Here is a 72,089-nt window from a genome sequence, read left to right on the forward strand (position 1 = left end):
CTTAGTGGAGGTTGGAATCACTGCTGCAGCAGGAGGATCGGATTCCAGTGAAGCACAGAAGAAAACTTTAGATGAACTGAAGCTGAAGGATTTGAAGGCCAAGAACTATTTGTTCCAAGCCATAAATCGGTCAATATTGGAGACCATTCTGAAGAAGGACACGGCAAAGGACATATGGGACTCCTTGAAATAGAAATGTCAAGGAACTGCACGTGTAAAGCGTGCTCAATTGCAGGCTCTTCGCAAGGAATTTGAGGTGCTGCACATGAAGAATGGAGAAACAGTCAATGACTATTTTGAAAGAATACTTGCCATAGCTAACAAGATGAGAACTCATGACGAGAAGATGGATGATGTGGTGATTATGGAGAAAATTTTGAGGTCTATGACTTCAAAATACGATTATGTTGTCTGTTCGATTGAGGAATCGAATGACCTAGATGTTCTATCTATAGACGAACTCCAGAGTAGTCTTTTGGTGCATGAGCAAAGGATAAGCTAACATGTGGAGGATGAAAAGGCACTCCAAGTTACTCATGGAGTCCAGCAAGGAGGACGAGGTCGATGAAGCTATCGAGGAAGAGGAAGAGGACGGGGAAGGCAAGGGTTCGACAAGTCAACCTTAGAATGCTATAATTGTCATGAACTAGGGCATTTTCCGTGGGAATGCCCTAAGAAATCTAAGGAAGAGAAGGCGAATTATGCGGAGACAAAGGAAGAGATGCTGTTGATGTCACTTGTGGAGTTCAAGGAGGCAACATCAGAGCACATATGGTTCCTTGATTCTGGGTGCAGCAATCATATGTGTGGCAATAAGGACCTGTTTAGCGAGTTTGACAGCAGTTTTAGAGAATCAGTAAAGCTTGGAAGTGATTCACGCTTAACTGTGCAAGGCAAGGGAAACGTGCGAATGGAGGTAAATGGCATTATACATGTGATCACATGCGTTTTCTACATGCCAGATTTGAAGAATAATTTGTTAAGTATCGGTCAATTGCAAGAGAATGGACTTATAGACTCATCTAACATGGAAAATGTAAGATCTTTTTCATCCTAAGAAAGGTTTAATTCTTGAGACTGAGATGACGTGCAATAGGATGTTTGCCTTGGTTGTTCGCTGGTCACTAAAGGAACAAAAATGTCTCACCATAACAAACATTGATCAAGCAACTTTTTGGCACTGTCGGTGTGGGCATTTGAGCTGAAATGGACTGAAAGTGCTGCAACAAAAGAATATGGTTAAAGGGTTGCCAAAGTTCAAAGTTCCTCAGAAAGTGTGCGAAGACTGCCTTGTAGGGAAACAGCACCGTGACTCTTTTCCACGGGAAAGTGTATAGAGAGCCTCCAAAATATTACAATTACTACATGTTGACATATGTGGCTCGATACGTCCAATCTCAAATAGTAAGAAGAGGTATCTTATCACTTTTATTGATGATTTTAGTAGAAGAATGTGGGTTTATTTTCTGGTAGAAAAATCAGAAGCCTTTGCCATGTTCAGAATTTATAAAGCTAAAGTGGAGAAGGAAACATGAGCATTTATAAGAGGCCTAAGGACAGATCGAGGAGGTGAGTTCACGTCACATGAATTCACAAATTTTTGTAGTGAGAATGGCATTCACAGACAGTTGACGGTTGCCTACACACCTCAACAAAACGGCGTAGCTGAAAGGAAAAATCAAACGATCATGAATATGGTTCGGTGCATGCTATCAGAAAAGTAAATTCCAAAAACTTTCTGGCCCGAAGCAGTAAAATAGGTAGTGCATGTATTGAATCGAAGTCCAACTCTTGCCGTAAAATGCAAGACACCTAAAGAAGCTTAGAGTGGGCATAAATCATCGGTGGATCATTTCCGAGTCTTTGGATGTGTATCTTACGTGCATGTACCTAATAGCAAAAGAGTGAAACTTGATGACAAAAGCCTCAAATGCATACTGTTAGGGGTAAGTGAAGAATCCAAAGCTTATCGATTGTTTAATCCCATTTCACAAAGAGTTATTGTAAGTCAAGATGTGGTTTTTGAAGAAGATAAGCAATGGAATTGGGATGACATTCATGAGTAGGCTATCTTAACTGATCTTGAATGGGAAATTGATGAAGAAACAATCACAGAAGATGAAGAAGGATCTGGAGCTATTGAAGGTATAGGAAACAATGAGTCTCATGGTAGTGATTTATTTGAAGAATGAGAAGTTACGACTAAAGGCAATGCATCTCGAGAGGGACGAACTCGAAGACCACCAATCTGGATGAGAGATTATGAAACTAGTGAGGGTCTATCTGATGAAGAAAGTGTGAACCTGGCTCATCTAGCCTTGTTTACTAATGGTGATCCTACAACTTATTATGATGTCATGAAAAGTGAGAAGTGGAGACAAGCAATGGATCAAGAAATAGAAGCTATAGAGAAGAATGATACGTGAGAGTTGACTGATCTGCCATTGGGGGGAAAATCTATTAGAGTGAAATGGGTTTTCAAGACAAAATTGAATGAAAAATGGGAGGTGGACAAGTACAAGGCTCGGCTTGTTGCAAAGGGATATAGTTAACAATATGGAGTTGATTTCTCTAAGGTTTTTGCACTAGTGGCTTGATTGGATACAATTCGAGTGGTCATCTCTATCGCTGTGCAAAAAAGTTGGAAGATCTACCAACTCGATGTTAAATCAACCTTTCTGCATGGTGCAATTGAGGAGGAAGTTTTTGTTCAACAACGACCTGGTTATGAACAGAAGGGAAGTTAGTCCAAGGTGTATCGTCTCAAAAAGGCACTATACGGACTCAAGCAGGCTCCACGGGTATGGTACAGTTGAATAGAGTTGTACTTCATCAAGGAAGGTTTCACTAAATGTCCCTACGAGCATACATTGTTTATTAAGGCAGCCAATGAAGGTAAAATTCTAATTGTATGTCTTTATGTTGATGATCTTATATTCACTGGGAATGATGAGTCATTATTCGAGCAATTTAAAAGTTCCATGATGGATGAGTTTGACATGACTGATCTCGAAAAAATGAGGTACTTTCTTGGGATAAAAGTCATGCAGACAACAGATGGAATATTCATTAGTCAACTTAAGTATGCACATGAAGTGTTGGAAAGGTTTAATATGGATCAATGCAACTCAGTGCACAATCCTATTGTTCTTGGTTTTAAACTAACTCGTGATGAAGATGGAGTGAAGGTTAATAACACGCTTTATAAACAAATGGTTGGAAGCCTCATGTACTTAACAGCTACACACCCTGATCTTATGTTCACTGTAAGTTTGATTAATAGGTATATGGAGCATCCTACTGAGTCTCATCTAATGGCAGCTAAAAGGATTTTAAGGTACGTGAAAGGCACTGCCAGCTTTTGAGTATTTTACAAGAAGGGATGAGATGAAGATGAAGAGCTTATTGGCTACAACTATGCCGGTGATCATGATGACAGAAAGAGTACTTCAGGATATGTTTTTATGATGAATTCAGGTACAATCTCATGGTCTTCGAAAAAACAACCAGTGGTGACTCTCTATACTACTGAAGCAGAGTTTATAGTTGCAGCTTCCAGTGCATGTCAAGTGGTGTGGTTAAGAAGAATTTTGGGGAGTTTAAGTCTGAGGAAAAATGGTCTAACAGTAGTTTATTGTGATAATGTCTCAACCATTAAACTTTAAAAGAATCCGGTTATGCATGGTCGTAGTAAGCACATAGATGTTCGGTTTTATTTTCTTCGAGACCTTGTCAAGGATGGAGTTATTGAGCTGTTACAGTGTTCTACTCAAGAACAGATTGCAGACATCATGATAAAGCCATTGACGCTTGAAGCGTTTCCGAAGCTACGAGGTTTAATGGGTGTTTGTTAATACCCTGGAATAAACTGAATATCATTAGTATTCAATTTAAGGGAGGATGTTGAAGTAGTCAAAAGTCTAGTCGTTAGGGTTCCTTTATTCTAGGGTTTATTCCTGGACGTGCTAATAACCCTTCTATACCTGAGGGACAAGTTGTTTTCTGTTTTTAACCTAGTCACTCACCATGATTTTAGGTCCTGCATAATCATGGGTTGTTATTTGATTTCCTATTTGATGTAAGGCTATTAAATAGCTGAAGTTGTTTGTTACAATTTAATAAGAATTCTCCCTGGTTTTCCTTGTAAGCTTTCGAACTTTGCATTACAATAATACTTTGCAAGTTTCTGGTTCTAACAAGTGTAAGGTAGAGATTGAAGAAACAACGGAAATGAGTAAGGATAATTAAATGGTTTAATTATTTATGGCTAGGATGAATTAATATGCTAATTAATCAAATGAATAAGTTCGTTATAGACCTCGGGTTAGCATTGGGCCTCAAGGCCCAATAGGATTCGAATGTCAAGTCCAATAACTCAAGTTGTATGACAACTTGAAAACACAAAAGGCATGAAAGGCCATTGAACCCACATGGCCGGCCATAAAAAGTGTGAGGGAGAGTTGGTTTTAATTTCAATTATGCCACTCAATGTAAGTGGCTATAGAAAGGAAATTATAACCCATTCCTTTATTAAGGGTTTTCTAGAGAGAAAAGAGACAAACACAAAAGCTCTCTCTTCTCTTAGGAGGCCGGCCACCCTAGGAAGAATGGACTAGCATCCATTTCTTCCTAGGTTACTCATCTCTTCCTCAATGCTCTCCTTAGTGTGGAAACTTAGAGGTTCCCTTTGGGAACTTGGAGAATCCATTCCTTCATCTATATCCAAGAAGTCATGAAGCCAAGAAACAAAGTTCCTCCATCCACATCCATGGAGCCAAGGACAAAGGAGATTAAGGAAAGAAGGCCCTCACATGAGTGAATATCCTTTGCTAAGTAAAAAGGTGCTTCAAAGGTATACAAGTTTCTCAACTCTTTTCTTTAAGATTTGAGTTGAGTCTTGGTTCACCACAATTACTAGGTCTTGAATTTCATGGGTAAAGTTTTGTTTTTGAGTGCATACAAGCATGATTCCGCCTTTAATTGTTAATTGCATGCATAGATGTTGCTTAAATGAACTTATTTTCACAAATTTTTCCTTCACTAAACATATACTTGCATTCAACTAGCTTTCTGTCTTTGAGTTTAGAAACCAACTCCCAAACAGAGTTCTTGTAAAGAGACTCCATTTCTTCTGTCATAACACTTATCAAACTATCTCGCTTATCACTTGCTATAACTTCTTGATAAGTAGTTGGATCTCCTTGACTGATGTTAAGAGCTTAATTAACTTTGCCTTGGTCAAATCCAAACCTGCCAGGTTTCTTCTTATTTCAAGTGGGTTTGTTCAGTGTTATACTTCTCTGGACAGGTGAATTGTGGGCTGGAGTTCGATTAGGATGTCTGGTGAATTTAGTGTCTACAATTTTTCCAGTTTCTTGCTCTACCCAATTCCTACTTAGTGAGTGATGTCGATGTTCTTCCTCTTCCCTAGAATCATCAAATTCGAATCCTTACTCAATTAACTCCACCTGAGCTTCATCTTCCTCAAATTTGAATCCTTACTTAATTATTTCAGCATCATTCTTCTTCTCCCTAATGTTCTCAACTTTCTTTATAGGAATGGTTGTCTCATCAATGACAACATCTCGACTAACAACCTTCTTCTTGTTAATGATATCCCAAAACATGAAACCATTCACTCATTTCTCAAAACCTAAGAATATGCAATTTACAAACCTAGGTTAGAGCTTGGACCTTTCATTACTTTGGATATGTGCATAAGCAGTACAACCAAATACCCTGAGCATAAAGTAGCCCACTACTTTTCAGACCACACTTCTTCTACACTCTTAAAGCTGAGAACTATAAATGGTGACTTGTTAATCAAATAACTTGCATGGTTAACAATCTCTATCCAAAAACTATCAGGCAATCCCACATGAAATTGTATGTTTCTCTCTCTCTTTGATAGTTCCGTTCATTCTCTCAGTAGCTCCGTTTTCATGGAATTCTTCTTTATTGTGAAGTGCCTTCTAATGCATTCCTACTTACAGTAATTTGCAAACTCTCTACTTGTATACTCACCTCCATTGTCACTTCTCAAGTACTTGATCTTTTTCCTAGTTTGATTTAAGGTTTCTATCTTCCATTCCTTGAACTTTTCAAAAACCTCAAATTTCTACTTCATGAAAGAAGCCTAAAATTTCAAGAAAATCATTCATAAAAATCACTTAATACCTAGATCCACCGTTGGATTTAGTTAGGTCATGACCCTAAATATCTGAGAGAATATAACCGAGTTGCTCATTGTTTTGTTTATCTGCACTCTACTTGCAAATGATACTTTCCTTTGCTTCTTGAGAACGCAGTATTCACAGAACTCTAGCCTGCAATATGACACACCTTCTAGAATGCCTTTCTTGTGAAATTCGTGTAAACCTTCTGACTTATGTGCCTTAATTTGTGATGCCAAAGTTCAGTCTTGTCTTATGTACTCTACTTTGTGGAAACAGGTGCTCCTCTATCTAGCATAGCCTCTATTAGCTTGTAAAACTTATTGTGCTGAAAGTCACCGTTCATTACATCAGTGATCCTCTGGTCATCTTGAGTCTTTTCTTCTTTAGAACTATACATGCAGTTGACCTTGTCTAAAGTACTTAAGGAAATCAAATCTTCTTCAGTCTAGGGACATATCTGACATTTTCCAAAGCTCGTATCACTCTATCAAACATCTTGATTTTGACTGCCGAGTCCCCTTATAGAACGTGGTGAATCATCGTCCATTATAATTCATCTGCTGCTGACCTTCTTGTAAGTATCTAACCATTCTCTAACTGCACACATTTGGAACGTGCATCCAGTATCCAAAATCCAACTTATGAAAGCCTTGGAGCATGATGTTATTGAAAGAAGCTTATGTCACCCACTTCTTTAGTAACTGCCTTAGCTGAATATGAGCTTCCTTCCATCTTAGCTTTCTTCTCCTTCTAAATCTTGTAGTTCCTCTTCTAATGATTGGCAGAACTACATTCGAAGCAACCTTCCTTCTTTTCCTTTTTCTTCCTGAATTTTGACCTACCTCTATTGCTTTTCTTCTCGTCTTTTGTCTTTTTTCGACCTAACTCTTTTCATTTGTCATAAAGGCCTTGAGAACTTTCGGTTATATCGTTCAGTTCAGCATATGATTGAATGGCTTGAATTATTACATCCTCAAGTTGCAGATACTGTTTTCCAAATATTAAAAAAAATTTAACGTACTTGAAAGACTAGGGTAGAAACGTTATCATCATCTTTGTAAGTTTCTTCGACCTTTTGAAGATTTGCTATGCAATTCTGGAACCTGCATACAAGATCTTCAATATCACCTTCTTCTTCCAGTTGAAGCATAAATAGTTCATCCTTGAGAAATAATTTGTTAGACACGGTTTTACCGATATAAATCTTCTCCCACTTGTCTCATGTTTCCTTAGCAGTCATCTTTTCTGTGATGTGGGACCTAACTGCTTCATGAGATGGATCTCGATGGATCTCTTGATCTTCTTGAGAATCTTGGTCTATGTCTCTTCTGTCATGGTTGTACGCTTCTCACCAAATAGTGCATCATCCAACTCTTGCTTTATCAGTATGCTTTTCATCATCCTTTACAAGTCTGAGAAGTCATTATGCCATCAAAAGGTTTTAACGTAGGCCCTAGGTCCTCGGATTTCGTTCTCTTGCCATCGCAAAACACCTAAAACCAAAGCTTTGATAGCAATTGTTATAATTCTGACATTGTTGGATCTTGCTGCCACATACCCTCTTTTGTTTTGTTTTTTTTTTTTGTTTTTGTTTTTTTTTTTTGTTTTTGTTTTGTTTTGTGTAATTGTTTTTCATTTTTATTAAATTTCTTTCTGGTTATCATGCCTTACCCCCAACATCTTTTTGTTTCACGCCACTAGCCTCCTTAGTTCAACTCATCTTCCTCCATAACCTTCAGTGCCTTCTCCCATATTATTGTTTCTTTTTGCAGCCGTTAGCTGCAATGACCCTCAACCATTACCTTTTTTATATCTTTTTCGTAGCCACACCTTACAGGGTTTTAAGCATTCGTGGGATAAAACAAGCGAACTTTTGACACGCTTTGGAACTTAAGCAAATAAACTCATAAAATATGCTACTAAAACATTAAGAACGAGTTCTCAAAAGATAAAATGCTTATTTGGTGTCAAAAGTGCACTATTTTTCAATTTGGAGTGTATTTCCAATGTTTTAAGCTTGCTTTTGCTCTGTTTTAAGCATTTGTGGGATAAGACGAGTGTGCAGTTGACACGCTTTGGAACTTAAGAAAAAAGTACATAATATGCTTCTAAGACATTAAGAATGAGTTATCAAATGATCAAATGCTTTTTTAGTGTCAAAAGTACACTATTTTTCCATTTGGAGTTTATTTGCACTGTTTTAAACATTCGTGGAATAAAACGAGAGTACGTTTGACACAATTTGGAACTTAAGCAAATAAACACATATAATATGATTCTAAGACGTTAAGAACGAGTTCTCAAAAGATCAAATGCTTAATTGGTGTCAAAAGTATACTATCTTTCCATTTGGAGTGTATTTGCAATGTTTTAAGCAATCGTGGAATAAAACGAGCATGCGTTTGACACGCATTGGGACTTAAGCAAATAAACTCATAAAATACGCTACTAAGACATTAAGAATGTGTTCTCAAAAAATCAAATGCTTATTTGGTGCCAAAAGTACACTATTTTTCGATTTGAAGTGTATTTGCACTGTTTTAAGCATTATTGGGATAAAACGAGCGTGCGCTTGACATGCTTTGGAACATAAAAAAATAAACACATATAATACGCTACTAAGACATTAGTAATAAGTGCCCAAAAGATCAAAATATTTATTTGTGTCAAAAGTACACAGTTTTTCCTATCTAGAGTTTATTTGCATTGCTTTAAGTATTGAAGGGAAAAAATGAGCGTGCGTTTGACAACATTTTGAACTTAAGTAAATAAACACTTATAATACACTACTAAGACATTAAGAATGAGTTCACTAAAGATCAAATGCTCATTTGGGGTCAAAAGTACACTATTTTTTCATTTAAAGTGTATTTGCATGATTTTAAGCATTCGTGGAATAAGCGTTTGACACGCTTTGTCCGCTTGCACAAAATTACTCACCAACCCACTGCTTCAACCCCAAAATCCAAATCATGGGGAGAGCAAAACCCACTTGTCATGCCTTCCGCCACTGCAAGCCTCGTCCCTGCCCACCTCTCTCTCTCCACAGCTGTAGGCCTTGTTCGTAACGATCTCGCACATCCACTACTCTGATCCGTACCGGTGTGGCCCGAGATATTTTACTCTAACCACCCTCTACCCACTCAGCCCGAGCCTCAACTCGGACCCACGAATCATCCTTAGACTTGAGATTGCTGCACCAGAATTGGACAATTGCGAATCTTAAGAGGCGGGGAATAGTGTCGCGAATGGTGGGGTTTACCGATGTTGGTGAGCAGAAAAGGGGAGAGAGGAGGAAGAGGGCACTGAGTAATGTGGGGCGTGGCTGTGGAAAAAAAAAGGTAATGGGTGAGTGTTATTAACGGCAGTGAAATAATAATAATAATAATAACTAGCATATGGGCACACACAAAGTGTGTGAGAAATTTTTTTTAGGAACTTTAACGAAAAGCTCATGTTACTGTTCACTTTAACGAAAAACCATATTTTTACACTACAAAGTCAATTATGATGCTATTCACTTTATCCTTTATTTTGTCCTTAGTGTTAAAACTCAAATTTTTTAAGCCATTTTCATTAGTTTTCCTAATTTTTTTATGGTTTCTTTTATTAGCACCCCACATTAAAATTTAATATTAAGTGACCTATGTAACGTACTATGAAATGACAATTTCGACCTTATGAGGTTTAAAGAAAATAAGAAATTTCTAAATACACCCCAAATTACTTTTAACGTATTATTTATCTTCTTCAATTATCAAAACCCTTCTCACTCTCCACTCCATTGTTGAATAAAATTCGAACTATTGAAACTATAAACACATTGATTGGGAAAAAATTTAACGAATGGAACACGAAATCAAAATTTCGGAAACTTCACATGAGGTAAAATTTCATATTTGTTATTGTTTTAATTATTCAACGACATCGGTAATTATTTAAGCTTGCTTTTGCTTTCCGTACTTGACACACCCTGACCCAGAATGTCCACTAGGACTTCGAATCGAGATGTGTTGACCGACACCTGGAAGGTGACGAAGCCATACAATGTGATGATGTGGAGGATTGTGAATAAATTTAAAACTAAGAGTGCCTAAATACCAGAGTGCACCAGTGAACGAGAATGAACCCACTTCACAAGTGACGTTAGAGCATAAGCAAGTACAGAAAAAAATGAATTAAGAATCGTACCCTCGAAATAATCTCCAATACTAAGAATCTCCACTAATCTTCGACTATAAGAAAGCTCAGCTAATAAAACCTGGAGGGTGAAGACAAGACAAGAGTGAGTGGCCCTGTAAGTAAAATTTTAATAGAAACCATGCAAAACATTATAACCCCTCACTACACCACCTGTATAGTTTCCAAAAAATTCATAATATACCACAACACAGCATTTCATCAATAATATCAAATAATCATGCGATTAATAACTCATACTAGTACGCAAGTAGGAGTCACCTAAGGTGACCTGAACAACTTACCCACATCTCATCACATATGCCAGTTCATAACATATTAATTACATATGCTAGCTCGTCACGTAGTCATTACATATTAGCTCATCACATATTCATCACATATGTTAGCTCGTCTCTTATTCATTACATATGTTAGCTCATCACATACTCATCATATATGCTAACTCATCTCTTATTCGTTACATATGCTAGCTTATCACATACTCATCACATATGCTAGCTCGTCTCTTATTCATCACATATGCTAGCTCATCACATATTCATAACATATGTTAGCTCGTCTCTTATTCGTCTCTTATTCATCACATATGCTAGCTCGTCTCTTATTCATTACATATGCTAGCTCGTCTCTTATTCATTACATATGCTAGCTCATCACATATTCATCAAATATCTCATCAATCGTGACTAACATATAAGTCGAAGTTACCTCTAGTGACCTGTACGACGGTACTCATATTTCATTAATCATTGCTAGCACATAGACCGGAGTCACCTCTAATGACCTATATGGCACTACATCTGCACACGAGTAGAAACCACGGTAGTGGTTTGTACGACAAGACTGGGTGTAAATGTATACGCTCAAGTGCTACGATCACGTGAAGAGTCACCTATGAGTCGGAACCACCTATAGTGGTTTGATGACAGGACTGGGTGTAAATGTATACGCTCAAGTGCTACGATCACGTGAAGAGTCACCTACGAGTCGGAACCACCTATAGTGGTCTGTACGACAGGCTTGTTCACCTACCTTGAATTCAAGGTGAGCGTATGGTGCATGAGGTGAACATTACGTGAAGGACTGTGCCTTGGCCACGAACGGGAGAACTAACACTAGGGTGCAGGTTTATGAGCTTTGAATGCATCTAATACAACATGTACGACTCATAAGCAACCTGTACGACAATGCTGGAGTTACCTACTATTGCAACCTGTACGACAATGTCAGAATTGTTTTAAACATAAATGTAGTCATATTATAACCCCATCAATTCAACTAATACCATATACTTACTTAAACTTACCTAAACTTACCTGAACTTACCTGTGTGTCCTGCATTCACCTTTGCACTTCAGAGCGTTCACAATAATTATATGCAAAGAATATACGTATGGATATGCCATGATGAAATCTAAAATAAAAACATTTCATAGTATTTCCAATTATATAATACGGTGTACTAACTATTAATCACCAAAACATAAAGTTTGCTGATGCACAAAACCGAAGGTCTTGGAACAATGTAAATCCGACCGTGAATCTGCAAGAAATGTAAATAACACAAGATGTATCGTGGTTCACCCTAAGGTTTGGGCTACGTCCACACTGATATTGTATTTCTGAGAGGATTGTGAAGGAGAGAGTGTGAGAGCCTCTGTAATGAGAGTAAGGCTCTGAGAGGGGGTGAGAGGGCCTAGGAATTGGCATCTCCTAATTGTGAGGGTGAGGAGTCCTTTTATAGAATAAGGGCTCCTCACTTATTACATATTTGTCCTTTCCTTTATTACATAATTACATTTAAGTCCCCCGAGTATTTGTACAAGATCTAAATACGGAGGCCTTAAATATGGTATAAATAGTAGTCCCCCCAAGTCTTTAGTCAAGAGAGTCTTTTGGCTGGAGACTTGAAACTCCGTCCTTGTGTGGGCCGAAGTAACTAGATGTTGTCTTAAACTGATGCTCGAAATGAGGCGATGCTCAATCTGAAATGATGCTCAACTAGAAGTAGCACATGCTGCGAGGCTGCTCGGCTCGTGGTTTATGTTGCCTTGGTTGGCTCGGCTTATGGTGTTGAAAGTGAGGGAGTCCCTTTTATAAAATAAGGGCTCGCTCCTCAATAAGGATTGCGAGGCTGTTCTTCTCTACTTTTGCTTTTGTTTCTATCTTCTTTTCTCAACTTTCTACAATTATCTCCGAGACTAATCGAGTAATGGGCTGTCTGCTGGCACCGCTTTGATTTGATTCCAAAAACTCATTGCTCCCACTATCTATATCACATATCGGGATGGCAAAGTAGGACCTAGGAGGCTAGTGAGGTTGAAGCTTACTCTGTCAACATAATGGGATGATTTTTACAGAGAGAGATAGATCTAAGCTTCGCACAGTACTCTTCCCACGTCACAGACGCCCCATCGTCACCATATTTTCGGGATACCGTGGAGGAGAAACCATAGACGTAACTTTTCGTGTATTTAAGCAGGAAGAAAACGATTTGGGAAAGGAGAAGCACCATCTAAGCTCTACAAATACTGATCTCATACCTGGATCCATGGTTCCAAGCTTTGTAATTAAAGTTCTGCATTGTCTTGCAAGGCATCCCAAGAAACCTTATCAACTCGTTCAAGCTGTAGTTTGCTATAATGTTCAGGGAACTTCTTTGAGAGTAACAAGCAAATTCTTGGATGGTTGGGGAACACACCGGCTTTCGAAAATGCTTTTGAAAATACATGGCCAACTAGATCCGGGTAATCCAAAATTTGGTTCAGCCTATACATTTTAGCCATAAGACCTTCTGCAACTTCAATTACTTAAACTACCCACTGCATGTTCACGCCTTTGTGGGACTCACCTGAACTATGGACCTGTCCATCAGGACCTGAATTCCTGGAGCTCCTCGAATTCATTGGAGAAGTTGTCTCTGAACCCAAATATTTAGTCCATCTTGATGGACCCTCCCATTCTTGGGATTGCACAGAAGTTGGGGACAGTGATGAATCTTGGCTAGAGAAATGTTGCCTTGATTTTTCCATTGGTGAGTAATTAGAACAAAATAGCATACACGTTAAAGCTACGAACTTGAAAGGCGGAATAGGTGAAGGAAGGCGAAGATCATCGGAAGCTCAGATCTGACAGTCTCTGTGCTGTGAACTGCGATTTGAGAAGTAGCTCTCCTCCACTACGAGACTGAATGCACTTTAGAGAGAGCATAGTGGTTGGTCTAGTAGATTTTGGAGGAGAAAAAGAGAAGCGCCAGGCATTTTCCGATCCAGGTTCGAGTTATCCGTCTCTGCAGTGGCTGTTGAGGTGGCTGATCCGAACCACCCCCTCTCGACGACAACCCCATTCTCCTTCACTTCCTATCAAAACCTCAAAGCTCAATCACACTACTGGTTCTTCTTACTCCCTACGACGAAGCAGAGAAGCTAAGCTTTGAGATCTGACATAGAAACAGCAGAAAGACGAGTGCTTTACATTGAGGGTTTCCAGCGGAGGAGAAACGGAGAGTTTCTCACTTATTGGGTTGAAAATGGTAGTTTCCTTCTCTATTTAAAGAAGCACGCATGTTCTCTCTCTCTCTCTCTAATAATCTCATTCTTCTACTAATATGATATTATCAGAAGAAACCAAGTTGTGGGTTTTGCGTGTGAGGACACACTGCTGCTGTGAAAATCGAAAACGATTGAGTGGGTCGCAGTGGATCTGTACGTTGAGCTTGGAGGGGTTTTCCCAGGCTGCAGCTGCAGGCGAGGACAACATATGCTACTGTATATGGTAGAAAACTGATCCCTGTATGACCTTGCAAAGTTCTGCAGCATACGAGATTGGTGGGGCCAAACGTGACTGGAGTCTTCCCCTGTGACCTTGTATACCTAGCCACATCTGTGTCGAGCAAGGAAATGCGCTTCTGCTTCAACCGCTCTTTGAGCGAGTTGACGGTGTCGCTCGCCACCGCGTGGTGCTCTTTGAGCTCCGCGACTGATATTGCTTGAAATTCGAGCTTAGGATTCAATCATGGAGTGGAAGTCCAAAGAGGCCTCCAATTCAAAGTGAAATTTATCATTTGCATTTCTGCTACTGGGATTTCAATTGGAAATTCGAACTCACTGGTGCAAAAATTATCTTAACACACAAATTTAACCCTCTTTTGACAATTGTAGTACAAGTATAAGTAGGGATCGTTCTGGACCGGGGATTAGGAGGACTTGCTAATAACCTCTAAACTGACTCAAAAACATAAAACTAAATTTAAAAACACTTAACAAGACTCACAAGACTCAAAGCAAACTTAAAATACTCAAAACAGCTTAAAACAACTAAATAAACTTAAACTAGACACTAGGAATGACTTTGGACGAAAATTGACTTTTACTTGAATCAAAACATTTAAAAACACAAATTAAAACATATTCTAACTAATTAGACACACTCAAGTAAAGGGGGATTGAATTTTGGATGAAGTTGAAACAAACAAACAAGTATGAAAAACTAGACAGATTGTAAAACAAATTTGAGAAATAAGATGATGGATGGGATAGCTAGAGGCTTTTTCTCCAAACATGATATGTATGCAAACAACTTGATTTCCAGTTACTACTTCATTGAATTATGAACGACAATGCTCCAAATTAACCGTGACATCACTAATTAACTTTTAGATTTTCCTTGTTTTATTGGATTGGATGACATCATTCGACAACCCAAAACATTCTTCTAAAGTTCCCTACATGACATCATAATAAAGATACAATCAAAGTGAAGGATTATTTTGTGAAAACATGTTCATTTGAGCAACATCATATAGCATGCAATTAACAATTAAAGGCGGAATCATGCTTGCATGCACTCAAAAACAAAACATTACCCATGAAATTCAAAGCTTAGTAGATTGGTGAACCAAGACTCAACTCAAAAGCATGTGAGTTGAAATTTATACCTTTGTAGATTCCTCTTTGCATAAGCAAAGGCTAATCACCCAAAGAGAGGGCCTTCATTCCTTGCATCTAAAATCTATGGATTTGGATGGATGAAAAAGTTCTCCAAGTTCCCAAAATTGAGAACCTCTAAGTATCTTCACCAAGGTTAGATTGGAGAAGAAATGAGTGACCTTGGAGTAGTAGGATTGCTAACTACACCCTCCAAGGAGGCCGGCCTCTTTAGAGAGAAAGGGAGAGACATGTTCTCTCCAATTTTTTCCAAAAGAAACCCTAAATGAATTTTGGCTATAAAGTCATATTTATACCTTAATTCATTGGAGTGGCAAACTTGTAATTAAGTCCAAAACCCACTCCTTTAACAAAATGGCCGGCCATAGGGTTTCATTGGGCTTTTAAGGCCTTTGTGAATTATTTGTCATTAAGTTGTCATACAACTTAAGTCAATGGGCTTGACGTTCGAAGCCCATTGGGCCTTGAGGTCCAAAACTATCCCGAGGTCTTTAACGAACTTATTCGTTTGATTAATTAACATATTAATTAATCCTTGCCATAAATAATTAAACCATTTAATTATTCTTACTCATCTCCATTGTTTCTTCAATCTCCACCTTACACGGTGTACGATCCATTAGGTTCCTTTTAGCGAGGCAGTGGGCGATTAAAACCATTTCAAATCGATAGTGAATTGAAACTTACTTTCAATTCTCCCTTTAATGATTATACACGTTTAGGGCTTCCACAAACCATGAGTGACACCTAGCAGCATATCATGGTTACCCAAGCTAATCAGAAGAGGTGGAGAACCTATTCAGTTTAGGATTACAAATGCAATACGGTCTTTCTTTAATACAATACTTTTGACCACATTGTTTGGTTTGATAGTTTATTCATGTCTACTATCCAATGTAATTCGTGTGCTTATATGATTACCTTGAATGTGATTTGGAACAACTTCCTAAATCTCATTCAAACTCTGGCCATAGATTCTAAATCATATCATAGAGTATTCTCCCTCAAACGGTTTGAAGGTTAGAGATCCCTTGTTGCGCATTCACTTGCCTCCATGGCTAAGTGGCTTAACCCCAACTATGCCGTGGACACCCTCGAATGGAGTGACTGTGACATAATCAAAGATCAAGGACCTAACCACAAGACAACTATGATGCCTCAGGTCAAAGGACTACTTTGCTTTATCCCAACCATGAGTTCTCATGTGACATGAATATGAGAACTCTTCGTTGATCGTGTTCAGTGAACTCATTCTCTATTAAGCACCTACGTACTTGTCTTGATGTCACACACACCAATGACTCGAGACTAGTCACTCTCCCTGAGAGAAGACACAGCACGTACCGATCTTAACGGACTGTCGATGCCCAATTGGCAATCCTATGATCATGAACGTTTAGGATATGTATACGAAAGAGAATGGTCTCATGAATCTAACTTCTTTAAATTACATTCTCCTAATTACATATTCCTTGGACTTATCGTTTAAGCATATAACATTTATATGAGACGGCTTAAACAATAACCTTTGCCCTTTATATTTAAACTACATTAGTTTAACTTGTGAAATGTCCTTAAAGTATCATCATATGATTGGTTTTAGGGCACATTTCCAACACAAAGATCATTACGTTTAATGAAAATCATAAGCATTGACAAAGCACTTGCAACTATGACATCATGTCACTCATGTAAGGAATTGAACTTAACGCGATCGTTTATAAGCGACCTTCACTACATGTGAGTATAAGTTTGTAACGATTATGTGAAACTTCCTTATATTCTGGCAACGGATTTATGCATGCTAATTAAGTGTTGACCCTTAATTAACAAATACAAATAAGTTATCAATCAAATAGTTAAGCCAATTTCATTCACGATTCAAGAGTTCATAATTGGAATTTATCAAATTATATTGCACACATAATCATGGCTTTGAAATCACCCCTAGCCGAGTGGGGTTTAGCCACTCATATTTACAACAAAACGAAAGGAAATGAATTTAAACATTAGAAACAAAAGAAAGAAAACACCTAAACGCTCCAACGATCCAATTTGGACAGCAAGCACGTCCAAGCACTTTCCTTCCCTTCCTTTGCTACGGCACAAGGTGTTGGTAAGTGTTTGAAGGTTTGTTTGTATGGAGGAATGGATATGAAGATGAATAGATGTGTTTGGATGAAGGTTGTGTTGAAATGGGAATGAATGATCTAACAAAGTATGAACTCAATTTATGTTACACACACTTCCTTTTATAGAGGAAGTGCAAGGCAAAGCATGGGTAAAATGGAGTGGTGTTGAAATGATTCAAAGGTGAAAGTGACGTAATGATGCAAAGCATGGGTAAAATGGATGGTGTTGAAATGATTCAAAGGTGAAAGTGAAGTGATGATTGATGCAAGAATTAAACATGGATGGAGTGCACGGCAAAGGTTTGTTATGGTACAAGGAAACCTTAATTTGTGTCCTAAAATGCATAGGAAACCTTCAATGTTGCTGGAACTTAGGGACATTTAGGATTTAGGAAAGATCAAACCAAAATAGGAAACCTTGGCTTAACTTTCCTACTTCAAGTAGGAATCCTCATCTTTAGGTCTTCAATTTCGTCCATTCCTTTAGTTCCAAGCATGTGATATTTATTCCAAGCCCAAAATTGCTCCAAAATGCACATTTTTGCATACTTTGTCCTTAGAACTTGAAATTGCACAAAAATGACTTTAAACACTAAAACTACTAAGGAATAACACCATAAATGCATGAGAACAAGCTAACTCAGTCGCATAAATATGCTCCTATCACTCACCAGGAAGTACTATCAAAGGTGAAAAAGAGAAGAGGGTGGTTGGTTTGTGGTCTCGTCTCTGAACGAGTTTATGAGATTTTGTCAGAGAAAAAGATTGTGTCTCTGTGTGGGTTTTTCAGATCTACGATGGACAGTGGTGAGGTTGTCAAGGTTTCACGGTAGTGAGATGAAAAATTGAGAGAGAACCGACATAGCTTTTCGTGTCGATTCCCACAGATGGCACCAAATGTTGATGCACAAAACCGGAGGTCTTGGAACAACGTAAATCCGACCGTGAATCTACAAGAAATGTAAATAACACAAGATGTATCGTGGTTCACCCTAAGGTTTGGGCTACGTCCACACTGATATTGTATTTCTGAGAGGATTGTGAGGGAGAGAGTGTGAGAGCCTCTGTAATGAGAGTGAGGCTCTGAGAAGGGGTGAGAGGGCCTAGGAATTGGCCTCTCCTAATTGTGAGGGTGAGGAGTCCTTTTATAGAATAAGGGCTCCTCACTTATTACAGATTTGTCCCTTCCTTTGTTACATAATTACATTTAAGTTCCCCGAGTATTTGTACGAGATCTAAATACGGAGGCCCTAAATATAGTACAAACAAAGTTAAAACGCACATTTTTCACCAATATCCCCCACATTGCTCAATTACTTAAACAAGGCTATTGTCTCGATTATATAATCTCATTTCTTATGTGGCTGCATCTAACGTCTCATTAGACTGCCTACATACCCTAAACAGGGATCAAGCCATTCATAGTTCGCAATAATCATTTATAGTAATATGCATATGGATATATCACGATGAAATCTAAACTCAACCATCTCATAGTATTTTATAACATATAAATATATATATATATGTCATGGCATAAATTTCTCAGTTTTATTTAAAAGCATTTATAGAATTATCAATCATGAAAAATATGTTAAGCATGGAAAGATCCACTCACCTGGAGTCCACGCCACAACTTCCTAGCATAAACATCGAGGCGTCACAAACGATCGGCACCAGTGACCAAGGCCAATTTGGCTTGGAAATGCTCCAATTTCATCAAAACGCGTCGGAACCCTAGAATTGGGTGTGCTTCGATTCGACCTCCAACGTGTTCCGACGACTTCACCACTGATTGGGCTTTGTTCCTGGGTTCTAGGGGAGTCTAATGGTGGTAGCAATTTGTTGGATTACCTTCATGATCGTCGGATTTTTCCACGGCACCCTCGAAAGCCACAGTTTCGTTCTACTCGAATTCAAGCTCAAATCCTATAAAATTTGATTGGGAATGGAAGAGGAAAGGACTAGGGGATGATTGGGAATGGTTTCTTGGTCCAAATTCGTGAGAAATCAGGTGAAAACCCACCGGAAAATATGGAGAATTGTACTAGGTGTACACGGGTCACGGGTTGGGAACCCGTTTCCCCCATTTTTTCCCCACTCTCCACTCTCCCTCCTTTCCCTCCTCGCTTCTGCTTCTGATTGGGCAGTCTTCTCTCTTCCTCTCCTCTGATTAGGCAGCAGCCCTTCCCTCTGTTCTCTCTACCGTCCCCCCATTCTTCTTATTCTTCCTCAACTATTTTTAAAATCACTAAATGATAAACAAAATATATTATTATAAAAATGTATCAAATATATAAATAGCAACTAAACAAAAGTACTTCTCAGTTTTATAATTCCGTAACGTCGAGTACTTCAAGAAAACGCTAAGTATTAATTCATACACCTTACTATACGTTGGTCAACGGATGTCAAGACCCTCGCCTCTAAAGGCATTTTCGTAAAATCACACTTTTAAATTTTGTAAAAAAAAGTGTAAGATTTGGGATGGGTTGTCTCAATCTACCCACCTTAAAGAATTTCATCCCCAAAATTTAAAATCATTAGCTAAACATAATGTACTCCATAAGATAGGAAGCAATATATACCTACATACATGGAAAGAGGAAATCAAGCTAGAGCGATAGCATAATAGAGAATGTCATTATGTCATGATCGGAACGTAATTATTCTTCTTTCATGCTTTCAAGCTCAAACCTTCCTTCTCTTTATAGGTATGATATTGCTATATAATAGATGGAAAAATGATTTTCCTCAAAAATAATCAACACCCAAAATACCGCTTCATGGCCCTATGGTGTTATTTTCGGGAAACTGAAGTGACCAACATACCCAAAAGGCTCAACAAATTCGTAAGTCCAAATTCCTCTTTCAAACGGATAAATAACTGTTGCACTTGTCTAGAAAGATTTATGTTCACTCATGGGGTTTTGATCACCGGCGCACGCTCCCGCCAAATCGATCTATTATGAAGCCCTCACTAATTGAGCAAAAAATCATGTTGAGAAGGTTAAAAGAACACTCAAGAAATTGAGGGTCAAAACAAGTTCATGAAATCTAGAGTACGAGATATATGGACTAAATATACAATTTTCATATCTAAGTGGTCCTCCTGGACAGTTTGTCCCTATCCAAAATGATATGGGAAATAGGCTAGTGACTCTAAATCAACCCAATTACCTTTAATACCAGGAGGTGAAACTGGGGGTATAAACATAACAGGGGCAGACTAATATATCAAAGAGTCAAACAAACAATGAATTATGTCGAAAGACTAAACAACTCCGTTGTGGTCTTAGGCCAAAAGTTACAAGGTCAAATTTAAGAATGAGCTAACAAGGTTCTTGATGATCGAATGGCAACATCACAAAAGTATTAAACTACTAGAGACCGAAAGTAATTTCCCAAAATGTTATTCCGCCGAGTGTTCCCACATTAGCACCACATTGCCACAAGAGACATTTCCTGAGTCTTAATAAAAATAGACTTCGTAAGAATTCTATTAGGTGATATTCTAACAATACTACCAAGAAATTAAAACTAGCTGAAATTTCCAATCTCAAAAGGATCACTATTACCGGCGGAAGAATAATGATAAAATTAATTGATAAGAAGTGAAACACGTAATACACGAAGATGATAATCTTGTTGGGTTTCTGATTGCCTGAACTTGTATAAAGATCTAGAAGCCATTTTCTCATAATGCCATCATCCTCCAAAGTAAACAAAAGAAGTTGTGGTTATTCAGTTTGTTTGGACCTTCTTTCCTCAACATCCTTCCACTCTAACCTAAGGTGAGACTCCTCGATTGAAAATTCTCTTCCATCATCTCACGTGGAATCTCAATCTTGATTTCTGTTTTAGTTCCACATTTGATCATGTCCCACGGTAAAATTAACAACATCCCACCTTATATCTTAGTTGTTTTCACCAGTGTCTTGTTTGTTGAGATTTCAAAGCCCATTTTTTAGAAAATAAACCCTCGCCAATACTTTAAGCTTTGAGGCTGGAATAATACTGTTTTCCACTCAAGTAAAGCTACCACCAATTGAACAACACATGAGCATAGCATTTGTTCAGTATCATAATTATTGGTTTTCACATTCTCAATAAATACAAAATATTTCGTACTGAAAGTTGTATAATGGTACTTCCCAACTCCATTCATATGACAAGTGATTATAATCATTCAAACCATTTCTCGATAGGTTAAAGATAATTCCATATCGATACTCGTATTTTCCAACTGAAACAGAATAGGACAAACTGAAAGTATTCGAGAGTAATTATGTCCTTCTCATACAACCGGAAAGATACCATATAGTGCACTCATAGCTATTGATTAAATTCTTCTACTGCCACTATCAAAACTCAGTCCTTTCCAAAAGTAAGTGTATTTAAAAAGTTCTAAGATTGATAAAGATTTTAGATACGTTTTCCATAAAGAATTGTCATTCGATTTCCAAGCAAAGATGATAATCGTTAACTTTAAATCATAGATAAAATAGTTCCTTCCAAATGGTTCTATACATTGGTAAGACTACTATGAATTCAACAAGCTTCACAAGAAAATTCCAAGTTCCAAAAGGTTGTTGCATAGACCACCAATTGAAATAGGATTTGTGCGAAAAAAATTCAAAGAAACTAATGTAGTACAAAAAAATGAAATGGTGGTATTGTCCTAGATACCGTCAAGGAATTAAAACTATTTTTTATTTCTATTCTCAACAGGTTTAATAATGATGGTTAACAATAGTAATGAGATTAACCCATAAATTTCTGACGATACACCAATAATGATACGTTAACTCCACGTTAGGGCAACTAGTCTCAAATTCCACACCTTTCTTTGGCAGATAAGTTCATTGATTATAATCTAGAGACACACGTCAAAATGATCTTCTAAAGATTGACAAATCATCAGTTTTTGCTCAAAATTCAGAAACAACTAACATATTTTCCGTGCTCGACGAGATGGCAAGATTCAAACATTAGACTTGGGAACCGAGAATGCTCACATCACGTGTGTGATGAATGCAATACTGCCCAACTTATGCTCTGATACCAAACTGACACACCCCGACCCGGAATGTCCACAAGGACTCCGAATCGAGCTGTGCTGGCCAAAACCTGGAAGGTGACGAAGCCATAAAATGTGATGATGTGGAGGATTGTGAATAAATTTAAACATAAGAGTGCCTAAATACCAGAGTGCACCGGTGAACGGGAATGAACCCACTTCACATGTGACATTAGAGCATAAGCAAGTACAAAAAAATGAATTAAGAATCGTACCCTCGAAATAATCTCCAATACTAAGAATCGCCACGAATCTTCGACGATAAGAAAGCTCAACTAATAAAACCTGGAGGGTGAAGACAAGACAAGGGTGAGTGGCCCTGTAAGTAAAATTTTAATAGAAACCATGCAAAACATTATAACCCCTCACTACAACACCTGTATAGTTTCTAGAAAATTCATAATATACCACAACACAGCATTTCATCAATAATATCAAATAATCATGCGATTAATAACTCATACTAGTACGCAAGTAGGAGTCACCTAGGGTGACCTATACAACTTACCCACATCTCATCACATATGCCAGTTCATAACATATTCATTACATATGCTAGCTCGTCACGTATTCATTACATATGCTAGCTCATCACATATTCATCACATATGTTAGCTCGTCTCTTATTCATTACATATGCTAGCTCATCACATACTCATCACATATGCTAGCTCATCTCTTATTCGTTACATATGCTAGCTTATCATTCGTTACATATGCTAGCTCATCACATACTCATCACATATGCTAGCTCGTCTCTTATTCATGACATATGCTAGCTCATCACATATTCATCACATATGTTAGCTCGTCTCTTATTCAGCTTGTTTCTTATTCATCACATATGCTAGCTCGTCTCTTATTCATTACGTATGCTAGCTCGTCTCTTATTCATTACATATGATAGCTCATCACATATTCATCACATATCTCATCAATCGTGACTAGCATATAAGTCGGAGTCACCTCTAGTGACCTGTACGACTGTACTCATATTTCATTAATCATTGCTAACACATAAACTGGAGTCACCTCTAATGACCTGTACGGCACTACGCCTGCACACGAGTAAGAACCACAGTAGTGGTCTGTAAGACAGAACTGGGTGTAAAGGTATACGCTCAAGTGCTACGATCACGTGAAGAGTCACCTACGAGTCAGAACCACCTATAGTGGTCTATACGATAGGCCTGTGCGCCTACCTTGATTTCAAGGTGAGCGTATGGTGCGGGAGGTGAACATTACGTGAAGGACTGTGCCCTGGCCACAGACAAGAGCACTAACACCAGGGTGCAGGTTTATGAGCTCTGAATGCATCTAATACAACATGTACGACTCAGAAGCAACCTGTACGACAGTGTCAAAGTTGTTTTAAACATAAATGCAGTCATATTATAACCCCATCAATTCAACTTATACCGTATACTTACGTGAACTTACCTAAACTTACCTGTGTGTCCTGCGTTCACCTTTGCACTTAAGAGCATTCACAATAATTATATGCAAAGAATATATGTATGGATATGCCATGATGAAATCTAAAATAAAAACATTTCATAGTATTTCCAGTTATATAATACGGTGTACTAACTATTAATCACCAAAACATAAAGTTAAAATGCACATTTTTCACCAATATCCCTCACATTGCTCGATTCCTTAAACAAGGGTATTGCCTCGATTATATAATCTCATTTCTTATATGGCTACATCTAACGTCTCGTTAGACTGCCTACGTACCTTAAACAGATATCAAGTCATTCGTAGTTCGCAATAATCATTTATAGTAATACGCATATGGATATATCACGATGAAATCTAAACTTAAGCATCTCATAGTATTTTATAACATATATATATATATATATATATCATGGCATAAATTTCTTAGTTTTATTTAAAAGAATTTATACAATTATCAATCATGAAAAATATGATAAGCAAGGAAAGATCCACTCACCTGGAGTCCGCGCTACAACTTCCTAGCACAAACATCGAGGCGTCACAAACGATCGGCGCCTGTGACCAAGGCCAATTTGGCCTGGAAAGGCTCCAATTTCATCAAAACGCGTCAGAACCCTAGAATTGGGTGTGCTTCGATTCGACCTCCAAACGTGTTCCGACGACTCCACCACTAATTGCGCTTTGTTCCTGGGTTCTAGGGGAGTCTAATGGTGGTATCAATTTGCTGGATTACCTTCATCGTCGGATTTTGCCGTGGCACCCTCGGAACCCACAGTTTCATTCTACTCGAATTCAAGCTCAAATCCTATAAAATTTGATTGGGAATGGTTTCTTGGTCCAAATTCATGAGAAATCCAGTGGAAAACCACTGGAAAATATGGAGAATTGGACTGGGTGTACACGAGTCACGGGTTGGGAACCCGTTTCCCCCTTTTTCCCCCGCTCTCCACTCTCCTTCCTTTCCCTTCTTGCTTCTGCTTCTAATTGGGCAGTCTTCTCTCTTCCTCTCCTCTGATTGGGCAGCAGCCCTTCCTTCTGTTCTCTCTCCCGTCCCCCATTCTTCTTCCTCTTCTTCCTCAATTATTTTTAAAATCACTAAATGATAAACAAAATATATCATTATAAAAATGTATAAATATATAAATAGCGACTAAACAAAAGTGCTTCTCGGTTTTATAATTCCGTAACGTCGAGTACTTCAAGAAAATGCTAAGTATTAATTTATACACCACGCTATACGTTGGTCAATGGATGTCAAGACCCTCGCCTCTAAAGGCATTTTCGTAAAATCACACTTTTAAATTTTGTAAAAAAAAACGTAAGATTTAGGACGAGTTGTCACAATACTACCCAATTTCATAGGAGGCCAACCCAGCAATGCCTTTTCCATTCTTATTCATCTTATGGGATTTACTTTTGCTCTGTTAGGTTCCTCACAGTTGCCATGTTTTAGCAGAAATCCTTTTTTTTGTTAGCAAAAGGCTTAAGAGACAGAGAAAATGAGATTGGCTATGATGACCCAATGAAATTCAAGCTCAACAAATCGGATTGTAGACTTCTCTTTTTAGAGAATGTTAGGGTTTTAATCCTAAGTCAATTTAATTTATAAAAAATAAAAATGAGTATTGTAAGATTTAAAGAATGGGGGGGGGGTGTATAAAAAATGTGGGGTGTATGTGGAAAATATTAGGTGTATGAGAATGTGGGGTGTAAGGGTATTATGAGAAGGTATGTGGGGTGTATTAAGATAATTTTTAATTGAAAAAGAAAATGTGGGATGTATTAAGTATATGGGGTTTAATCAATAATATGTGGGATGTTAATAGAATAAGCCTTTTTTTATTTTTGTTTTTGAAATAGAAGGAGAGAAGAAGAGAGTGATAGAAAATGCGGGAGTGGGAAGTTTTTTTTTATTATTTTTTATTATTTATTTATTTTTAATTAGAGATATGTTAGGATTACATATAGGTGAGGCTTTGAAAAAAAAACTGCAAAATTTGGTTGCGTAAAATTACATTTCTGCCCCATATTTCTTATTCATGTTCTATTTTAATTATAGGGTTAAACTAGTAATTTCAGAGGATTTTGGTTGACAATGAGTGTTTTATTAATTAGTAGAGATAATAATAAGGGAGGAGATGCTGAAGGTTCTGTAGGAAGATGATTTGAACTAAGGAGGGTAAAGACATGAAACAAAAAAAGGTTGGAGCCCATATTTTTGGCTACTTATTTTGACCCAACAACAAAGGCATGTAGGCCTAATAAAGAAGTCACTTGGGCTGAAGTATATACAAGAAAAAGAGGAGTATAAAATTTTCAATTTCTTTTATTCCTGAATGAGTCGACAGAGACTAAGGTACCTCATTCGGCAACGGAGACTTGGGCGACTCTCACTGTATGCTAATACACTTCGGTACTCAAAAGTTTCGTAATTATTTAAGTGACTTGGATTTTTCAAGTTTCCAACTGAGAAACTTTCCTCACTCGGGAACTTGAGAGCACTAGTTATACTATACTTCACCAATCCCGAAACTACCGAACACCGACCAACTTCATACCTTCAGGGACCCACTGAAGGATTCATGTTGAGGCACTTTTGCTGAAGCATAAGTGTTTCTCTCCAACCAGGAGGCCAATCACATCATGACAAGTGGCAACATCAGAATATAACTCCTAAAGTCTCACATCGACTGCAGACGAAAGTCAGAAACTTTCCTCAATAATAAAAGAATATCATTCTCCTACAATTATCCCCTAATGCCACTATTGTACTTAAACTTATAATTAGAGCTCACTAATGATGATTATGCTTGAACCTGTGTATTGTGTAAACTCTTCACTATTAGGCCTCGTTTAGTGAGTTATATATAGGATTGGATAGGACTAATAATACGGACCCGGTCATTTGGTGTCCTCTCGTATTAAATAGTCGTCGGATTAATTTAGTCAGTCTGCTTATTTAGTAGGGTATACACCAGCATAATAAACCTTTCCAAAATGAGTGGATTATTAGTCTGGTTCCTTTCCTTCTCTCTCGCACTTCGTTCTCCATGACACCTAATCTCGTCGTTGTCATTCTCGCCGTCGTCCCTTTTGCCGTAGTCATTCTCGCCGACGTTGTTCTCCCCGTCGTCTTTCTTAATGGCACCATCAACGCCTACGGGCGCCATGTCATCATATGCTATAAAAGCCCCAAGGCCTGGCCGTCATGCATCAAAGTCTTTAAGTCCGATCCGCTCTTTAAGATCTTCACCTGCGCCCTCAAAGCTCGCAAGAACGACATCACCGTTAAGATCTGTCTTCCAGCTCAATTTGTTAGCGTTTCTGATCGCGTTTTCTTAACGTTCTTATTTTCTAGAACTACTGAGTTCTGGTGTTGAGCTGAGTTGACTCCGTTACTCACTTTGTCTTCTTGGTTTTTGATAGACGATGTTAACAGTAGCTCTAAGAACTGTAAGGAGATGGGGAATAAGGGTGTTGGGGGTGCAGCAGAGAGATCTAGGGAAGACAAAACTGAAGAGACGATTTCAATTTTTTTTTAATTTTATTTTAAGTTTGATTTAAATAAAGGAAGATTTTGTTCTTTTTTAATTTGACCCATTTGGTGGTCTTGAATGTGTAAATTTTTTTTTTCCCATCTTTTTCCATTAATCATCAATTTTTATCTTAGAAGTAATAATACTTTGAATTCCTCCTATTCGGTATAGTAACAGTATAAATAATACGGTCGTTAGTCCGATACTACACCAAACGTCAGACAAATTTAGTCATTACTATCCGATGACTATTTATCCTATCCGATTGAAATAGTTAGTACAATCCAAGTTGCCAAACGGGGCCTTAATGTGAACTCATCTACCCTCGTGGACATAACCCAACTTAGAATGAACCATGTACATCTTGTGTTTGCCTCCCTATATCTATCTCTTTACATATTTACCTGCACTTAGTGACTGGGACAATCATGCGAAGGTCACAAACTTGAAACTTTACGTTATTCCAAAGTCTCATTAATTTTGTGCATCCACAGAGGATAACTAGAAACACACAAGATTTATACTTGTCTGACATAACTTTTTTCCCACATCTATTGTGAATTCTCTGGGTAGAGAAACCACGGCTTCTTTGATTAATAATAAGGTATACAATATTTTTACAAACCCTATAACTAATACCTCTCTTCTCTCTAAGCTCTCTCTGTTTTTCTCTCTGTGCTTTTTAGCTTTGCCGCATCCTATTTATAAGTACAAGTTGCGGTTTACATCTTATAATTTAATTACATTTTCCTATGCTACATGAGATAGGGAAGTACACTTTCTTTTCTATTCCAATATTTTTTTTTTTTTTTGATGCAAAAAAGAAATTCATTAAAGCACAAAACCTTTAGTACAACCGTTTCCAATACAATCAAAATTAAAGGCAGGAAGAGCAACATCAGGTAAGTAGAAATCCCAATAATGAGGATACGAGAGGGAGAGACCAAGGTGAGCTAAAGCATCTGCAACAAATTTGCCTTCCTGAAAATGTGCTTCCAATCAACATGACTAAAAGACCGAGTTAGGATACGAATATCATTGATGATAGAGCTGACTCTCCACGAAATCCCTAAATGACCCTGCACAGCTTCAATGATGAGCTTAGAGTCCCCCTCCACCATCACTTTAGCGAAACCCTTGCGCCTAGCACACTAGAGCCCTTCTCACAAACCCATCGCTTCTACTGTCGAAATAATAGTGCCATCAAGATTAAGAGCCCCTGCCCCAATCACATGTGAATTACTGTTATAAAGCACAAAGGCAGCACCAACACGGTTATTTGAAACTGAACCATCAAAATCGAGTTTAATCACATCATGCTGGTCAAGAGGATATCATTTAATAAAGGAAGAGATAGGTAAAGCCTCCTTGGGGTCACATTTCCCATTAGCCTTGAGAAAAGCTGAACCAACACTACCAGTAATAGAAACACAACACGCCAGGACCGGGGGCACACTTCTGAACACCAAGTCATTTCTTTCCATCTAGATTTGCCAGCAGTTCAGAATTACTTTACTAAGATCAGAAATACCATCTTTATCCTTAGAACTTAAGGATTCTAACCAATAAAAAAAATTAGCATTAGTACTAATGTTACCATTATTAAATATACCAAAAGTTGAGCTCCAAACTTTAGTAGCAAAAACAAAATTACAAAAGAGATGACATTGATCTTCTTTGGCTATATTACATAACAGACATAACTTATCAATATTTTTAACAAAACGACTTAAACGTTTTCTGGTTTGCAATCTTTCCTGAATCATAAGCCAATCAAACATTTTAACCTTAGGAGGAATAGTTAGCTTCCACATTATTGGTCAAACCCCAAATTAACTTGTCCTTCAACTCTTGTAGAGGGAGGGGAATGCGACAAATTTTTCTAACGATATCACCATCAACTACAGTAGCTAATTTAATGCTATCCCAACTATTATGAGCTATAAAGTTGCTTACTTTAAGATTCCAATCAATATTATTTCTATCATTCATGGGAATTAAATGATAAAGGAGTAAGGAAAAACCCATTGATGGGTCCAGAAGAGTATATCTTCACCATTACCCACAATACATCTCATTCTCTCATGGATGATGTTTTTATTAGAACGAATGTCTTTCCAAGCAAGTAAGTAGTTTTGTTTAATCTTCGAATTTAAAAAATCAGACTTACGTCAGTATTTACTTTTAATTATTTCACCAGATCAATTTTCTTTGTTGGTTAAAACTTTCCAACCTAATTTGGCTAAACAAGCATTGTTAAAATGATCAATCCGTTTGATTCCTAAACCACCCTGATTCTTCGGAGAACAAACCTTCTTCCACATGGCAAAAAAAAAAATTTAATTAAAAGAAAAGCTTAAATCTTAAAAAAAAAATTAAAAAAATTAAAAAAACTAAAACCCACCTCCCGCAACCCCACATCCCCCGCAAACAAACCCAGAAACCTTACCCCCCCCCCGGCCCCCGACCCACCTCCCTCCCCACCACTCTCTTCAATTATTTCTTGTTTTTTATTTAATTTCTTGTTAAATTGTGGAGCGAGCGGTGTCAAACGATGGAAATATTCCCCCAAAATTGCAAAGACTTCGTTCCAAATCACGACTTCAAGCCCTCTTCGACATCTGAAGCAGGTTCTTGTTTTTGTTTTATTTTATTCAATTTGCCCACTTTTTAATTTTTTGAATTACAAGAAAATGTTGAATTCGAGTTCGGATTCGATTATTACTTCTTCTTATAGTTTTACTTTTGTTTTCTAGTACAAAAAAATGTAGAATCGGGGAATTTTTCTAATTTGATTTCATCCCTCTTTTCTGCAGAGTTAAAATTTAAAATCCTAGAGCGATTGCAACGAAGTTGGACAGTGACGTGAGCGACAAAGGTGGGTAATTTCTGCAATTCTTGGTTTTTTAATCCTTAATTTTCAAAAAGAAATTGGGAAACTTTTCACTGTTACATTGTGAATTTCAATTGAGTAGTTGAGTTGTAAGAAAAAGGAAAATTTTTGGGGGTCGTTGAAGTCATGCTCTGATTATATCATTGTTTTCAGAATGTACTCCAAATATTGTTGCCAAACTCTGATTATATCATTGTTGAAGTCATGCGAGTTCTGGCTGAGGTGGATCGCCGGGGGGGCGGAAGATCTGGGGTGACGCAGGGGGAGGGAGGGTGGCGAATAAGGTTTCTCTGAGGTGGGTGAGGGTGGGGGAAAATAGATCTGGGTTTGTTGGGGGGGGGGGAAGGGATCTGCATTTTTTTGTTTTTGGAGGGAGGAGGAGATATGGGGTTTTGTGGGGAGATGGGATGGATTTTAGGTTTTTTTTTTTTTCTTTTTTTGAAAATTTATGTTTTTTTTTATTAAATTTTTTTTTATTTTTTGCCACATGCCACACATTTGGTAGTCATGTGGCACAAATGTGGCAGCCACGTCAGCACTTAACGGATCAATGGATGAAAAATATAACGAATGTATTATATTGAAATAAAATAGTACTTGAGGTATAAAAGTGAAATATTTTAAAGATGTATGAGATTGTAATAGACCTCAAACCTGAGAAGATATTATGTAATTTACCCAATCTTTAATCATATGAATAATAGTATCTTTAACCTCTCCCAAACAACCTTGGTAAAAAGTAGCACAAGGACCATCAAATTCAGGTGCTTTTAACGCACCAATGCTATTCACCGCTTCCTAAACTTCCTCATCTAAAATACATTCAAGTAGTTGCATATTATGCGCATGATCAATGCAAGGAGTTATGATATCAACTATTGTAGCCAATATCTCCTGAGAAGGGGAACTATCACAAGAAAACCTAGTTTATACTCCCGCACAAAAATTTGCTCTAGACCCTCCCCATAATTCCACCAGAAACCATTACTATCTTTAACAGATTTTATTTCATTTCTTTTCCCACAGATAGAAGCCGCCATTTGAAAATATGTAGTATTTTTATCTCCTAATAGAAGCCACTTAACCTTAGCATTTTGAGCCCACATAATTTCCTCTTCTTGTAAAACTTGGTTAAGCTCACTTCTAATTTTAACCTCGTCATCCATACTTATAGAATTATCTTGATCCCTTATAATTTTATTTTGAATATCACATATAGAGGTTAAAAGCTTATCTTTATGTTCTTTGATATTACAAAATGTCTCTTTGTTCCACTTCCTTACCAAATACTTGAATGTCCCTGCACAAGCAACAAACTTTTTTTGTGGCCTTGAATATTTGTACAAGTCCAGGCACTTTTGACAAAATTCCTAAAGTTAGGATGATGTAACCAATAGCTTCAAACTTGAAGGAATAAGGGCCTTTTCTAACAGGGTTTACATTATTAGTAAGTAAGATAGGACTATGATCTGATCCAAAGATAGGAAAATTATGTAAAGAAAAGTCATGGAACTCCCTCAACCACTGAGGATTAGCAATACCACAATCAAGTCTCTCATAAATTCTAGTGTTGTCACTATGACCATTGGTCCAAGTATAAGGAACACAGGAGGCAATTAGGGAAATCAAGTCACCTCTATTTAGGAAATTAATGAAGTTATTCATGTAGGTAGTAGTATTTAGAGCAGCCCCCCATCTTTTCAGTGGAGCCCACAATATTATTGAAGTCTCTAATTAAATACCAAGGATGGTTTGTCAGTGTATGAGCTAAAATTTGATCCCAGAGATTAGCTTGTAAATGTTTCTGAGGATAAGCATAAACAAAGGCATTGAATTGCACCTTATCATTATGTAAATCTTTAACTACACAATGGATAAAACGAGGTGATGAGCTTAAAGTAGTAATATTAATGGAAGAAGAGTTCCAGAACAAACAAACCCCACCAGCTCTGCCAGTGGGATTGCAGGAAAAAACCTGATCAAAGTGCCTACTGTAGAAATTGCTTTGGACCTTGTCTAGGGACATCTTAGTTTCAAACAAGCAAAAAAGGTCCAGCTTAATCAAAGTACATAGAAAATTAAAATTACTACTAAAATCAGGTCTCCCAAGACCCCTACAATTCCATACCATGCACTTCATTGATCAATAATTTTGAGCTCTCAAAACAAACAGAATTAACAAAAGAACTCAGTTTACCTCTTAAATTCTTCGAGATTTAAAAGGACACAGCCAGAGTGGAAAACCGAGCTTGAACAAAACAAATTGACTTTTCCCCAACCTAATTTAACAAAGCCAAGAAAAGCCCCAAATTTTTTAATACCCTAACCCTAGAACTTGGAATCAGTTCAAAAAACTAGTAAAACAAATCAAGGGTTATAAAATAACCTTAAAGATTGTAGATAAAAAAAATAAAAAACCAGAAATAAAACCCTAATCGGCGAAAAGAAATTGAAAAATTTATAGTGAGAAGCAGCTGTGAAAAGATGAGATTGATAGAAAGAAATTATCAAACTAATTAGCACTACGAGTGTTCACACTGTTTTGTTTATTAACTATAACAGAAAGATTGCAGGAAAAAGAGAAATAGGAGAAGCAGAAAATATTTCTTTTCTTATTGCTTTTGTATCGTATGTTTTGAACACTCGTAGTGCTCTATTTATAGAGCAACAAAAACTTCACTATTTAGCATATGAATCTTTACTGTATACATGTGGGCAAACATACGCATTGTTTACAACACTCCCCCTTGGATGCCCACATATCAACATCAGTTGCCTCGTTAAAACCTTACTTGGAAAAACCCAGTGGGAAAAAACCATAGCGAAGGAAAAAGAGTACAACTTTATCAGGTTTGTTGATATGGTGTTGAGCATGCTTATGTTGCCTCATTAAAACCTTGATAGGAAAAATCCAGTGGGAAAAATCATAATCGAAGGAAAAAAAGTACAACATGCATGTATCATGGATGCTCCCCCTGAATTGTTTGTCCCCCTGATTCTGTATTCTTCAAATTTGTAAGCCGACATAATCCGATTCCCTACACTAACTTCTGAAATGTGCACTTTGGTAGAGATTTGGTGAACAAGTCTGCTAAATTTTCATTGGAACGGATTGACTTCAATAACTTTAGCCTTATGAAGCTCACGTGCACTGAAAAACCTTGGAAATATGTGTTTAGTCTTATCACCCTTGATGAATCCTTCCTTCATCTGAGCAATACAGGCTGCATTATCTTCATGGATGACAGTTTGAATGTCTATCTTTGAAGGTATACCACATGAATTCTAGATGTGATGGATCATTGATCTTAACCAAGAACATTCACGACTTGCTTCATGTAAATCAATTATTTCCGAGTGATTAGAAGATGTAGCAACTAACATTTGCTTCATTGATCACCATGAAATTGCAGTATCTTCATTAGTGAACACATATCCATTTTGTGAACGGGCTTTATGCGGATCGGAGAGAAAACCAGCATCTGCATATCCAACAAGGATCTGGTCATTTATGTGCTTGTTTGAGTAGAAGCGACCCATATATGTTGTCCCACGAAGGTATCGTAGAACATCTTTGACTCCGTTCCAATGACGAATTGTTGGAGCAGAGCTATATCTTGCTAACAAGTTAACTGAAAAAGTTATATCTGGTCTAGTACATTGTGCTAAATACATCGTAGAACATCTTTGACTCCCTTCCAATGACGAATTGTTGGAGCAGAGTTATATCTTGCTAACAAGTTGACTGAAAAAGCTATATCTGGTCTAGTACATTGTGCTAAATACAATAAAGCACCTATTGCACTCAAATATGGTACTTTTGGACCAATGACTAGTTCATTATCTTCTTTTGGACGGAATAGATCTTTCTTAATATCCAAAGAACGAACGACCATTGGGGTGCTAAGTGGATAAGCATTGTCCATGCCAAATCACTTCAGTTTTTTTTTCAATGTAAGCTGATTGATGGACCAAAATTCTATTAGCACAATACTCGATCTGCAGGCCGAGACAATATCTTGTTTTCCCAAGGTGTTTCATTTCAAATACGCTTTTCAGATATTCAGCAGTTTTATTGAGCTCTTCAAGGGTTCCAACTAGATTCATATCATCGACATATACTGCCACTATAGCAAATCCAGTATTTGTTCTTAATGAACACACAAGGGCAGATGACATTGTTGGCATATCCTTCTTTAATCAAATATTCACTGAGACGATTATACCATATTCGCCCAGATTGTTTCAGCACATATAGTGATCGCCTTAATTTGATTGAGAACATACCTCGTGGTTTGTTAGTTGCTTCAGGCAACTTAAGTCCTTCTGGGACTTTCATGTATATATGTCATTATCTAATTCTCCATATAGATACGTGATAATGATATTCATAAGTCGCATGTCAAGTTTTTCTGAAATCACCAAACTTATTAAGTAACAGAACGTAATTGCATCTATTACAGGAGAGTATGTTTCTTCATAATCAATTCCAGGTCTTTGTGAAAAACCTTGTGCAACGAGTTGTGCTTTATATCTTGCAATCTCATTTTTCTCGTTGCATTTCCTTATGAATACCCATTTGTAACCCACGAGGTTTACACCAGGTGGGGTTTGGACTACTGGTCCAAAAACACTTCGCCTTTCCAAGGAACTTAATTCTGCCTGGATTGCATCTTTCCACTTAGGCCAATCTTGTCTCTATTTGCATTCTTCAACAAAGCAAGGCTCAATGTCATCGCCTAATATAATTTCAATGACTATTGCAAATGCAAACATGTCGTCGATGATTATTTCATTTCGATCCCACAATTTATTAGTACATGCATAATTTATGGATATTTCTTTGCTTTCATGTACTTCTGTCTCTTCAGGGACATGTGTCTCATCAAGGACATTTTCTTTTTCGGGAAGTACAGAATCATGAATTGTGGATTTATCATTCATTTTCTTTTCCTGAATAATTTCATTTAGGTTCAACTGTGCCCTCATCTTTCTCTTTCGAGGGGCTGAATCTTTTAAACCTAAGGGTCTACCATGCTTCAGCCATGCACTAGATGAATCATTCACTACCACTTTATTTTGTCCAATAGAGACATCAATTCTTGTAGGTGCATTTGTAGCTAGTATATGTGACTTTGTCACTTTCGAAGTATCATTAAATGCATCTGGCATTTGATTAGCAATACTTTGAAGATGAACGATCATTTTCACTTCATTTTCACATTGAATGCTTCGCGGATCAAAATGAGATAAGGTGGGAACAACCCATGTCAGCTCTTGCCATTCTTCTGGAATGGTCCTTTCTCCCCCTAACAATGGGAATACTGTCTCATCAAAATGACAATCAACAAAACGAGCTGTAAACATATCACCTATCAAAGGTTCCAAATATCTAATGATAAATGGTGAATCAAAACCCACATTAACTCCCAGTCTGCGCTGAGGTCCCATTTTAGTGCATTGTGGCGGTGTGCCATAAACAGCACAACCAAAAACTCGTAAATGTGAAATGTTTGGCTGATGTCCAAACACGAGTTGTATTGATGAGTATTGGTGGTTGGCTATGGGTGTCAGTCGAACCAATGATGCAGCATGTAAGATGGCATGTCCTCATGCAGAGACTGACAATTTCGTTTTCATGAGCAAAGTGTGGGCTATTAATTGAAGCCGCTTGATAAATGCCTCTGCTAAACCATTTTGAGTATGGACATGAGGAACATGATGTTCAACATCAATGCCCAGTGCCATGCAGTAATCATCAAAGGTTTGAAACGTAAATTCACCAGCGTTATCAAGTTGAATTGACTTAATGGGATGATCTGGGAACTGTGCTCGCAACTTAATTATCTAAGCAAGAAGTCTCGCAAAAGCTACATTTCGAGTAGACAATAGGCAAACATGTGACCATCGGGTAGATGCATCAACCAAAACCATAAAATATCGAAATGGTCCGCAAGGTGGTTGAATAGGTCCACAAATATCCCATTGAATTCTTTGCAAAAATGATGGGGATTCATCATCAACCTTTAGTTGTGATGGTCTAGTTACCAACTTCCCTTGGGAACAAGCTTTGCAAAGGTTATCATTTGAGGTAGTAATGTGTCTGCTCAATACTGGATGTCCCTTAGAGTTGGTAATGATCTTATGCATCATGGAGGATCCTGGATGACCTAGACGGTCATGCCAAAGCATGTAAACTTTTGAATCCATGAACTTCTTGTTCATGACAGCATATGCCTCAATTGTCTCTATGTATGTATAATACAATCCCCTCGATAAACCATGCAACTTCTCCAATATATACTTCTAGGTATCATTGGAGGTAATGCATAAATATTCCACATTTTCTACACTTTTCGTTTCATGTGGTATCCATTTAAACGTATGTCTTTAAAACTCAACAAATTTCGAATAGATCGAGTAGCGTATAATGCATTCTGTATGGAGAATATTGTTCCATTTGGTAAGATAATCTGGGCTTTTCTTGTGCCTTCAATTACATCTGATTGCCCTGATATTGTCCTACCTTTACTTTTGCAAGTACCAAATTCGAGAAATACTTTTGATCTCGAAGTATTGAATGCATGATTGCACTGTCTGCAATACAAAAGTCTCTGCCATTGCTCTTGTTTTGAGAATAACCATAATTTTTATCCATGTTCTCTAAGTAAAGAAATTACAGTTAAAAAGTAGTTTATTCATACTAGAATACTACTTTTATTGAATTGAAAATGTGAGCATTAAACCACAAGTACAAATAACAAGAGTACATTAAACATAAATGATTCAATCGGACCCATAAACTTCATTCCCTCTTTCAATAATAAAGTCTGAAACATCCAGGTGGGTTGTGTTCAACTGTCCTGATAAATTGGACACTAGATCAGGTATTTCCATTGGTTGAGTATGGTCGAGGAAATTGGTCTCGACACCCTTCTTCTTGAGGGAGGCTTGATATAGATCCACCAGATGCTTTGGGGTGCGACAAGTACGCACCCAATGTCTATTGCCACCACACCTATGGCAAACTCCTTCAGGATTTCTAGGAGTGTTCATATGAGCTTTGCCTTTCTAGCGATTTGCATTCTTAAAGCTCTGGCCTGGATTATGCCTTGGAACCTGGTTGTGAAATTGGACACCGTGGTTCTTGCCTTTCCCATTCCACCGGCCTTGCTTATGGCCATTTTCTCGTTTGTAATTATTTCCACGAGGGGATGTGGTACTTCCTTCAAGGGAAGCAGTATTCACTTCTGGGAATGGTGCTAATCCAGTAGATCAGGACTGATGATTCTTCATCAGAAGCTCATTGTTTTGCTCGGCTACAAGGAGTACAGATATCAGTTGGTTATACTCAGTAAAGCCTTTTTCTCTATATTGCTGCTGCAGGAGCACGTTGGAGGCATGAAAGGTGCTGAAAGTCTTTTCCAGCATATCTTCCTCAGTTATTGTTTCTCCACAGAGCTTCAACTGGAAACTAATTTTGAACATTGCAATCCTGGATCCTTAGGTAAGCCCATTCATAACGAGCCCTTGGAAGAATCACCGTTTTTTGGTGATTATATCTATTTTTCAGTGCCTTCTAGAGGGTTAATGAATCTTCAACTGTGAGGTACTCGCTATTCAGTCCCTCATCAAGGTGGCAACGGATAAAGATCATGGCCTTCGTCTGATTTTTAGAGGATGCACTGTTATCCTCCTTGATGGTTTCCCCAAGATTTCCTGCCTCCAGATGGATCTTGGCATCCATTACCCAGGTAAGATAGTTCTTTCCAGTAATATCAAGGGCAACAAAATCAAGTTTTGCCAAGTTCGCCATTTTCTTTTCTGAGAGAAAAATGAGGTGTGTAAGAACTTGCAATAATATGTATTCTGGAGGAATATATTGTTAGAACTTCTGGTTCTTACAAATTTTGATCTTCAGGTCAAAATGATAAGTACTCGAAACTTCAGGCTCGAGATTTACATGATTAATGAAAAGGCCAATTGTACCACACCATTCTCATCGAAACAAGTATAGGATGAGTGATTATTCCGCACCATTTTAAATAGCAAGAAAATTTAAATATGCAGAGTAGGTGGACGATTATACTGCACCACCTAAAATTGCGATAAAATTTAAAGATGCAAAGCAGGGTGGGTGATTATTCCACACCACCTAAAATTGCAATAAAATTAAATAACAGACAAATTTAAATATGCAGGATAGGGTGGGCGATTATACCACTTCACCTAAAATTTGCAGTAAAATTAGATTTGCAGTCCAAGATAGGCGATGATACCGCACCATCTTGGATTGCATAAATAAACACTGGGTTAATAGTCAAGAGTTACACCAAACAAGAAATCAAAGATATAAGTAACTGTTAGGTTGAGAACTAGAAGTAAACATGGTGCAAACAGTTCTTCGCGAGGGTATATCCAACAATTGAGGCTGAGGAAGAAGAAGAACAGTAAAAACCTTAGAGGAAACTTTTTTTTTTCTTTCAGTGAAGGGAAATGAGAAATGATTAGAGAGTCGTGTTGATAATGTGTTATAAATAGGCAAAAGTTAGAGAAATAACCTTTGCTAAGAGCAAGAGCGAAGTGGATTTAATATATTACACTGTTTTGTTTATTAACTATAACAGAAATATTGCAAGAAAAAGAGAAATAGGAGAATGCATAAAATATTCTAACTTATCTTTCTTTTCTTATTGCTTTTGTGTCGTCTATTTTGAACACTCGTAGTGCTCTATTTAAAGAGCAACCACCATGAAAACTTACAAAAACTTCACTATTTAGCATATCAATCCTTACTGTATACATGTGGGCAAACATGCCCACTGTTTACAACATTTTTCTTATTTTTTTAACATTATCAGTAAACTTCTTTCCTATTCCAATTAAGCTTCTAGGATTCCTAATCTACATTGTACAAAAAAAAACATAATTCTTTCCTAATCCTTTTAGACAAGAATTTGTGCACCTCCAGCTTCCTGATACAATCCTAATGAAAATAGGACACTAACATTGACTAGCCAAATTCCTTACTAGTTTGAGTGAGTGTGATATATGTATTTATTGAAATCAAGTATCCTGTGCTTGACACATATAACACTACTGCTACATTTGTATGAATTCAACATTTATGAGAATCATCCTTTTTACCAAACTAAAATCATGCACAATTTTAATTGGGAGATGCTAAAATTGTATTATTTTTACATATTTTTATTTCTGTACTCAAAGGAAACCACAAGCATAAACCGTAGCAACACATGATAACAAACTTAGGAAAGTTGCAGCATTGATCTCAAAAGACCACGGCTAAGTAATCTGGTATTTTCAAAATTTGATCCATTGACAACCTGAAAGACTGAGTCGTTTGATTTTTGAAAAAGAGAATTGTTATTAACACTCCAAAAATCTCATTCTACACTCTAAATTTTCTATATTAGGAAAGAAAAATATACGTGTGAGAAGTGTAGAATAAGATTTTTGAAGTGCCAATAATACTTCCCTTTGAAAAACATAAAAAAGATAGCGGGTCCCAGTTATTTTCATATTTAATTTGACATCTTTTCCTTTCTCTCTTTTTTCACATGCAAAACTCACTAGTTTATATGAATTAAAGGTATCAGCTTAAATTTTCCAGTCCACTATAAGAGTGCGATTTCTTTATGAGTTCAATATGTTGATATCACACACTTTTTCTCCATATTGGGGAAGGCCTAAGTAGAGCAACCTACATTACACCTTTAAGGTTTGAGGTGATTAGTAAAATGGGCCACAAGAATATAATCTTCTCACACTGCAATTTGAAGTTTGAAGTTTTGAAATTGTACCAATTTACACCTTTTGCCTCTCTGAATATCTAATCTTTTATTAAATTGATGACTTTTTTTGTAAATGTGGTGCTAATGTGACTTATACGTTAGCCCATAAAGGATCTCACACTCAACAAATCATCACTTTAATGAAAGGTAAACAATTGATCCTACCAAAGGAATAAAATGATACAAATTTAATACCTTATATTGTAAATAAGAAGGGAATTGTTATTAACACTTGAAAAATTTTAATGTGCATTCTTCAAAGTGTACTTTTCTTTCTAAATATAGAAAGTTTGGTGAGATTTTTGGAGTGCCAATAACAATTGCCAATAAGAAAATTGATTCTACATGACCCATTTTCAAAATCACCCCAAACTTCAAGATGTGAAATGTAATTAGCCCTAAATAATTTAGCTACACTCACCATTTTTGCAAACAAAAAATTAAATCCAAGAAAAATACAAAACAGGTTCTTAAGACTCAGCTGAAACTCTGTTGAGCTATTGAAGGTAGAGGAGAATTGCTTTCCATATTGATGAGGTTAGAAAAAGGATTAGATGTGAATTGAATTTAAAAGATTATTCCTTCCAATAATCCCCTGTACCAACCGAGCCTTACAAGTCTACAACGTCTAGTCGAGGGACTAAACCTATGGGAAAGCAGACTGACTTTAGCTTTCGTCTCGGCCATGCCTTGTTACATTACTTACTCATTTACACCAAAAGAAAAACATGTCCAATTAAACGAACTAAAGGCACAGTTACTCAAAGCTGCACGACATGCTCCTCAAAAAATAATAATTGCCCATTTTAACAAGAAGCAAAAGAAAGACGCACCAACATAACGCACATGAAGAAGAATAATTAATCTCTCATATGCCCATCTTAGTCCAAGAGTTTCACTATCCTTGCACCAAATAGTATACATCAAAGGAATGCTAAAAAAAATTAAGATGTCTTACGTAACCGGAAAAAGGAAAATGGAAAAACAAACCTAAGATACGCAAAGGCTGCCAGAGCACAAACACGCCAGGAGCGTTAGGCGAAGTTTTGTATGACACAAGGAAAGTGAAAAAACGCAAGTTGTTCTCTTTTAGGCCTTGTGCATTTTTTCTACATATGCCTGCAGCAAAAGTGAATACAAATACTGTAAGAAACATTGGCTCAGAATCTACTAACCACCGGAAATTTGTAACAGAGGAAACAGATTATAAACACAAAGCGTCAAAGTGGAAAATGAAGAAACAGCCTAGTTATATCAATTCCAAATTAGTATCCACATATTAAACTCCGAGGATTAGAAATTATAAAGTGTAATGCTGTATTGGAGCAGGACATTAGAGGAAAAAAGAAAAAAAATCAACTTCAAATGAACACCCCTACATTCCAAAACTTCTGATTTTGATGTCCCATGCTGCTGCCTTCATCTTCTGAGTTTTAAATTTCAAAATACCCCTTCGGCATAACTCAGACCAAACCATTTCTTAACATGAATAAATAGTAAGATTTCATATCATCATCAGACACAATAGAAACTAGTTGCAAAGCAAATTCAACTTAAGAAAAGTTTTGGTAGGGATTGCACAAAAAACCACCAGAATTGCCACCGGCAAAGAAAAATGTAAAAATCTGAGAATTTGCCCCACGCAACTTTCTGTGAAATATGTCTATAGACACACCTTGGACTTTTCTCCGCATACCCAAATCCGTCCAAGCTTATGTTAGAGAGCAGGGGGTTTCGAAGGGCAGGAGTGATGACACTCTGGGGGAGGAGTAGAGAAATGGAGAAGAAAGAGCTTGACATTTTCAAGCACCCATTCAAATTCTTTTTTCAAAGAAAAGAGTACAGAAAAGAGAGGAGATGGAGAAGCGAAGAAGAGAGGTAAGAGTTAGGGTTATGATTTAAAAATGGTCATGGGAGCTGCATGTGACCTTATTTAACAAAAATGCAGACAATTATACAGAGGTGCCACATTACTACATAGCTAAGTCTAAATGTGACATTGTCAAGAAACAAAAGAACGAAGCAATTGCACATACCCCTAATATTTCAGCCTTGGTTAAGTGAAAGAATTTTGAATGGAAACATGCATGGACCTCATACGTTTAGACTATAATATATACAGTTAATTGTTGGAATTTAGGGTTTTTATTTGAGTTATTAGTTTTCTTGTGGGTCAAGGATTAGAATTTATTGTCCGTTAAGTTTAGATGTCTTTTGTTTTGCTTTAGTATTCTCCTATGAAAGCATTGATGATATCAACAACATATCGATTACATATCCACATTCGGAGAAAAATCTGTATGTTACCTATACATGGATTCTGTGACATATTATTTCTCTATAAAAACATCAAAGAGTCACATCCATTGTGTTTTTTAATTAATATTAACGTAAGTTAATGTGCTTGGTGCTTTATTGTCGTTGCACCTTCCAACCTAACAAGCAAAGGGCCTTGACCTCTGTCCCGAACCCGGTTATTCAAGTTTTATTTCTTGGCTTCGTATTGTTTATTGTGTTGGACAAACATAAATTAGTTCAAAATCAAAGTTCACATACGAATCAAACAAACAAACAGATATATAATACTATGAAATACGAAACTAAGAATATTATTAATTAAACAAGAATGTTGAGATGACTACAAATTGAAGACTACATTTTGACTAACTTATTGTGAAATAACGAATACAAAACTCCTATTATCACCTTTCTACAGACAACAAAAAACAAATAAGAAATCACAGACTCACATGGTGGGTAAATGGAGAGAACCTAGAGAAGGAATAGAAGGAAAACATGACCTGAAATACGTTCAAAAAGGGAGTTTAGATGTATAATAAATATTTCCTTTTTTATCGAAAGCAAATTTTCATTAAGAACAAAGAAAATGTACAAAGCAATGGACTCATCCACAGAACTAGCAACCTAAAACCAGAACCAGTACAGGGGAAAAAGACACTCATTAAAACTGTATTTCATCTGAGAATAAAAACATACGCCAACAAAGAAGTATTCCTAAACAAAAGAGAGAATGCAGCTAGAATGAATTAATCAACATTCAACACTAAACAGCACTTACCTGTACAAGTTTAGTAAGCTTTGGTTTTGAAAATGATAGATAATGATCAATCTTCTCTTGGGTCTGGGGAATATTAGCCCCCTGCATGGTACTGGTCACTTTATCAACCACCTTCTTCACTATAGTTTTGTAAGCATCTTTGCTGACTTGACCTTCTTTCCATGAGGGTTTTAAAAGCTCCTTAACGTTTTCCACAAGTGCAAATTTGAATGCACGACTCCCCTTCACTTCCTTGAGTTTCTTGCCCCCGTCAGCACCATCTTTTTCTGTGACCTCCATGGGACCATTAACTGGGGAATTATTTTCTTCCTGATCGCTCTTGATTTCCTCGGCCCCAAGTTCACCATTTCCCTTGACAACCACAGGTTTTGCACCACGCTCCAGCTGACTTAACTGGTGATTCTCATGTGTAGGTTCTTGTACTGGATTATTAGTCTGATGATAATTGTTTGTATTTGCTCCGCTAGGTAAAGAAGATGGAGATACAACATTTGACAGTTTCTCTACTTTTCCATCAACACTTGTGTTTCCAGCACTATTTGGCAAAAGGCACATTTGATTGTTATTAATTCTATGTTCTATGCTATCACATATAGGATCATACGGCTTATGAGATAACATGGCTGGATCAGGCTGAGAAGTTGCTCCCAAAAGCTGCTCAAAAGATCCTTTGGATTTGGGAAGGAGAGGTGGGGTGCTCACCGCATTATGAGAATTTAAAGCAGCATAAATCTGTGGAAGTTGCTGCCGATTTCCAAGTAACTGAGCCAGAGAGGCTGAAAGATTGGTAAGTTGCTTAAGTTCTTTACCACCTACCAAACTTGGAACTTGAGGAATTCCATCAACTAGTGAAGTTTTTGCATCACCTATATCTAATTTGTTCACAGATTTACCCTCTGGGGACAGTGTATCATGCGGACTTTTTACAATTCCTCTGCCTGGGATTAGTGTTTGACTTTGCCCAATTGTGCTCAATCCTGAAAAAGGAAAAGCACTTGAACTCTGGCCACTGTTGTCAAAACTTTGGCAGCCCACAATATTTGCAGTAACACTTAGGTTATTACGAAAACTAGAAGGTTCTTCAATGGCATTCCTATTGTCATATGGCAAGGAAATAACTCCATCTCCCCTCAGATCCTTGTTCTGCAGAAAATCAGATCTTTCAGCTATCTCTGGTTCAATAATTGAAGCAGCACCATGTACCCGAGTTGAAGGTTCTGAACCTCGCGTAATGCAACCATGCTCTTGTTTCCCAACATGGTTGGAGGATTGCACCGTGTAATTCCAATCAGGAGACATGTCACCAAGCCATTTTTCAGTATCTCTTGATTTGGGAAGATCCACACGAGCACCCACATTATCTTCCTTCCACAGATTTGCATCCTTCTCATTCCTCTCAGCTGCATCATGACTAACATTGCGGTCAGCACAATTTTTGTTCTCATCGTTCTGATCGCAACCCCATCTATTATCATCCACAGACCAAGCACTAGACCGTACCTCTGGAACACCAATATTTCTGTTATCTACAGTCAACATTGGGGCATCTGACAGAGTCACGGTATCACTCCATTTTGGACCATTCCATGCTGGGCCTGCATCATTTAAACTGTGACCCGGGCCCCACCGGCCATCCTTTGACTTTCTTTCAGGACTTACATAAGCTTGAATATGATGAGAAAACCGACAATACTTTTTATTACGACAATTTCCCGCAGCAAAAAATTTGCAAGGAATATCGCCACTTCTGTGTGGTACACGCTCAGCACCTCGCTCTGTAGAAGTATCTCTGTTCCTTCTTTCATTTTCCCTTTCTCTCGTATTATCAATTGTAGAATCTTTGCTGAATCCATCAGAAGGACGATGGTGATTGAACTTGCAAGAGGCACCCTTGCGGCACTTCCCCTTTACAAAATCACTACAATACACAGAATATCTTTCACTTTTTAATGGGTAGTACTCGGTAGTTTCAGGAGGACTAGCATATCTCAAAGCACCACGTTTCCTGTGTCGACTTTCCCAGCTATCATCATACTTGGAATTACCCTCATGAAGAAATTGGCAATCACTAGCTCTCCTGCATCTCCCAGTCATATAATCTTTGCACAATTGAGCTGAAATGCCTGGCCTGCCTCTATTTCTGTCAAGGAAAAGTGATTCCCGCCTATAGCCACGATCAGGGCTCCTGCTCCAGCTCTGGCTCTTACTCCTGCTCCTGCTCCTACTTCTACTTCTACTCCTACCTCTGCACATAACATCCACCAAGAGTTTCTACTGTTATATGCGTCAAAAAATGCTATCTCGATTATATATTAACATAAGAAAAAGAAACAGTGAGTCAGAAACTGACAATGGATAAAAAAAAGGCTAACCTCAGTGACCTTTTCCAACCACTTTTTGGGGACTGACTACGATGTTCTCTCCAGTCATCAAAACCAGGAGACATCCTTGTGCTGCAATTTTCATCTCCATCCCACACCATAGAGTCATCAATGTATCTATTGCATCTCTTATTCATACTCCCATGCTTATGTGAACCTCTGCTTCCGGGCAAAGGTTCCCTGGAAGCCAAATCCAAATCATGCTTAGGTCTCTGCAGATCATTTGTCTCTGGAGAAGGCCAGTCATGTCCAGATTCCTTAGGACGAAATGTCCTACCTGCCTTTCCCATCCAACCGTTGTCCTGCATATTTGCATCTTCAAACTGAGGCTCGTCCACCAAATCCCATTTAGAAGACCGCTTTCGGCTGCTTCTATTCATTTCTCTCAGTCTTAAATCAATACCCTTTACTTATTCTTATTCAGAACAATCTGGAGGCATTGAAAAAATAAATCAATCTCATTACTTTTCCTGATCACTCTTTTGCTTCTTTACACTTTCTTAGTATCAATTTAAGTCTACTAGAGTGTATAAAATATTGATGTTACCAACAAGACAAAATATACATGTGAAACAATAAAACTGAATCAATGAAAACAAAAATTTTATACCATTAACTATGACCAGAACTAAGAATATATTATCAATCTCAGCTAAGTTTAATAACAATTTTTTTTGTCAAAAAATTGAGGGCATTTCTGTTAGCACTAAAAAAATAGTCATTGCACTCCTCCCTCTGACTTTTTGCTAAAAGGAATGCAAGTTGATAATTTTGGATACTAATAACAGCTAAAATGGAATAAAATCGTACTTCAATTAGATTGACCAAAGAGAATATGGATGCAGAAGACAAATACAATTTGTCATGGAGCATATATCAAAAATATACAAAAGTGTACTTTTTTAAAGGCGACATGCATATAGTAGAAAAAAATGAAATGTAAGAATACATGGAGACTGTCTAGATAAAGCATGACATGTGTAATAAGTTTTCTACAATACATTTATACACCCTTTATTTGTAAAACACAATATTATGTTTGGAGTGGACAGGGACAGTGCCCGTCATTCAGCCTGACACATGGCAGGGAGGTCCATACTCGAGATAGAAGTTCTTTCAAACAAATGTGTCCGGTTCTTAAGAACAAGAACGTGACAGGTAAGGTAATGATGATATACATATATTGATCAACTTATCCCATGGGAAAAGTTCGACATTTGTGTCGCTGGTGAAAAGTCTTGTATAGTTAGTCCCATAAAACAAAAGCCATGTGTACATTTTATATATATACACACACATACCCAAGCATTCATCTTTTTAGAACTGGCATATCATATGCCATAACCCTATGTTTTTGTTTAACAGTTATCTGTTTTGTTTCTATACTTAAATTGGTGTGTCCTAACATCCAAGAAACAAGCAAGATGATAATAAGTTTACTGTCAAATGTTGAAACATCAAACACATTGTGGGAATTCGATTTACAATCACCATTCAATAATGCTATGAATTTGGTGTGATTCACATTGTTAACAGATACGAGGAAAGACATACATAGAAGACAATTTTTTACACAAACAGAATGCCTTGTGTCTAGTTCCCGCTTATCATTTTGAGTCTTGTGTTTAGGATTGAAGATGAAGTAAACTACAATCTGGTGGACTTGATCAACAAACTTCCAACAAAAGAGGTGTTGAGGTAGACTACAAGGGAGAGGCAATGCTTCATACAGGCCTATGGTGAAGAATAGATATGAAGATGATTCCAGTTACTAAACAATGTAGTTAGCAGAAGAGGACCACTGGTACTTTTGTCTCTTAGTTAGGTCAAAGACAAGTAATTGTTAATGTTGAGTTATTTTGCGAAACTTATTTGCTTTTAGAGATATATTTATTTTAGACTTTCTAAGGAAGCATAGAATCCAAATAACCCAAAGTTAATTATTCCACCAATGTTTCAAGAGCTTTTTGTCCCCACAAGGTTAAGCCTAAAGCCTTGAGGCGTGAGCCTTGTGGGCATATGATTCAATTAGGTATAAATAAAAATCAAAACAACACTATGGTCATTTAGCACCAATGGTGGCTGAATATTTTAAAAGAAATGCTGCATTCGGTTACAGAGCTTAACCTCACACCGGACACATGCACGGGCCATGCACTCTACTAAACAACCATAGGCCTCAGGTGATTTCACACCTCACCCCAAAGCAAGCTTCAAAAAGGGTTTTCCAGACAATGAATTTCAAAATAGGGAAAAGGAGATTTCACACCTCACCCCAAAGCAAGCTTCAAAAACGGTTTTCCAGACAGTGAATTTCAAAATAGGGGATTGGAGAGAATTTTTTCCTGGTTTCTTGTGTGGTATATCAATCCTCCTTTTCAAAGATGATTTCATAGATTCATAAACATTAAAATCCCACATCATATTATTGGCATACAATGAGTGATGGCTACCGTCAGCTGAAGTTATAGGCTGAATGAAATTGTCAACAGGAAAATAAAACAGCCTAGAGTTTTGTTTTAACAAAGTAAGGGTTTGTCCTGTGTCTTAGATATAACACAAATTGCATGGAGTAACTTCCAACAGAGAAGTCAGAGAGACACTAAGGCAAAACTATTCAATGTTTGGGGTAACATAAATTTTTGGAACAATACAATTTTCAAAGCCCTTTACAACCCCGACAACCATACAGAAAATCAGGAGTGACACTTTATTTAAAGATCCTTCTGGTGCATCTATTCTTTCTCCTGTAACTTTCAAATAAAGACAAAGGAAATAGCTCAACTGAAAGGAATTATTTGCATGGATCTGAGACAAGATCCAATCGTTTCAAATTACAATTCTATCAATTGGATCAAGATTAATTATACCAGTGACCAATGGGTCAAATATAGGCTACTATCAAGAATATGTTAATCTTTACATTTGCAAGAGGCTCATTTGGACACATAAGCTCATGTATGAAATAGGAATATTCGTGGTTATTGAATGTTATTATCAGCCATGACATTGACCTTGATATGTTTGAGACTTCAAATAAAAACACCCCAAATTTCAAACAATGTGAATACTTCTCATCTGAATCCAGTTACCATGTTGTAATATCAAGATACGAAAAACACCTAGCCTTAAAACAGGGAAGAACAATCAGCAATTTCGTAAGCCCCGAGCCAAATTGATGGCAACCACAAGGAAATGAAGATACGCTCACGTCTGTCTCCAAACAAGTCAATCAATTTCACCAACTAACACATGCTCAACTTCAAGCACATAAACGATCACCTTTGCATAGCTTTTGAAAAGTAACATGAAGGCATCATATCTCTCTGCACTCGTGACATTTTGATTAAACCAAATATGCAGAATCTTCCTCAATCAACAATTATTCCTATTCAACTTTTGAAGGCTGTAATCTTTCAATAATTATGCTAACAAGCTCCTCCCTCACTTCATCATAACACTGATCAACATTTAGCATCAGGGGCATCAAAGTTGAAGGTTCATGAGTACTCTTCTAACTTGTTGGACTATGAAGTAATTCTATTTTTTTATTCCCAAACCCCTTCAGAGCAACCTCCAGTCTAAGAACTTATCGAATAATATGAACTATATCCCAATGTAGCTCTTTCGTAAGGATGCTATTGCAATCAGTTACTTTTCAACGAAATTGGTAATCCCTCCATGCAGTGACCCTCATGAAATTACTGCAGAAAATTATACTAGATATTAGCACCCAGGTAAATGTACTCTATATAGATCTAAAGTTTATGCTAGATCCATCTATCAAGGTGCCTAGGCTACTAGAATAACAGAACAAAAGTACAAAAAAATGAAAGAGCAAGGAAACAAACAAAAAAATCAGAATGAAAGCAAATCATTCTTAAGAAGGTGATAGCCAGATAATAGAAAGGTGCCAGAGAAAAATAAGCCTCCCTACATTCATATCTGCTACGGCTCAAAAGACCTCAACTTCTCTCCTTCACATTTACCAAGACATAATTTCCTTGGCATATCACATCCCTACCTATCCATATATCATTTGACAGTTTGACCCAACATAAATTTGAAACGTAAAGGGCATAAAATGATCACCACCTCTACATGCTTTATTTTAGAAACAATAATATTCGACTAGAAGCATATATATTCAAACTAGTTGAAACTAACTTATTGTCAGGCCAATCTACCTCTCAATAAAATTGAAACGAAAAGTAAATGAAAACAAAAACTGACTCGAATTAACTAGTTCGAAGTCCGGACACCAGTTGAGCCATACTAATTACCAAGAAGCACATAGTTAAGCAACCACAAGAACTTCAAATCACACTCACAAAGTTGCCGTAGAATTATTCTGGGGCATAAAAGCTCAAATCTTTCTACGATAGAACAAAACCCACCTCAAATTCTCAATTGCCCACAAAAAAACAGTAAGATTCGCACTCATACAACTAAAAAAAAAACACAAAGAACTCAAAAAAAAACATGTAACCCTAAACCCTATTCACTGAATTGAAATAAAAAACATACAGAAACAGAGAAGAAAATATTAAAAAATAAATAATTAGCAAACCCTAAATAAGGAACTGAAGAGTAAAGAGAGGGCACTTACAGAAATTAGAGTGAAACCCAGAGTGCGATGGGAGGGAGGAGGGAGGAGGGAGGAGGGAAGACTGAAGAGGAAAGGGGACCGGAGAGAATGACAGATTTTAACTCCGTCTATGCACACAGCACACATCATTGAAAAGTTCATTTTTACTGTGGGCCCGCTTGAAGAGGAGCTTCTTTCTTGGGCTATTGACGAACAAGTCCAATTTATGGAGCCCAACATAATAAAACGGCCTCTCCCTATTAAGCACCAAACTCTGTATAATTTGCACAGTCGGTACATAAATGGCATCAATCTCATGAATTCCGGCTTTCTTTGGCATTGATCTCTCAATGGGTCGTTGCTAGCTATTACAAACTATCTCTTCCAGCAAATTGTAAGCCTCAACTTCTGTTTTTCCCATCAAAGCTCCTCCATCTGTAGCATAAATTATAGTCTTGCTTGTATGACTGTAAAATGATTGAACTTGCACATGAGTTGGCAACGCATGATATGGACATTGTGGGTGCAAATTTCATACAAGGCTAGATTGAGGAAATCACACCTACAAAATAACAAACACCGTTAGCCTAACTAATGAACACCGAAGAAAAGTTTATCCACTCAACACGCTAATACTCGCTTGATCTCTTGAGATTAAGAAAGATCCATTTCTCCAAAATGAAGATGATGAAAAGGTCCTTGGTCCAGATGTACCATATCTTAATGCAATTGGTGCTTTGTTGTATTTAGCACAATGTACTAGACTAGATATAGTTTTTTTAGTCAACTTGTTCGCAAGATATAACTTTGCTCCAACAATTTGACCTTCGAAGGGAGTCATAGATGTTTTACGAAATTTTCGTAGGGCAATGGATGGGACCTCCTCTACTCCAAGAAGCCCACAATGACCAGAATCTCATTTGATATGCAAATGCTAGTTTTCTCTCTGATCCACATAAAGCCCGCTCATAAACTGGATATGTTTTCACTTATGGAAATACAGCAATATCATGGCACTCACCAAAACAAACATTAGTTGCTACAACTTCGAATCACTCAGAAATACTTTATCTCCATAAAGCCAATCATGAATGTTTTTTTGTTAAGATCAACGATCCATCAGATCCGAAATGCATTTCAACTATCGTTCATGAAGATAATGCAATATGTATTGCTCAAATGAAGGAAGGATTCATCAAATGTGATAAGACTTGTTTGTACCATACTTAGGGCCTCCGTATTTAGATCTCGTATAAATACTTAGGGGACTCAAATGTAATTATGTAATAAATGAAGGGGTAAATATGTAATAAGTGAAGAACACTTATTCTATAAAAGGACTCATCACCTTCCTCATTTGGAGAGGTCAAGTTTAGGCCAAGATTGAAGGCAAGGCTTAGGCCACAGAAAATGGGCTAGAAAGCACACTGCCTCTAGCCTTCTTATATATTCACCATTCAGAGTGAAACTATATCAACATCAGTGTGGACGTAGTCCAAACATTGGGGTGAACCACGATACATCTTGTGTTCTTTACTTTCTTGCAGATTCACGGTCGGATTTACGTTGTTCCAAGACCCATCCGGTTTTGTGTATCAACATTTGGCACTGTCTGTGGGAAACGACACGAAAAGCTATGTCGGTTCTCTTTCATTTTTTCACATCCGCCGTGAATCTGCAAAATCACAAAAACCCAAGAAACCAGTCCTATCTCTCTCTCTCTACACATCGTTCTCGCTCACTTTCTTCTACTACACCAGCTGCAGCTCCTAAGCCCAAGTCACTATCTCCGGTTGCCACCCCCAAATCTTCTCCCACTCCGGCATCGGCTCCACCCAAGCCCAAATTTCCCCATTTGCAATTCCCAAATTTCTAGCCAGCAAAGATATGGTGTGGCGATATGGGTCGTCCTTGTCAAGGTCTCTGATCTTAACCACAAGAGCTTCAACATTCCGATCATCTTCGTCGATCTCATCCCTCCCTTGCACTCCGCTTCATAATCTTCTCGGCAGCAACTCTCGCCGCACCCTCTTCTCCCTCCCGGTCAATGCGGGGCAATTGACCTGCGCGCAGTCGCTGATGCCATTGCACAGCGCCCTGGCTTCGGCTCGTCTCACAAGCCACATCTCCGTCGAAGTACGCCATTGATATGAGTTATCTTAAGGTACTTGAACAAGCTTCTATTAGATCAACACAGCAGCAGTTATTGCTACATTTCGTGGTGCTCTGATAGTGAAAGCATTCTATACTCCTTATCTTTGATAAGGCGGCAACCAGTAAGCTCACTAGGCAAGAGTATTCCCATGACGACCTTTCTTCCTTGTTTGTTCAGCTTTATGAGGAATGAGTTTTCACCTTACTTTTCCTTAAAAATGTCATTCGTGTTCAAATGTATGTGTGGGAAGACCGGGACTGTGAGCCCAGGAAGCTTTACTCCTGCTCGGTCAGTTCTGTTAGTGATGACATTGTTTCACACCGGTAAGCAGCGTTGAGATTTCCCAAGTCGGTAAACTCTACAGAGAGTCAGGTGGATCTGCAGAAACCAATAGAGCTGACCGATATACAAAGCTTCATGTTCGGTCACTCTCACTATCCTCCTCCACTCAAACCTCACGGCAGCGCCTAGTTGAAACCGAAGTGCTCGGAGCCAGAGCTCGATGCCACGGCCCAGATCACTTAGATGCCATCCATCCGATTCCAAAAAGGTCTCTTTCTTCCTCCTCTTCTTCTCGTCACTTGGTCTGCACGATTCAGTTAGGATTTATCAGATCACCAAAACGGTGTCGTTCGCTCAAATCACTCTGCATTACCTGCTGCAACTCTTCCTCTCGCTCCAAATCCAGTGATGTCGACAATCATCACGTTTTCAACTTCCATGGATGTCGGTGTTCTTTTCTAATACCTACTTTAGTGCAAGGTGCACATGCATGACAGCAGCGCAGAGACAGAGACAGAGAGAGAGGCACAGTGGAAAGAGAAAAGAAAAAGTAAAAGGATGTCTGGAAATGGAGTGGGAAACAAAAGCAGAAAGCAGAAAGTAAAAGCAGAAAGCAAAAGAAGAAAGCAAAAGCAAATAAAAAGAAGCAAACATAATTGCGGTGATGATGGCATGCAGAAAAAGGAATTATGGGTGTGACCCATTGAGATGAGGGTCAGATTTATTTTTGAATGATGTAATTTACTTTTCTTATCTTTCGGAAACATCTGTATAACCCCATCAAAAGGTAAAAAAAAAAAAGGTCGTACCCAGTGCACAAGGCTCCCACTTTACGCAGGGTCTGGGAGAGGTGAATGTCGGCTAGCCTTACCCCCATTTATGGAGAGGCTGCTCCCAAGTAACCCCATCAAAAGGTAATTAAAAAAAAAAAAAAATAAGGGCAAGCCTAAAATAATGGGTTGGAATGTTATATGGAGAGCGAAGACCCATATGCCAAAAAGAGCCAGGCCCTAAGGTTCACCCTCTATTATCACCAACCAGGTGATCAAAAGTACATCCAATACTCCCAAAATTATTCGACAGCCTACCTCTATTATCACCAACCAAGTGATCAAAAGTACGCCCAGTACTCCAAAATTATTCGGCAGCCTGCCGTTATTATCACCAACCAGGTGATCAAAAGTACGCCCAGTACTCCAAAATTATTTAGCCTACCGCTATTATCACCAACCAAGTGATCAAAAGTACGTTCAGTACTCCAAAATTATTCGGCAGCCTGCCACTAACCAGGTGATCAAAAGTACGTCCAGTACTCCAAAATTATACATGAGCATCACTCATGTCAATCATGCATAAACATTCATAAGCATAACTCATGTCAATCATACATAAACATCACTCATGTCAACATTCATGAGCATTACTCATGTCAACATCCATGAGCATCACTCATGTCAATCAACATAAACATTCATGAGCATCACTCATGTCAATTAGCTTTAAAAGCTTCATTTACAAAAGCTCCAGCTTCAAAGCCTCACTTTCAAAGCTTCGCTTACAAAGCTTCAGTGCATGGTATACAAAGACCGTCTCCGAACAACCGCCACTTCGGCTCATACATGGTTGATTTTGAAGTCTCCAGCCAACAGACTCTATTGACTGAAGACTTGGGGGACTACACTATGTACCATATATTGGGCTTCCGCAACTGGGCCTCATGAAAAATACTTGAGGGACTTAGCCCATTATTTATAGTGTACCATATATAGACCACCCATTATTCATGTATTGAGAAGCGAACCCTTATTTTATAAGAGGGACTCCCTCACCTTCATTAGAGAGAGACTCTTAGCTCATCATTTATGTATTGAGGGGCGAGCCCTTATTCTATAAAAGGGACTCCCTTACCATCATTAGAGAGCATCGTCGCCTGCTGAGCAACCACCTCGCCGCAAGCCTTAACTCTAGCCCATCACTTATGTATTGAGGAGCGAGCCCTTATTATATTAAAGGGACTCCTTCACCATCATTAGACAGCATCGCCGCCTGCTGAGCAACCGCCTCGCCGCAAGCCTCAACTCTAGCCCATCACTTATGTATTGAGGAGCGAGCCCTTATTCTATAAAAGGGACTTCCTCACCATCATTAGAAAGCATTGCCGCCTATTGAGCAACCGCATCGCCGCAAACATCAACTCTAGCCCATCATTTATGTATTGAGGAGGGAGCCCTTATTCTATAAAAGGGACCCCCTCACCTCCAATGCCACAAGCCGAGCCAACCAAGGCAACATAAACCACAAGCTGAGCAGCCTCGCAACATGTGCTACTTCTAGTTGAGAATCATTGCACATTGAGCACCGCCTCATATCGAGTATCAGTTCTAGATGATATCTAGTTACTTCAGCCCACACATGGACTGAATTTCAAGTCTCTAGCCAAAAGACTCTCTTGACTGAAAACTTGGGGGACTACTGTTTGTACCATACTTAGGGCCTCCGTATTTAGTTCTCGTATAAATATGCAGGGGACTCAAATGTAATTATATAATAAATGAAGGGGAAAATATTTAATAAATGAGGAGCCCTTATTCTATAAAAGAACTCCTCACCCTCCTCATTTGGAGAGGTCAAGTTTAGGCCAAGATTGAGGGCAAGGCTTAGGCCACAGAAAATGGGCTAGAGAGCACACTGCCTCTAGTTTTCTTGTATATTCACCATTCAAAGTGAAACTATATCAACATCAGTGTGGACGTAGCCTAAACATTAGGGTGAACCACGATACATCTTGTGTTCTTTACTTTCTTGCAGATTCACGGTCGGATTTACGTTGTTCCAAGACCCCTCCGGTTTTGTGTATCAACAAGACTAAACATATATCTCCAAAGTTTTATAATGCACATGAGCTTCAAAAGGCTAAAGTTATTGAAGTTAGACAAATCCATTCCAATGGCAATTTGGCAGACTTATTCACAAAATCTCCACCAAAGTGTACATTTTAAAAAGCTGGTGCAAGGTATCGGATTACGCTGGCTTATTAATCAGTTAAATTGAAGCATGCGGAATCAATGAGAGATAGATATATCAGGGGGCTACATCTAGGATACATGCATGTTGTACTTTTTCCTTCAACTAGGATTTTTCCCACTAGGCTTTTCTATCAAGGTTCTAACTAGGCAACATAAACAAACTTAACACTAAATCAATGATCCAACCAAAGTTGTACTCTTTTTTCCTTCACTACGATTTTTTCCCACTAAGTTTTTTTTCAGCAAGGTTTTAATGAAGCAATTAAGATTGATATATGGGCATCCAAGGGAGAGTGTTGTGAAATGTAGTGTGAATGCCACACATATGAATGCAAGAAGCAAACCAACATACCACCAAAATGAACTTTGATGACAAGAATTGAAAACTTTAGGTGGAAAACTCTTAGGGAGAAGAATTGTTAAGATGGATGATGCTATTTCATTCATACCATTGTTTCCTACGGATGTAAGGCTTCCCTATATAAATGGACCTTTGTAATATAAAGATTACCTCCCACCTTTCTATCTACATATATCAGTAAACAATTTGTGCCAACTCTTTCCCTTACACAAGGATCAAAAGTAGAAAGTAATAATACCAATCTCCCTCCTCTTCTTTTTTTACTTTACCTGCATTCATTGTCTGGTATAGTTACAAAAATAAACAATGCGATTCATTACTCTCGTTCTACTTCGACCTCTAACAAATGTTCACCCTCTCACTTTTGCCTATTTATAACACAACAACGTTTTTGAGTGATTTTTCTATTTATTTGACTGGAAGTTGAAAGAATGATGAGATTCTCATTTTTGTGTTTGTGTTTTGATACGTAATGATCATCACAAGAATTTCTTATTTTCCACTTCTAGCTCATTCAACCTCGGTTATTGGTTTACTTGTTGGAATAAAGAATAATATAACGTCATCAACAGTCGCTTTGCCCGAGTGGTTAAGGCGTGTGCTTCCTAGGTGCATGGGAATCTTCCGTGAGAGTTCGAACCTCTCAGGTGACAAGCAACAAATACGGAGACAGTGATGGCCGAAGGATCAGTTCCAGTTGTAATTTGTGAATTGCTTACCGTTCCATGCTTCTTGTGCTCTATCAGGATCATGTAAATTGGAACAGCCAATATCTATAGGGAGTATTAGTTGTGAAGGCGACGATTATTATTATTTTGTTTTTTATTTTGTTTAATTTTCTTTCGATAAATACGGCTTTCTTTCCAAAAATTATTAAAAACAGAGACAGCAAATATGGAGACGGTGATGGCCGGAGGAATCGCTTCCCGTTCCATGCTTCTTGTGCTCTATCAAGATCATGTAAATTAAAACAGCCAATATCTGTAGAGAGTATAAGTTACGTTCGCAACGTCATCTTACAAAGCCTTTTTTATCATTGACCAAAAACTTAACAAGAAAATAGAGTTAAGAGAACCAAACATCGATAAGAAGATGAGACAATGCTACCAAACCAAAAACCAGGAACATCGCTTATGTTTTGAATTCAATTTCAATGCCAAGTAATGGAAAAACTCGAAAAAAGAGTATCCTTACAGTAGTACAGTACAAGCTTCATAATGATAATAAATAATGCAATTTCTGCGATTTTTCGCCATCATAAGCAATCCTTGGGATAGGACACACGTACTTGAATTTCTAAGTCGGGGTCCTTCAGATAATGGATATTCGAATATGAACTTGGAATGATTCTCTTCCGGTATGGTTGATGTTGCTGCCCATGGCACTTGACTCATATCCTTGAAACTCACATTGCAATAAGATAAACACCATTGAAATCAAGCAATCTACAAGAGCTTCAGTCCACCTGTTACATCATCAACTACTTCAACAGGTCCTGCACACGAGTATGTTGGAAATTTGGAATAAGTCAAGTCGCGGTAAAGCAATGAGGGAAAATCAAAGTTCCATTTCAATATTTTTTGAAGATTTTGTCAGACATAAGACTTTGGTATGCTACATTCACAAGCTCAAAACCTCTCCTACACAATATCCTACCAACATAATATAGAGGGGCTTGGCCTCCCGAACTCCCAATCTAAGTCAACAACCCCACGCGCATGGGGACTATACTTAAAGACTTACAAAATTCCTTTTATACGTAAGTGATCTCTGGGTACAAATTAAAAAGGCTCATCAAAAGACAAGATAATGGAGAAGACAAACATACCAAGAATAGCCATCACTGTCCTTGAATCTGGAAGGAAACATTGGACCAAATAAGTAACGTTGGATGGTCAACTGAATAAGAACTAGTGAAGAACATAAATTTCATGGCGCATATGGGGAACAAATAAAACAATTTACAGCATATCTGTTTGCAGCAGTAATCAGAAAACAACATGATTATACAGTTAAAAAACTTCAAAGAGAATGGGGGTACACAAAACTTGGAAACTCCCACTGTTTGAGAGCATTATGCTGATCCACTTAATTCGATCTTTCTCAAGTTGTGATGATGAAAGCCTCCACTTCTTAGTAATATATTGAAATTTTTGTGAGTGAACATAGTGTTTTATTTGATTGGCAATACTGCCGTAGACATCACCAAAAGCTTAAAATATTAAAATCCAGATTAACCTCAGCTATAGAAATGTAAGCAACTCACTTGGTGCAATCTGAGTCCTGCCAGCATCAATTGTAATGTGTGTCGGTAAATTTAGCGATTTAGCCCTTTCCTGTCAAAACCCACAACGAGTTTTACATCAACCATAAAGTTGCACTCACCGAAAATATAGAGAGATTTGTATATAATACTGACTTGCAAAACTAGCATATCTTTTTCACTTTCTATTTTCACTACAACTTTAGGCTGGGCACACATCTCCCACCTGCGGATTGAAACAACACCATTACACGAAACAAAGAAAGGTATGTAAAATCCTACATTGTTCGACAGAGAAAAAATCACAGAGTAGTGTGTTGGTTTACCTGTTTAAAGCTTTTGGTGCTCGATGGAGGACCTTTTTATAGAGGCCTAAAGTTGCATGGCTAAATGATGAACATAAACATTCAGATAAAGAGTTTGAATTTTAGTGCACCAAACACAAAAGGAAAGCAAAAAGTATCTATAGCTACCTGCATTGAGCAGCAATTTTCCCTTTACCCATCTTTAGATCATTCCTGACCACCAAAACCTGAAGAAAACAATCAAGAAAGTGAATAGGTCGCACAGGCACATCCTGCCACAAACTAAAGGAATACGGAAACAAACAACTAAAAACATAGGTGGAGCAATCCAATATTGTCAAATATAATGCCGCGAATCAGTGTTTTGAAATCATCAAGTATTAGAGGAAAAGAGACAGAGATGAAACTTAAAGCGATACCATTTTGAAATCTTCAAGAATGTCGGCGAGGTTTTCAATCTCTAGAGGGTCTTTGGGCTTGTCCTTGTTCTGCTTATTCTTCTTCGTCTTATTCTTGCCATTATTAGAATCATTGGCAAGTGCAGCTTGCTTAGCGAGTCTGGCTGAGAAAATAATGCGAGCAGGAGGGTAACGCACGCCAAAGCAATACCCCAAAGCAAGCCAACCAGCTCCTACCAAAATGGCGCCCACCCATCGCAACCCCATCAGCATTGCTCTTCCTACTCTCCCCTTCTTCTACTTCCACAACACTCCTATTATCTCTCCATTATTGTTTCAAATCAAATTTCTATCTCAACAATAAGAGAAACAAAAACATGTTCGAGTAAGTACTTTAGCCTTCAATACACACACACACACATATAACACATTAATACGCCAGTATAGTAAATTTTCCGTGGAAACAAACAGGAGGGAAAGGGAGTGAAAAATGTAACCCTAAGCCCTGTTCACTGAATTGAAGAAACAAACATACAGAAATAGAGAGAAGGAAACGTTAAAAATGAATAATTAGGAAACCCTAAATAAGGAATTGAAGATTAGAGAGAGAGTACTTACAGAAATTAGAGAGAAACCCTAGAGGGCGATGGGAGACCTCCGCCGCCTGCAGGAGTTTGCCATATTTGAATCACTCCCTTTGTCAAAAGAAGTGTGTGAACTCTGGATTCTGGAAAGACTAGTGGCGTGTTTACCAAACAGGAATGGAATGAAAAGAAACGGAATCGCATTCCTCCTTAAGCATTCCCACGTTTACTAACCTTTAGGGAATGAAAAAGTAAGTGGGACCCACTTAAAATCCGGAATCAAATTCCTTAATCTCCCGGAATTGGATCCCCCAAATAGAGGTGGTATTTGGATTCCGGGGAGAAGGCTCTTCCAGGAATCCAACTTTTATACCCAAACTACCCCCGTATCTCCTACCTACCCCTTCAAGGTTCTGGATGATTTTGTGCCCGGATGGGCTTCGAAGACTGAGATGGTGGAATGGGTTGCCGTTGGTGGCGAATAACTGATTTGCTGCCCTTGCGGGTTGTGCTGATCTACCTCGCATAGTAAGAGGGGGAGCATAACGTGGTTGGCGATGAGGACAATCTTGTGGGTGTGGGGGAGAGTTGAGGAGGTGGAGGGTGAGAGAGAAGAGGATGGGGGAGGAGAGGAGGGAGGAGAGACGGCTGCTAAGAAAGATTGGGGAGAGGGAGTTATTCGGCTTTGGTTCGGTGCTTCGCACCTTGGTTCTAGCAGCACAATCTCCATACCTTCCTTCCGTATCTAAGGTGGGCTCTTTCATCGGCATCTCTTGGGGTTGCCCCAGTGGGTGAGAGAGAAGAGGATGGGGGAGGAGAGGAGGGAGGAGACACGGCTGCTAAGAAAGATTGGGGAGAAAGAGAGAGAGAAGAGGAAGTAATTGTTATTAAGTTTACTTTATGTTGATATTTTTAATAAAGTTTAGGGTGATTAAGAGTCTTCTCTAACATGTAGAAGCAAATAAAAAATATTCTTTCATATTAAATTTGTGCTAAGAGTTTTTCTAAAAAATAAAAAAAAATTATTCTCTCTAAAAAATTAAAAAAATGGAAGAGTAAAAGTTTTACTAAAAATAATTAGCATATAAAATATATTAGTTAAACAGGGGTACTTTAGTAATTACATTAGACTTTATTCCGATTCATATGAATTAGTAAACAGCTTTTATCGATCAATGTCATTTATACTCCGATTCCAGTCAGTTTTGGTAAACAACTTTAACAGGAATCTAATTCTGATTCCACCTCATTCCAATTCCTCCTTAATCCAATTCCTCCTCAATTCAATTCCTCTCAATCTGATTACGGATTAGTAAACGCGCCCTAGGAGAGTACAGCGGGGAAGAAGGAAGGGGAAGGGTAACCGGAGAGAATGAGAGATTTTTATACCAATCAAGGTTCTTTTCCTTACATTCCGTCTACACACAACACACACATCATTCAAAATGTTGTAAATAGTGGGTCATATGTGTATGGTAAAGTATCACATGTGTATAGTATAAACTCACAAGCTAAATAGTAATTCTTTTGTAATTTTCTATTGAAGTGGCTCTATAAATAGAGCACTTAGATTGTTCAAATAAAAGAGAACATCAAGAAGAGAAAAGGAAGAGAAAAACATCTAATAGCAATAATATACCTTACTTCCTCTGCAACAGTTTGTGTTGGTATAATCCTCTGCAACTGCTTCGTTCCTGCCCTGAGTAAATGTTATCTCTCTAAATTTTGCCTATTTATAACACGTTATCAGCACGACTTTCTAATCATTTTCTCTTTTCCCTTCACCGAAAGAAAAAAAAATGTTTCCTCTAAGGTTTTTACTGTTCTTCTTCCTCCTCTGCCTCAATTACTAGATATATCATCGCGAAGAACTGTTTGCACCATGTTTACTTCTAGTTCTCCAACTAACAGTTACTTATATCTTTGATTTCTTGTTTGGTGTAGATATTGACTACTAACCCACTGATTATTTATGCAATCCAAGATTGTGTGGTTCTATCGCCTATCTTGGACTGCAGATCTAATTATCCTGCATATTTAAATTTACATATTTAATTTTATCTCAATTTTAGGTGGTGTGAAAATAATCACCCACCCTGCTTTACGTATTTAATTTTTATCGCAATTTTAGATGGTGTGAAATAATCACCCACCCTACTTTACATATTTAAATTTTATCGCAATTTTAGGTGGTGCGGTATAATCGTCCACCTTGCTCTACATTTTTAATTTTCCTGCTGTTTAAAGTAGTGCGGAATAATCGCTCATCCTGTACTTGTTTCGATGAGAATGGTGCGGTACAATTGCCCTTCTCATTAATTATGTAAATCTCGAGCCTGAAGTTTCGAGTACTTAACATTTTGGCATGAAGATAAAAAATTTGTAAGAACCAGAAATTCTAACAATATATTCCTCCAGAACACATATTATTGCAAATTCTTACACACCTCATTTTTCTTTCAGAAAAGAAAATGGCAAACTTGGTAAAGCTTGATTTCGCTGCCCTGGACATTACTGGAAAGAATTACCTTACCTGGGTACTGGATACCGAGATCCATCTGGAAGCAACGAATCTTGGAGATACCATCAAGGAAGAGAGCAGCTCATCTTCTCAAGATCGGGTAAAGGCCATAATTTTTATTTGTCGCCATCTTGATAAGGCACTAAAGAGCGAGTACTTAACGGTTGAAGATCTGTTAGCCCTCTGGAATGCCTTGAGAAGCAGATACAATCACCAGACAACGGTGATTCTTCCAAGAGCTCGCTATGATTGGACTCACTTAAGGATCCAGGATTTCAAGTCAGTGGCTGAGTACAATTCGGCGTTGTTCAGAATTACCTCTCAGATGAAGCTCTGTGGGAATACTATTACTGAGGAGATGTTATTGGAAAAGACTTTCAGCACATTCCACGCCTCTAACATGGTCCTGCAACAGCAGTATAGAGCGCAAGGCTTCACTGAATACAACCAGCTGATATCTGTGCTCCTGGTAGCTAAACAGAACAATGAGCTCCTGATGAAAAACCATAATTCCCGACCTACTGGATCAACACCGTTCCCAGAAGTGAATGTTGCTTCCTTTGAAAGGAATACCATATCCTCCCGTGGCAATAATTACAAACGAGGACGTGGTCACAAGCAAGGCCGGTGGAAAGGGAAAGGCAAGAACCATGGTGTCCAGTTTCACAACCAATTTTATAACCAGGTTCTAAGGCATAATCCAGACCCGAGCTTTACAAATGCAAATCGCCATAAAAGAAAAGCTCATGTGAACATTCCTAGAAATCCTGAAGAAGGTTGCCATAGGTGTGGTGGCAACGGACATTGGGCGTGTACTTGTCGCACCCCAAAGCATCTGGAGGAGCTATATCAAGCATCCTTCAAGGAGAAGGTTGTCGAGATCAATTTCTTTGACTAGGCTCAACCAATGGAAACCCCTGATCCATCGACCAATTTATCAGGACAGTTAAACACAACCCACCTGGATTCTACAGACTTTATTAATGAAAGAGGGAATGAAGTTTATGGGTTCGATTGAATTATTTATATTTAATGTACTCCTGTTATTTGTACTTGTGGTTTAATGCTCACATTTTCAATTCAATAAAAGTAGTATTCCAGTATGAATAAACTACTTTTTCTTTACTTAGAGAACATGGATAAAAATTATGGTTATTCTCAAAACAAGAGCAATGACGGAGAATTTTGTCTTTCAGACAGTGAAACCACGCATTCAATACTTCGAGATCGAAAGTATTTCTCGAATTTGGTACTTGCAAAAGTAAAGGTAACAACAATATCAGGGCAATCAGATGTAATTGAAGGCTCAAGAAAAGCCCAGATTATGTTACCAAATGGAACAATATTATCCATAAAGAATGCATTATATGCTACTCGATCCATTCGAAATTTGTTGAGTTTTAAAGACATAAGTCTAAATGGATACCACATTGAAACGAAAAGTGTAGAAAATGTGGAATATTTATGCATTACCTCCAATGATATCGAGAAGTGTATATTGGAGAAGTTGCATGGTTTATCGAGTGGATTGTATTATACATACATAAAGACAGTTAAGGCATATACTGTCATGAACCAGAAGTTCATTTATTTAAAGGTTTACATGCTTTGGCATGACCATCTAGGTCATCCAGGATCTACCATGATGCGTAGAATCATTACCAATTCTAATGGACATCCATTATTGAGCAGACACATTGATGTTTCAAATGATAACCATTGTAAAGCTTGTTTCCAAGGGAAGTTGGTAATTAGACCATCACAACTAAAGGTTGATGATGAATCCCCATCATTTTTTCAAAGAATTCAAGGGGATATTTGTGGACTTATTCAACCACCTTGTGGACCATTTTGATATTTTATGGTTTTGGTTGATGCATCTACCCGATGGTCACATGTTTGCCTATTATCTACTCGAAATGTAGCTTTTGCGAGACTTCTTGCTCAGATAATTAAGTTGCGAGCACAGTTCCCAGATCATCCAATTAAGTCCATTCGACTTAATAACGCTGGTGAATTTACGTCTCAAACCTTTGATGATTACTGTATGGCACTGGGCATTGATGTTGAACACCCTGTTCCTTATGTCCATACTCAAAATGGTTTAGCAGAGGCATTTATCAAGCGGCTTCAATTAATAGCCCGCACTCTGCTCATGAAAACAAAATTGCAAGTCTCTGCATTGGGACATGCCATATTACATGCTGCATCATTGGTTAGATTAAGACCTATAGCCAACCACCAATATTCATCCATACAACTCGTGTTTGGATAACAGCCAAACATTTCCCATTTACGAGTTTTTGGTTGTGCTGTTTATGTGCCTATTGCATCGCCACAACGAACTAAAATGGGACCTCAGCGCAGACTGGGAATTTATGTGGTTTTTGATTCACCATCTATCATTAGATATTTGGAACCTTTGACTGGTGATATGTTTACAACTCGTTGTACTGATTGTCATTTTGATGAGATAGTTTTCCCGTCATTAGGGGGAGAAAAGACCGTTCCAGAAGAACGGCAAGAACTGACATGGGTTGTTCTCACCTTATCTCATTTTGATCCATGAAGCACTCAATGTGAAAATGAAGTGAAAATGATCGTTCATCTTCAAGGTATCGTTAATCAAATGCCAGATGCATTTAATGATTTTCGAAAGTGACAAAGTCACATATACCAACTGCAAACGCACCTGCAAAAATTGATGTCCTTGTTGTACAAAATAAAGTGGCAGCGAATGATTCATCCAGTGCACGCCTGAAGCGTGGTAGACCTCCAGGTTCAAAAGATTCAGCCTCTCGAAAGAGAAAGATGAGAGCACAGTTGAACCCAAATGATATCATTCAAGAAATGAAATTGAATAATAAATCCATAATTCATGATTCTATATTTCCAGAAAAAGAAAATGTAGACATCTGTCCTTGAAGAGACAGAAGTACATGAAAGCAAAGAAATATCCATAAATTATGCATGTACTAATGAATTGTGGGATCGAAATGAAATAATCATCGACGACATGTTTGCATTTACAATAGCCACTGAAATTATCTTAAGTGATGATATTGAGCCCCGCTCTGTTGATGAATGCAGACAGAGACAAGATTGGCCTAAGTGGAAAGATGCAATCCAGGCAGAATGAAATTCCTTGGAAAGACGAAGTGTTTTTGGACCAATAGTTCAAACCCCGCCTGGTGTGAACCCCGTAGGTTACAAATGGGTATTCACAAGGAGACATAACGAGAAAAATGAGATTGCAAGATATAAAGCACGACTCGTTGCACAAGGTTTTTCACAAAAACCTGGAATTGATTATGAAAAGACATACTCTCCTGTAATGGACGCAATTACGTTCCGTTACTTAATAAGTTTGGTGATTTCAGAAAAACTTGACATGCGACTTATGGATGTCATCACCGCGTATCTATATGGAGAATTAGATACTGACATATATATGAAAGTCCCAGAAGGACTTAAGTTGCTTGAAGCAACTAACGAACCACGAGGTATGTTCTCAATCAAATTAAGGCGATCACTATATGGGTTGAAACAATCTGGGCGAATGTGGTATAATCGTCTCAGTGAGTATTTGATTAAAGAAGGATATGCCAACAATGTCATCTGCCCTAGCATGTTCATTAAGAAATCAAATACTGGATTTACTATAGTGGCAGTATACGTCGATGATATGAACCTAGTTGGAACCCCTGAAGAGCTCAATAAAACTGCTGAATATCTGAAAAGCGAATTTGAAATGAAAAACCTTGGGAAAACAAAATATTGTCTCGGCCTGCAGATCGAGCATTGTGATAATGGAATTTTGGTCCATCAGTCAGCTTACATTGAAAAGATACTAAAGCGATGGACAAGGCTTATCCACTTAGCACCCCAATGGTCGTTCGTTCTTTGGACATTAAGAAAGATCCATTCCGTCCAAAAGAAGATGATGAACTGGTCCTTGGTCCAGAAGTACCATATTTGAGCGCAAGTGCTTTATTGTATTTAGCACAATGTACTAGACCAGATATAGCTTTTTTAGTTAACTTGTTAGTCAGGTACAGCTTTGCTCCAACAATTCCTCATTGGAAAGGAGTCAAAGATGTTCTACGATGATGCGAAATATATAAGCACACAAATTAAACCCTCTTTTTATCAATTGTAGCAAAGTATGTAAGTAGGGATCGTTCTAGGCTGGAGATTAGGAGGGATTGCCAAATCACTTGAAACTGACTCAAAACGTAAAAACAAAGTTTAAAACACTAAACTAGACTCAAAGAATGCAAAACTAAACTATAAAACACCAAAACAAACCAAAAGACTCAAAACAGCAAATAAACACTCAAAACTGCCTTAAAAACACTTTCTGGGCAGTTTTGAACACCTAACACTAAATTGGACGAAATTGGGTTATGACTTGACTCAAGACACTTAAAAACACAAACTAAATTGATTTCTAACTAATCTAACACTTCAAAATAAATGGGGATTGAGTTTTGACGAAAATTGAAAACAAAAACAAAACTTGTAAGTTGAACAGATTCTAAAACGAATTTGAGAAAAGTGAATGGATGGAAAGCTAGCTAAGGGGTTCTTCTCCACACATGTCACACTTGCATACAAAATGATTTCCAATTGCTTTTTGATAAACCATGAATTCCCAACACCCCAGATTAACCATGAATTGCACTAATTAACCCTTAGATTTTCCTTAAGTTATTGAATTGGATGAATTGCATACGACAACCCAAAGCATTCCCCACAAGTTCCCTACATGAATTGCATAATAGAGATACAAGCAAGAATCATTAAGTTCTATGAAAATCATAAGCATTGGCGAAGCACTCGTTACTATGAATTGCATGAAACTCATGCCAAGAATTTACTTAACACGATTGTGATCAACAACCTTTACTACTTGTGAATATAAGTTCATAACGATTAGGTGAAACTCCCTTATATCCTAGCATCAAACTTATGCATGAAAATTAAGCGTGCACTCTCAACCAACATACACAAATCAGTTTTAATTCATGTAGATAAGTAAATTGAATTCACAACTTATGAAACTCAATTAGAAGTAATCAAATCATATAGCAAGCATAAACATGGTTTCGAATTCCCCCCTAGCCAAGGGGGGTTTAGTTCCTCATACTCACAAAGCAAAGATACATAAATTTAGATATTAAATTCCAAAGAAAGAAAACACCAAGATGATCCAACTTGGACAGCAGGTGCATCCACAAGTCTTCTTTCCTCCTTGCTGCGGCACTTGATCTAAAGTCAGGTTCTAGGGTGGTATTTGTATGGGAGAATGGGTAGGGAATGGTATGGAAGGGTTTAAGATTGATGGGGGGTACGGCTAGGGTAAAAAGAATCAGAAAAATATGGAAGAATGGTGAAGGAAGGCTGCGGCAAAGAGAGGGAATGATTTCTGGCGAAAATTCTGAATATGGAGGGGTGGTTGATGTGTTTTTGATGTAGTGTAATGTGTAGTGTTCTTCCCTTCACTCCCTATTTATAGAAGCTCCAAAGCAAAGAATCACTCAAGTGGCTTCAATAAACAATACAAACAAAGACCAAAATGATGCAAAAACAGCTAGTTTACATGCACTTTTATCATTGTGTCTTGCCTTTAACAAAAGGTAATCATTCCTCTTTTGCTAATTCAACTCCTTTGTAGCTGTCCATGTGCCTTCATTCTTCAATTTCTGCTGCATTTGCCTTGTATTCCATCCCTTTTTCACATGTACTAGCTGTTAGACAACTTTCACACACATGTTTTGCATCATTTCATCTTGCAAACATCAACTTTCGGCCACTTTACACCTCTACACACATGCTATGCATCATTTCAACTAGCAATTATGTTTGTAGTTGCTGAAAATGTTAATGCATCTTGTAAAGCAATCCAACAAATGGCATCTTTCACTTCTTTTCCTTTCAAATTGTTCCTTAAGTGTATGTATCTGCACACTTCCACACTTCAACTTCATTTTTCAGATTTTTGCATGTGTTGAAACCCTTTTTAAAACACCAAAAACGTCCATCCCACTTGCTCCATATGCATGCAATCCATTTTGGCCCAAAATTGCTCCAATTGCACCAAAATGCACTTTCTTTCCAACTTTGTTATTAGGACCTACAAACACACGAAAATAGCTTGAAACACTCTTATAAGCAATAAATAACTAAGTAAATGCAAGAAAACATGTTAACTAAGTCGCATAAATATGCTCCTGTCAAATTCCCCCACACTAGTCCTCGAGCAAAACGAAACAAACAAACAAAACAAAGTAAACAAAACACATTCTAATCCTTCCAACATTTGCCTATGGGATTTCCAATGCACATGACATGTTAAAAATCATTATTCCCATAGATTTTAGTTATCTTCACACTTGAGCACATACTTAATCACAGTCACCACTTACTAATTCACATTTAACCAATTAAAATGATGTTTTGAATATAGTAACATGCCTTAGAGAATTTGCTCAATTCCTTACAAGATACTCTCTATTTTCACACATTTTTTTACTACACACCCTACACTAGTTATATGTGAGAAGATTGATGTAAACATGAAAACGAACACTCACATATATGTGTTACAAAGAAAGCAATTTCTGGAGTTATTAAGCATGTTTAGATATGATCTCATGAATGGAATGCTACTACTTAGATGTGAGAACCAGTGACACCATATGCTCATACCAAATTCAAACTCCACAAATTGAAACACATAACACTCAAGATAGAAGTCAAGGGTTGTAACGGGGCTTGGGGTAATGGTTAACAAAGGAAAGATAGGGATAATAAAAGTTCTTAAAGCAATAGCAAGGAAAGTAATGAAATCGAAACTTAGAATTCACTTTAGAATGCAGAAATCAACTTTTAACACAAATGGAAGATTTAAGCAACACTTAGGGTCGAATTCAATGTTTTGGACCCTTTCTTCAACAAACAACACTTTAGAACTCTTTTTCATACATTTTCACAACTTTTTTTTTTTTTTTTCGACCTGTGGCTTATTAAGGACTTTGGCACACACACACACAAGAATTACTTCCCCCACACTTGTTTTCTGCAATACATTAATCAAAAGGAATTCATTTTGAGTCATACTTTACTATGCTTCAAGAACAAGGGTATGGATGGTCCTAATCTAGGCTAGGTGAGGATAGTGTGGGTTAACAAAGAACGTAGGCTAAACAAGGCTCAACGGGGTTAAACTTAAACATATAATGAATGGGATAGGCTTTTTGGCTCTTGGATCACTAAACAACTTCATCTTGAATATGTGTTATGCAAATCAATAACATGCTTTGAATGAAATAGGCATGAGTTCTAGCATTTGGAACTAAATGATGAAACGCCTTCTAAATAACAACCAAGCAAAGAATAATGAGATCATGCAACGACTTTAGAAAACAAGAATGCACAGATTTTAACTCTCCAAATAAACATTTAGGCTCAAGTCTCACAAGGTTGTAGCGTTTGTTTGAGTTCCTTCCTTCAAGCATGTTACAAAACTGATTTTTCCTTTATGATTGCATGTGAATTCATAAATTATAACCACAACCAAGCATACACCAAAGAGTAAATCAAATGTTCATCCATGTTTATAACTCTCTTTAATAGTCATGTAATTAAAAACCAAATTCTCATCATTGTGTTGGAAGGTACCCTAAGACACAAACACACAAAAACAACTCTTTTTGGGGGTTTTTTTTTTTTTGTCAAAACAATTTTTCAAATTTTTATGAGATTTTCGGATTTTTATGTCAAAACACACTAAAAACACTCCAAAACAGCTTAAAAACACTTAAAAATAGCAAGGAACAACACTAGAAGTAATGGGTGATAAACTCCTACGAATTTCATGCAAAACAACTTGGTTACCCCCCCACACTTAAATCAAACATTGTCCTCAATGTTTTAAGCATAAACTCACACAAAAACAAGCAAACAAACAATTAACGAATAAACATGACAAATATGGCAAAGTAAAAACCAGACAGAGTAGAGTTTAAGAACGCAAATCTGGTTTTGGAGATAGATGATCTTGTTGACTTTCCACAGCTTTGATCTCGAACTGGTTTGGAATTCTGAGCGAGAAATATAAGAGTTCCTTGGTTTCAAATCAGACTCATTCTGCTGGGATGATTTGATTGTGCAGTCTGCATTCTTCTCTGCTTGTTTCTTCTGCACGGCGGGTAGGCACGAGGTAAAGGTGTTGGTCTGTTTCTTTCTTCAATCTTTCCAAGTGCCCACCTCTTGCTTTCTTTCTCATTGTCCCTAGCTGAGGATGAATTGGTAAATTGTCTTCACATGCTTCGAGGTATCATTTTCACTTCCCTTATCTGTTCCCCAGGCAGATGTGGTAGACGAAGAGGAAGCATAAGATGATGAAGATGAGTACTTAAGAGCAAGGCTAGGTAAGCAATCAGGAAGGGGTTCCAGGTAGTCGGTTCCAGATCGGAAGATTGATACCAAGTGCGGGCTGATTACTCATTTTCTCCTTGTCCTAAAACAATGACAAGGAGAAGGACAGGGAGAAAGTATGATATGAGATACTCTTGCTTTCAACCTTCATGATATGAAATACTTTTTCTTTGGATGGGTTGTTAGGTACCCCAAGGAATAAGGAACACTGAGTGACTTGAGAGGGTTTGTTGGAAAGGCATTCTTGGAGAAGAAGAAGGGCTATGTATGTCTGCCTTGCAATGGAGGATGAAGGGTGACATTTATAGAAATTAATAACCGATACTATTCTTTCACTCTTGTCAGCAACCGTTGGATGATTTAATAGTAAACTTCACGTGCTTTCTACTTCACAAGAGATATTCGACAGATTGCTCGTAATTTTCGCATGGCTGAGTGTGCATGTGGTTGGCGCTGACACGTCTGGAAAAGCGAATGCCTCTTCGATATCTGGAATCGGCGCTTCGACAAACTGCCCGTGATTTCCGTAAAGCTGACTCTGCATGTGACAGATGTTGACACGTCTCGAAAAGTAGATGGTTGGAATCGGCGCTTCGACAAACTGCCCGTGATTTCCGTAAAGCTTATTCTGCATGTGACAGATGCTGACACGTCTGGAAAAGCAGATGCCTCTCTGATATCTAGAATTGCCTCTTCGATCTCTGAAATCCCGTCGAGTGCAGAGGTTGCATGTGACAAGTGCGGACAAATCTGGAAAAGAAGATTGGTCGTGGTTTCTAAGCAAGCCCAGCTTTTGAGAAAGCTAGCGCCTTTTCGATATTTGAGTTGGCCTCTTCGATTTCTGAGCTCACTTCTTCGATCTCTGAAATCCCATCAAGTGCTGATTTTTATAGAGGTACGCAGGACGTTCAAAGCACACTTGAATTTCTGCTTGTAGAAACTCCCTTCTTGCATTTCTACGATCTTGACTTGTCCGACCTCTTCTTTCTTTAACACCTCTGAAAATGTCTGGCCTATCCGACCGTCGTTTTGACTTGAACCTTGGTGAAGAGGCAGTTCTGCCTTCTCCAGACAACATATGGCGCCCATCCTTAATATCCCCTACTGGTCTTCTTACCGTTGGGGATTCGGTGATGAAGAATGACATGACCGCTGCGGTGGTGGCCCGGAACCTTGTCACTCCTAAAGATAACAGACTGCTTTCCAGACGGTTTGATGAGTTGGCTGTTAAGGAGTCTCTGGCTCTTAGTGTGCAGTGTGCGGGTTCTGTGTCCAACATGGCCCAACGCCTATTTGCTCGAACCCGTCAAGTTGAATCGTTGGCGGCTGAAGTGATGAGTCTCAAACAGGAGATTAGAGGACTCAAGCATGAGAATAAACAGTTGCACAAGCTCGCACACAACTATGCCACAAACATGAAAAGGAAAATTGACCAGATGCAGGAATCTGATGGTCAGAT

At 37.9% G+C, this 72,089-nt stretch overlaps 4 protein-coding genes and 1 long non-coding RNA gene across 11 annotated transcripts in view; 3 read left to right on the plus strand and 2 right to left on the minus strand.

Annotated features, from left to right (window-relative positions):
- The window catches only part of LOC139191903 (uncharacterized), a 612-nt gene extending 110 nt beyond the window's left edge, over positions 1–502 (plus strand). Inside the window, exons 1-2 of the mRNA XM_070812933.1 lie at positions 1–163; positions 236–502. The exon at positions 1–163 is cut by the window's left edge and continues 110 nt beyond it. Of these exons, the coding sequence (XP_070669034.1) occupies positions 1–163; positions 236–502 (430 nt within the window). The remainder of the gene's footprint in view (positions 164–235) is intronic.
- Positions 503–29,986: 29,484 nt separating this feature from the next.
- Positions 29,987–30,663, plus strand: LOC114821476 (uncharacterized). The gene is made up of 3 exons (XR_003768818.2): positions 29,987–30,167; positions 30,354–30,415; positions 30,584–30,663. It is a non-coding gene; the product is annotated as an uncharacterized lncRNA (long non-coding RNA).
- A 10,420-nt stretch (positions 30,664–41,083) lies between these two features.
- LOC103454241 (zinc finger CCCH domain-containing protein 38) lies at positions 41,084–59,736 on the minus strand. 6 transcript variants are annotated; one of them, XM_017322453.3, is made up of 6 exons: positions 50,315–50,416; positions 48,988–49,409; positions 45,697–46,135; positions 43,325–45,569; positions 42,996–43,046; positions 41,084–41,364 (listed from the first exon to the last, which is right to left on the minus strand). In XM_017322453.3, exons 3-6 carry the CDS (start codon positions 46,083–46,085, stop codon positions 41,335–41,337), a joined length of 2,715 nt encoding a protein of 904 aa, XP_017177942.3. In that variant the 5' UTR covers positions 46,086–46,135; positions 48,988–49,409; positions 50,315–50,416; the 3' UTR covers positions 41,084–41,334. The 6 variants fall into 6 exon arrangements, with proteins under 6 accessions (XP_017177942.3, XP_070669425.1, XP_017177943.3 ...); XM_070813324.1 differs by lacking the exons at positions 48,988–49,409; positions 50,315–50,416 and adding an exon at positions 59,702–59,736; XM_017322454.3 differs by lacking the exon at positions 48,988–49,409 and having other exon boundaries at positions 50,315–50,426.
- LOC103454201 (uncharacterized) lies at positions 57,222–59,823 on the minus strand. 2 transcript variants are annotated; one of them, XM_070813327.1, is made up of 8 exons: positions 59,702–59,823; positions 59,105–59,595; positions 58,854–58,912; positions 58,707–58,766; positions 58,537–58,606; positions 58,384–58,453; positions 57,946–57,972; positions 57,222–57,612 (listed from the first exon to the last, which is right to left on the minus strand). In XM_070813327.1, exons 2-8 carry the CDS (start codon positions 59,354–59,356, stop codon positions 57,563–57,565), a joined length of 588 nt encoding a protein of 195 aa, XP_070669428.1. In that variant the 5' UTR covers positions 59,357–59,595; positions 59,702–59,823; the 3' UTR covers positions 57,222–57,562. The 2 variants fall into 2 exon arrangements, with proteins under 2 accessions (XP_070669428.1, XP_028950388.2); XM_029094555.2 differs by having other exon boundaries at positions 59,105–59,432; positions 59,702–59,819.
- A 2,315-nt stretch (positions 59,824–62,138) lies between these two features.
- LOC139191904 (uncharacterized) lies at positions 62,139–63,086 on the plus strand. Its single transcript, XM_070812934.1, has one exon. The coding sequence runs from the start codon at positions 62,139–62,141 to the stop codon at positions 63,084–63,086; it is 948 nt and encodes a 315-aa protein (XP_070669035.1).
- Positions 63,087–72,089: the final 9,003 nt, after the last annotated feature.

The sequence above is a fragment of the Malus domestica genome, chromosome 15, assembly GCF_042453785.1.
Source record: "Malus domestica chromosome 15, GDT2T_hap1".
NCBI classification, from domain to species: Eukaryota; Viridiplantae; Streptophyta; class Magnoliopsida; order Rosales; family Rosaceae; genus Malus; species Malus domestica.

Bases quoted from the DNA above. Each gene is read 5' to 3' on its own strand.
- LOC139191904 (XM_070812934.1), top strand. From the start codon at position 62,139: ATGGCAAACTTGGTAAAGCTTGATTTCGCTGCCCTGGACATTACTGGA.
- LOC103454201 (XM_070813327.1), bottom strand. From the start codon at position 59,356: ATGCTGATGGGGTTGCGATGGGTGGGCGCCATTTTGGTAGGAGCTGGT. The intron at 58,913-59,104 runs GTATCGCTTTAA...TGTTTTCTTCAG, and splicing joins TTCTTGAAGATTTCAAAATG to GTTTTGGTGGTCAGGAATGA. The intron at 57,613-57,945 runs GTATGTTTGTCT...ACTCGTGTGCAG, and splicing joins GACAGTGATGGCTATTCTTG to GACCTGTTGAAGTAGTTGAT.
- LOC103454241 (XM_070813324.1), bottom strand. From the start codon at position 46,085: ATGAATAGAAGCAGCCGAAAGCGGTCTTCTAAATGGGATTTGGTGGAC. The intron at 45,570-45,696 runs GTTAGCCTTTTT...TGTTATGTGCAG, and splicing joins GGTTGGAAAAGGTCACTGAG to AGGTAGGAGTAGAAGTAGAA. The intron at 43,047-43,324 runs GTAAGTGCTGTT...AACGTATTTCAG, and splicing joins AGCTTACTAAACTTGTACAG to GTCATGTTTTCCTTCTATTC.